The sequence below is a fragment of the Pelobates fuscus genome, chromosome 7, assembly GCF_036172605.1.
Source record: "Pelobates fuscus isolate aPelFus1 chromosome 7, aPelFus1.pri, whole genome shotgun sequence".
In the NCBI taxonomy this organism is placed as follows: Eukaryota; Metazoa; Chordata; class Amphibia; order Anura; family Pelobatidae; genus Pelobates; species Pelobates fuscus.
The window spans coordinates 871,730-943,818 of NC_086323.1; the positions used below are offsets into that span (position 1 = coordinate 871,730).

General features: G+C 43.3%; 1 protein-coding gene across 1 annotated transcript; it reads left to right on the forward strand.

Annotated features, from left to right (window-relative positions):
• Nucleotides 1-21,381: 21,381 nt before the first annotated feature.
• On the forward strand, nt 21,382-60,369 carry ZNHIT6 (zinc finger HIT-type containing 6). The gene is made up of 10 exons (XM_063427617.1): nt 21,382-21,498; nt 24,983-25,048; nt 25,547-25,653; nt 31,674-31,759; nt 35,212-35,315; nt 40,956-41,024; nt 50,145-50,225; nt 50,362-50,436; nt 54,916-55,040; nt 59,733-60,369. The coding sequence occupies exons 1-10, from the start codon at nt 21,407-21,409 to the stop codon at nt 59,744-59,746; spliced, it is 819 nt and encodes a 272-aa protein (XP_063283687.1). The 5' UTR covers nt 21,382-21,406; the 3' UTR covers nt 59,747-60,369.
• Nucleotides 60,370-72,089: the final 11,720 nt, after the last annotated feature.

The window sequence follows — 72,089 nt, forward strand, 5'->3', positions numbered from 1 at the left end:
CAGCTCAAACTATAGTGTCTGATCTGAAACTGTGCTGTGTTCAAAGTTAACACCCCCATTATTTTTACATAATTAAAATGTTATAATGTCGTAATAAATGTACTGTACCCTCTAAAGCTGTGTCCAGATTGATTTATTTTTCTTAAACCGAAAACATACTCTCACAATCCCTACATTCTTATTCTTTCACAGAGAAGGATAGCTTTCACTTTTCACAACCAGGGATATTGTGAGAAATTTTGGGGCCTCTTACACAGCTAAAGCCCCGGGGCCAGCCCTGACTCTGTACAGTCCCACAAGGATGCAGTGCATGGTATGTGTAGTGGATGCAGTGTGTGTATAGTTGATAGAGTGAGTGTGTTTTATATACAGTGTGTATTTGGTGTATACCGTTTATGTGTGGAAAGTGGATGCAATGTGTGTGTGTGTGTGTGTGTGTGTGTGTGTGTGATGGATGCATCATGTGTGTAGTTAATACATACACTACACACACACTGTATCCACTATGCATGCAGGCACTGCTTGGAGAGATATATCCCTGTCTAATTGGGGAGGGGGGGGAATATAATCCTGTCCCATTTGAGAGGGGGGGAGAGGGGTACAATAAACATTGCTGTGGGGGATATATTCCTGTCCCACTGGGGGGCACACATGATAAACACTGCTGGGGAGATGTATGTCTGTCCCACTGGGGGGCACATATTATAAACACTGCTAAATGAGATGTATTCCTGTCCCATTGGGATTGGGATTGGGGGCATGATAAACACTAATGGGGGAGGTATACTCCTGTCAGATTCAGACATTTTAGGCAATTATCATGAATGTGTGTGTTTTTTTTTATACTACTTGCGCAAGTATAGGAGTCTGAATAATCATTAAAAAAAACATATTAAAATATTATCACCTCCCTTTTGACGTCCAGATTCAGAATGACGCAATCACAGTTGGCATATTTATAGACAAAATAGGAGAGCGCAGATCGTAAAAGTAAATAAAACTAAATATCAATAAGAACGTGAGTAAATTCAGCAGCTATACACATATAAAGATCCTTAAAAACTTTACACATAATATATAAACAAAATAAAGTGTCAGCGCTATACTTGAAAACCTAATTTAGGTGATCACTCTCAATCTGAAGTAAAACACTTATAAATGCGGATTCGTGGAAATACTTCCTAATGCAATAAAATAAAACAGACCAGCATAAGTGTAGTACTCAAATAATCATAAAAAGTCTTGCTATAGGGTCCAATAAATCTTGGGTGATGATCTTTTACAGGTTAAGATTAGTCTTGCAGCTATGTCACAGCATCTTTAGGTACATTGTTGCACTGTGGGCTTTTAATCTTGAAATGATACAAAAAGACCTATCATAGCTTAACACTGCAATTTAATCAAGTTAACATACAAAACCCTTACAAGACCCTTACATCAGCAAGTTGTGGTACTCGTTTCCAAGACACCACGATATAAACTTTAAAATACACAGAGGCTGGGCAGCCGTTACCGTCAGTGCACACTCCCACCCGATCTCAGCGCTGATAAAATGAATATTCAAACGGAGAGGAGGCTGTGGCTGGCAAACAATGCTGACAGTTAGACGTGCATCCACCTCTGGCAGCAGGAAGCTGTTCACACTTCGACGCGTTTCGCCCACAATACCAGGCTTTCTCAAGATCTATATATATATATATATATATATCTCTGAATTATCTATAAATAAATATAAACGAATTACAGAGGTACTGCTGCGGAGCAAAATATAGGTTTTGCTCAGTTCACAGGGCTCCGGTAGTGTTTGCCACCAAAGGAATCGGTATCCAGGTCCCAGGTAAAAGACCAGGGTAAGTCCACAAATGTGTTTAAGGTTTTTTTAATATTGAAATATAAAATTATTTAACAAAAATTTTATTAGAAATAAAATACAACAGTATAAGATATACAATAAATAAAAAACAGATGCATTTCACCTTCAACAAGCCTTTCTCAAAACGTCATGTCATTCTACATGACGAGGCCCCCAGTGGACGTCATTCTACATGACGAGGCCCCCAGTGGACGTCATTCTCCATGACGGGGCACCCTGTGGACGTCATTCTCCATGACGGGGCCCCCAGTGGACGTCATTCTCCATGACGGGGCCCCCAGTGGACGTCATTCTCCATGACGGGGCCCCCAGTGGACGTCATTCTCCACGACGGGGCCCCCAGTGGACGTCATTCTCCACGACGGGGCCCCCCGTGGACGTAACTTGCTATGTATTTTAAAAAAAAAAAAGAAAGAGAAAAGTCAGGCTCCATTGTTTTTCTCCCAAGCAAACTAATGTTATAAAACAGGACTTCATCCCCAAGACTGTAGGTTAAACTCTCGTGTCTCTTCTGCACTTTTTTCGCAAAGATCATCTTCTACTTTTACTGCGACAATGCTTTCCAACGTTACTTCATTTATCGTCTCCATTGAGGATTTCCTTTCCACCAAGAACGTAGCATAACTATGCTCCTCCGGTAGAGCGATAGTTGAAAGCTTAAAAAAAATAAAAAAATAAATAAATAAATAGTAACAATACATTTTGATTGAAATTTTGTCAAGATAATTGGAACTCCAGGGAAACAGATCATGGTAAGCCCAGAAATGATATATATATATATATAGTTAATGCAATGTTAAACACAAATACACACACCAGGCAAGCCATAAGACTTTTACCACAGAAATCTCACTTTAACAGTGCTCTCACTACTGCAAAGGATTCTGGGTAGGCGTATGCAAATGAGCTCAACAAAGAACCACATTTTGCCTCATAATTAAACTTTATAAATGGATTGCTTGGAGTAACCTATCATGCTGATGAGTTGAAATAACGAAACAGCTGTCCAAGAGTGGTTCACTGGCACTGCACCTCTTCCTGCATCAGAGACACACACTCCAATGAATCCATGTGTAAGGTGCAATTATGAGGCACCCCAATATGTTAATCTGTTTATGGCAGATCTTGAACAGTGATTCCTAGAAATACTGCACACCAAACCATACAAATATTATTGCTGTATCGATGGTATCTTTATAATTTGGACTGAAAGCGAAGAAAAAACTGATTACTTTTAACACATTCCATCCAAACTAAAAATGGAATATTCCACTAGATCTGTGAATTTTCTGGACACCACTGTGACAGCCACACCTCGTTAAAACCCAGAGTCAGGTGCAGTTACCCTCACAGCTCCAGCATCCACCCCTCCCATACTAAACAGGGCATAACCTACAGCCAAACCACTAGGTACCATCGCATATGATCTGATCCCAATGACCGTAATTCCCATCTAAATGTACTCTTCCAATCTATGAGATTGGTTTGTAGCCTAAGACTATTACCAAACAAATCAACCCTGCTGTAAAAACTCCACGCACGCACCTGCTACAGTACAGAGAGAAAAATAAATATCTACACTTGTGGTCACCTACAGCCCAGCTCTTTAGGAAATAAAGTAAATCATCAGACACCTACAACCAATGTGAACAGAAGATGAGACTCTGAAAATTTTTTCTCTGAAACACCCATTTTGGCCTTCAGACAACCACCAAACCTCCAACAAAAATTAATTAACAGGTAGCTGTCCACTGATGAGAAGAATAAAGAAAATGGGACCAGTCAATGCAAAAAACCTCGCTGCAAATGGGGTCAGCACATATGCACAGACAACACAGCCACAAACAACAATAAAACCTACAGCATTAAAGGTTCATACTCCTGCACATCCAGCAATGTGGTCTACATGATTCAATGCACCAAATGCCACCTAGGATGCTACATTGGGGAAACCACTCAGCAAATCAATGGCAGAATGAATATGCACAAACACTAATAAACACCACAAAGAATGATCGTATTGCACTCTTTTACCCAGCCTGGCCACTCAATGAAGGACCTAAAAATCAAAGTACCGAAAGGGCTTTTTAAAAATACCACTCCTCCCTGCTGGCATGAGACTGTTCACGAATTTTAGCCAATTGGTCTGGTTGTTAGTCAGATGCCCCTATTGGTTAGAAAGGATACTACAGTTACAATTTTATACTTATAAGTTGGGGCTATTTCAATATAATGATATAGACGGGTTTGATATATACATATACAAAAAAACAAGTCCCGCGCTCAAACTCCCATAACTCCTGGGCGGCAGCAACGACCATAGTACACATCAGCTCAAATACATACAGTAAAAACCAAAGAAAATAAAGTTACCTGCACTCTTTCCCAAATCCCCATGTATATTTAAACAAATTGAGGTTTTTAGTTACCTCCAATGGCCATAAGAGGGTATGCCCACCAGCCACGTCAAGGCAGACCACGTAGGTGGGTCCTAACTCTAACCATTTACCTTGCTTCCTTGAGCTTCTGGCAAAGATATCTCGGAGACAAAAAGGGGTGTTTTTTATATAGCAATTTGAACATAAATACCGCACTCAAAGCATTTATTATGCGCACTAAGAACAATTCATAAATAAGTTTGCGAAAAAATTCATTTATTGTTCACTGACTCCGTATAATTAATTGGAGGAAAAGGCTACTAAAGGCAATTGGTGATCCTATCTTAAATTCATATATCATACACATAGAAAGAATTCATAATATATACAGATCCTATTTACAACCACTAGCGATCCCTTCATGAATTCATATATCATACACAAAGTACAAGTTCATGATATATACTAATGCTATTTACAACTAATTACAGTCCTGATATATTCTAATGCCATTTACAACTATTTACAGTCCTGACTGTAGTAATATAGAGGGTATTCCCTGGTTGTAGAGGGGGTAAATCATTGGAGCAGTAGAGTATAGAGTCCTCCCGTGTCTGTTGTTCGTGATGCAGTAAAGTCCTCCTATTAGGTGAATCACAGTGATCGGCAGCAAACGATCGTGAGATAAGTCAGCTGATCGGCAGCAAACGGGCTGCGCGCTCGGGACGTCCATGTCCCGTCGAAGGACCCTGCAATTTGACAGACGAGAAGGCTGAATTTATATATCCCTAATTGGCGGCTTCTACCACTTCCGCCTTGTCGTGGTGACGTCAGCGTGCGTCACATGTGATTGAAAATGTTTTATTGTCCATACCATACAGGACAATTGACAGTAAGGAACCACACTTTGTAAGGATAACGTAGAACATCGCACCATTTGGTACAAGATTTTAAATAAGTGCTCAGTAGATCTTATGGTATTAACCATTGAGTCCCTACAAAAAGAATTGGTCAAATTAATTAAGGAAATAGCAACAGTGGAACAGGAGTTGGCAGCTGTGACAGCTCAAAGTGACTTAGAAACTCTTAAAACTCAGATTGAAGAAAAGTTTAAAGAATACCAGAGGGAGACAGAAGAGTTCAAAAAGAAATACCGTATTTATTCGAGTATAACGCGCAAAATTTTGGACCGATATTTTATCTAAAATTAGGGGTGCGCGTTATACTCGAATAAATATTAGCCCAGCAGAAGAGAGAGGGAGTGGGTGCTCCGATAATACCTCATTACAAGCCTGGCGGTCCTGGGGTGGCGGGCAGCAAGTGTTTACTCACCTCACTGCAGCTCCTCCAGCTCCCCAGTGTAAATCTCGCGAGACCCGCGGCCAGCTCAACATTTGATAGAAGACATACAGGTGCCAGCAGGTGACTTTTGGCTAGTGACTATGGACGTCCAATCACTATACACCTCAATAGATCACAAGAGAGGGATAGAGGCAGTTGATTGGACACTGGATAAGGACCCCAATCTGATCCAACAGGAGGATACTAGAAAATACATCAGGGAACTACTTACTTTTACTTTAACAGTAAATTACTTCTTATTTGGGGACAAATATTTTAAACAGATTAAGGGCACAGCTATGGGCTCAAAAGTCGCTCCAACATACGCTAACATTTACATGAATCATGTGGAAGAGATGTGCATCTACCAACATCCTCTATTTACCAAATGTTTAGTTTGGAAACGGTATATAGACAACCTGTTCATATGTTGGGGCGGCACTAGGGCCCAGCTACAGGAGTCCCATGATTCACTGAATACACAAGATCCTGATATCAAGTTTACCATGTATTGTGACATGGTAACGGTCCCTTTTTTAGATGTCCAAGTACAAAGAGTACACCACCGACTCCATAGTGACCTATACATAAAACCCACTGACCGTAACAACTTACTGACGTATGCCAGCTTTCATCCGATCCACCTTAAGAATGGCTTACCCTATAGCCAATTGTTAAGGGTGAAAAGGATTGTATCACAAGAAGAAAAGGTAATCTAACAGGATTAGACATTATGGCACAAAAATTTATGGAAAGGGGTTATCCAACACATATAGTTCTTAATCAGGGACAAAAACTTGAAAATTTCACTCGTCAGGAAACTCTTTTTGGGTCGAGAACAGTCAATAAAACAGAGAGGATAGCCTTTGTATCACCATATACCCCATTGAATAGAGACATATGTAAGCTCTTTGAGGGGGACTTTCAATTACCCCAGGTATTTCAAAACCCACCACTTTTTTCGTATCAAAGGGCTCCTAGTTTGAAGGATTTCTTAGTGAAGTCAGACATTGGCAGCTCAAAGAAACAGACAAGGTTCTTTTCTGAACCAAAGAAAGGTACGTTTCCATGCCATTGCAGCAGTGTGATCAAGGGGGAGTATTTTGCTCACCTTCGGTCTGGTAAGAATTTTTTCGTCAAGGATTACTATATGTGTTAATCTGACTTCGTCATATATATCTTAAAGTGTCCTTGTGGGTATGTATACGTGGGGGAGACCATCCGGTCAGTAAAAGAGTGCATAGGGGAGCATAAAAGGAGTATTAAGGCAGCCTTACAACGAGGCATTGTTGAAGCTCCGGTGCCTAGACATTTCAAATCTCAAGGCCATAGTGTGAGCCAGTTAAGGTTTCAGGTCATAGACCCCCTATATATTTGCATTTATATAACTCTTACCCACTAGAATTATGGTCTTAATCTGTTTCTTATACACAGCTAGAGGTAGGACCACCTGTCCATTTATTCAAATAGATGTGTTAGCCTTTATTAAATATTTCATTTCTGCCCCAGATATTACTTCTGTCTTGCACTTATTATGTTATAGGACTTTTTTCCCCCCCACAGTGTTTAGTCTTTATTACATGTTTTAATTCATATGGCAATTAGGTTTAACCCCTTAAGGACCAAACTTCTGGAATAAAAGGGAATCATGACATGTCACACATGTCATGTGTCCTTAAGGGGTTAAGCATCAATCTGTTTCCCATATACTTGTATGGGATACTGTTCAGACTTTTACTTCCTCACTGTCAATTGTCCTGTATGGTATGGACAAAGTTTTTCCAATCGCATGTGACGCGTTGACGCACTCTGACGTCACCACGACAAGGCGGAAGTGGTAGAAGAGGCAGATGCAGCCCGGTATAGCCGCCAATTAGGGATATATAAATTCAGCCTTCTCGTCTGTCAAATTGCAGGGGCCTTCGAAGGGACATGGACGTCCCGAGCGCACAGCCCGTTTACTGCCGATCAGCTGACTTACCTCACGATCGTATGCTGCCGATCAGCCGATTCACCTAATAGGAAGACTTTATTGCATCACAAACAACAGACACGGGAGAACTCTCTTCTCTACTGCTCCAATGATTTACCCCCTCTACAACCAGGGAATACCCTCTATATTACTACAGTCTATCCCTGCGAGGACGTTACTACTTTTGACGAGATCCACCTATTTATAAAGAATTTTTCAGTGCACTATTCGCCACAATTGGACTGCCTTATATACATTTTTGCCTCTTTCTTTTTTCTGGATTTTTTACTATTTGCTAATAATAGTATATTTCTTTTTTTGTTTTTCTGCTGTTTTAGTTATTTTTCTAAGGCCTAGCACGACCACAACAGGTGGTGGATCCACCTACGAAATCTCATCCCTGCACGTGCGGGATATCAGGACTGTAATTAGTTGTAAATAGCATTAGTATATTTCATGAACTTGTACTTTGTGTATGATATATGAATTCATGTTACTATGGCATCTGCACGGCATTAAGTGGCAAGTAGGGATCGACCGATATTGATTTTTTAGAGCCGATACCGATAATCTGTGAACTTTCAGGCCGATAGCCGATAATTTGTTGATATTCTGTACATTTACCATTTTGAAAAAATAAACTATTTCTAACGGTAAATGCACAAAATATACATGCCACATGTAGTGGACGAAGTGTATTTAGACAGGGGAGCTGTGTGTGTAGTGGATGCAGTGTGTATTTGTGTAGTGTGTGTATATATAGTGAATGCAGCGTGTTTGTGTAGTGTGTATAGTGAATGCAGTGTGTTTGTGTAGTGTGTATAGTGAATGCAGAGTGTTTGTGTAGTGTGTATAGTGAATGCAGAGTGTGTGTTTGTGTAGTGTGTATAGTGAATGCAGTGTGTTTGTGTAGTGTGTATAGTGAATGCAGAGTGTGTGTTTGTGTAGTGTGTATAGTGAATGCAGTGTGTGTGTAGTGTGTAAAGTAAATGCAGTGTGTGTTTGTGTAGTGTGTATAGTGAATGCAGTGTGTTTGTGTAGTGTGTATAGTGAATGCAGAGTGTGTGTGTAGTGTGTATAGTGAATGCAGTGTGTGTTTGTGTAGTGTGTATAGTGAATGCAGAGTGTGTGTGTAGTGTGTATAGTGAATGCAGTGTGTGTAAAGTGAATGCAGTGTGTGTTTGTGTAGTATGTATATAATGCAGTGTGTGTTTGTGTAGTGTGTATAGTGAATGCAGTGTGGGTAAAGTGAATGCAGTGTGTGTGTGTATGTAATGCAGTGTGTGTGTGTGTGTGTAGTGATGTAATTTGTGTAAAATGGGGGGGGGGTTAATGTTAATTATTATTATTTTTTTATATTTAAATTGTGTTTTTTTTTGTTTGTTTCTTTTAGTCCCCCCTCGCTAGTAATGAGCCTGGCGGTCCCAGGAGGTATTATCGGCAATATCGGTAGCTATATTGGCCGATACCGATAATCGGCCGATAATAATCGGTAAAACCGATAATCGGTCGATCCCTAGTGGCAAGGGCTTTATTATTTTTTCTCACAACTCACTTTTGGATCCAAAAGTAGTCCCAAACTTTTTGTTACATAGCTGAAAAGAGACTTGCGTCCATCAAGTTCAGCCTTCCTCACATTTGTTTTTTGCTGTTGATCCAAAAGAAGGCAAAAAAAGGCAGACACGTTTGCTGAAACTTTGTGTTAGTTATTGTTTAATGTGTGCAGATGTCCATCCGTTATTCACTACCTGGACGATTTCCTCACGATTGAAACAGCGCACTCCCACCCTAGCAGCCTTACACACATGTTGGCTCTTTTTGAGTCCCCAAGGCATCATCCTGTCTCCCCTCACACCTGCATGCAATTTCTGGAAATCCAATTGGACTCAATCCACATGCTAGCTAGCCTTCCCCAGGATAAGATTGAGCGCACCCTATCAAGCATTGAACAATACTTGCAACTAGGTTCTTGCAACCGCAAGGAACTTCAACCGCTGCTGGGGTCGCTCAATTTTGCCATGAGAATCATCCCGCAGAGTAGATCCTTCATTTCCCGTTTACTCTCTTTATTCTCACGGTTCACCACAGACACATCACGTATCACGTTAGACACTCACGTAACCTCTGATTTACTCATGTGTCGCTTTTTCCTCACATCTTGGAATGGACAAGTCATGTTTATTCCCCCCCTCTCTGATATTTCACCCACCCTTTGGACAGATGCTGCGGCAAACTCTGGTTTTGCAGCCACCTGGAGAGATCACCTGGAGATTCCCTGCCCAGCTTCTCCGCTACTTCGGCTTTGTTTGAATTGTATCCGATCGTGGCAGCTGCCATTGCCTGGGGACCAAAATGGTCCGGTCACTCAGATAACTTAGCCACTTGCCACATTGTGAATAAAGGCCGATCATCTTTGGACATCATGAGACTGTTGAGGAAACTCACAAGGGTACCGGCCACTTGCCAATTTTTTTATCACATGTATTCACATTCCAGGTTTCACAAACATCTCAGCTGACCATTTGTCTCGGTTTCGTTTTCAGGCTTTCTTCCAGACACTGCCCACCGCTTCCAGACTGGCTACCCCTGCCCCGCCATTCCAAGACGTGCTCATGGATTAAATGTCTTGTTAAACCATGCACGTCACATTTCTCACCTTGCACTTTCTGTCAACACTAGGAAATCATACGACAAGGCTTTTCACATCTTCACTAAATTTATAGCGGAGTTTCAAGTTCTTGACATGTTTGCTTTGGAATCTATTTAGGGGTTCACTTCTTTTTGCCACCTTAACTTAAAATTATCATTTAACACAATTAAACTGTACCTTACGGGCATGCAACACCACATGCTTCTACGACACCCCAACAATACAGGAGTCCTTTCATCATATCAGATAAAGACCTTACTGAAAGGAATCAAAAAGATTAATACACACGTACCATCTCAAAGGCTACCCATTCACAAAAACATTTTTCATTCGCTATCCGACTTATTCGATTCAGCTCCTTTCGAACACATGACCAATATGGTAATCAAAACTGCCATACACCTAGAATACTATGGGTTCTTACGCCCCAATTAATTTATCGCTAGAAATATAACTGCCACTGAATACCAGAAAACTTCTGATATCCAGAAAACCTTAGATCATTATGTTCTATCCCTGCATCAGTCTAAAACTAGCTATAGGACATACAGTCAAAATTACCCTGTTTCCTACTCAAAACAAATGGTGCCCTGTAAAAGTCCTGGATACTTATCTCATCACTGTCCAGAAACAACCACACCAACCCTTATTAGAACGTCACGGCTCCATCCTTACAACATCAAAATTCATGCTTTATGTTCGCTTACTGTTAAAAAGGCTCGGCCTAAATGCAAACCTTTTCTCAGGACACTCCTTGCGCATAGGGGCAGCATCTTTAGCTTCCTCCAACCACTTTCCAGCTCATATCATCGGGGCTATGGGACGCTGGAAATCCTCTGCCTATACTCTTTACATTCCAAACCCAGTTAAAGAGTTAAGGCAAGCTTTTCGTGACTTGTCCAAATAAACAAGGTTTTGTTACATGAATAAATGTTGTATGGTATTTTCCTTTTTGCCCACTTTTATTACAGGCCTACTGCTTTGTCGCTTCCGGCACACCACAACTGTGTAAATTTAAATATGTTTAATGGTTATAATTTGCTATGTTAGCTTTTCATCACGGACGGGAGGGAGAGCGGGAGAGAGGGAGAAAGAAAGAATTGATGGACACACCTTGGCACTCACCCTTTTGTCCGTAATTTCCAAATTATCTTGAGGAAGACCCAAATGGGTCGAAACGTTGAAATGTTAGTTTTATGACTATGTTCCCATAAACACCACTGAATTTATGGAAAGACCTGTGAGTGCACCCTTTTTCTAATTTGAGAGAAAATATATAATATAATATTAAAAAAAATATATCAATATTATCAATATTAAAAAAAAAAAAAAAAAAAAAAGGTTTCCTTACTGTATTTATATAATATTTTTTTCCTTAATATAGTGAAAGTAATGACAAGTGGTTTGTATATTAACCCTGTGGACAAAAAAACCCCTCTAATTTAATATTAAATATAAATTTAATTCCTATTTACCACTTAAATACCGTCTACTCCAAGATCTACCAGTTATACACAAGTAAACACGGAAACTACGAACTGCAAAAACTAATTAACCAAGATAGGGAGGGAAGGGGGCGGAGCTTGACAGCTGAGACAAGCGGCCGCGATACTCTGGAGCTCCGAAGCACAAACAAGAAAAACCCGAAAAATACCCATACAAACTACGCCTAAACCACGGCAGAAACCCCCAGCCCACACCCTAACAAAATAGGACGCAAAACGAGAAAAACAAACCCGGGAAAATTATTAGCGGACCACCATGATGACATCCATAAGGACATCACCGTACTTAAGGGAAACCTAAAGGGAGTGACCACCCGCCTAAATGTAATGGAGAACCGAACCGAAACAAATACCAGGGACATAGGGGAACTCAAACGTGCAGGATTTGTGCTACAGCAACGTTCCCACGAATACCGCATGGCCGAGCACGAGGACGCCAGACAACCTGAAAGATAGGGGGCTCCCGGAGGATATTACAGATGCAGAGCTACCACAGGTCATCAAACGCCTGCTCGCAATGATACTGCCACCCGCACAATCAGATCTCATACACCCAGACTACCTCTTCAGGGCCCCCAAATCACCAAAGGCCTCTACCAGGACCACCAGGGACGCCATAGTTGCTTTCCGGAACGGAATTGACAAGACAGCAGTACTGGGGCAGGACACCCCTACAATTTGATAACAGGGCACTGAGTTTTTACGCCGACCTCTGCAACAGCACCTTAGCATGGAGATGATCCTTCCAGCCACTTACCATCCTTCTCCGCCAAAAGGGCCTCAGATACCGCTGGCGACCATCCCACACCCTAACAGTCCAGCAGGGACCGGACTCGCATCAGGTATGGGACTTGTGCGACGCAGCACCTTTCCCAATCACTGGGCCCATCTATGGACTCCCTCATCTCAAAAGGCCAGAAGAGCCCAGTACCCCCGCAGCACAGATGGGACCCGACCAGAACTGTCCCGTTCATGCCACAAGGCCTCACACCCGACCCATACGTTGCTGTTACCTTCTGAACAGCGACGGATAGCTGCACGGGATACCTGACAGGACGGCAAGAACAAGTACACCAAACATGCTTACAACTGTAGATGATATGCCTAATCACTATTACTTACCCCTATTGTTGCTTCCTACCCTTTGTTATTACTTTCATTTAACTACTTTAATTTAATTTGATTAATTTTATCCTATTGACGTCGACCTCTAATACTGTATGCCATGCAGGATCTGCTAACATACACCTGGCTAGAAAGACTCGACCTTAGCGCCCTAATCTAATCACACACCAGGCACTCCCATTAACCGCACCTCCTACACACACTCACTAACCACGAGACTACGAATAGACTACCACTCAGGGACGAAACATTACACCACTAGTGCACACTCATACACGCGACTACACAATTTCAACTACACACCTACCATCTGCTACGAATCCCACACTAATTACCAGCCAAAGGAAAATGTTTATGCTTAAGTTACTGCCTACCGAAGCCGATCTCTTACCTACACACATAAAATGTGCAGATATATCTATTGTCACAGTTATACAATATGTGATTATGCTCTTGCCCCAGCTGATGTGGCAAGAAAAGGTATATACTTTGACTAAGCACACTTAAACACATCTTCTAAACACGACATATCTAACGATCGACTCATCGTTATTCACTCTAGCTAGTCTTACCTTGCATAACCATTGTGTATTTTGTGTTTAACCCTACATGTATACTGCAAGTTGTTATGTAAACTCATGTTAAGCCTGTTCAAATAACTAAATAAATGTGCAGACTCATACCACTGTTTTGCCTGCATATAACGTGTGCGCTGTTGTGGCGTTTATTCATGCAATGTACCTACCTGCACAACTAAAATAAAGAATTACGTATTTATCGGCGTATAACACGCACCGGCGTATAAAACGCACCTCATTTTTAGAAAGAAATTCCAGGAAATTTCCCCCCCTCCCATAGTATTCCCCCTCATCCCATAGTGTCCCCCCCCCACAGTATTCTCCCCCCCTCCCCTCCCACAGTATTCTCCCCCCCTCCCCTCCCACAGTATTCTCCCCCCCTCCCCTCCCACAGTATTCTCCCCCCCTCCCCTCCCATAGTGTACTTCCACCCCCTCCCCTCCCCTCCCATAGTGTACTTCCCCCCCCTCCCATAGTGTACTTCCCCCCCCTCCCATAGTGTACTTCCCCCCCCTCCCCTCCCATAGTGTACTTCCCCCCCCTCCCCTCCCATAGTGTACTTCCCCCCCCTCCCCTCCCATAGTGTACTTCCCCCCCTCCCCTCCCATAGTGTACTTCCCCCCCCTCCCATAGTGTACTTCCCCCCCCTCCCCTCCCATAGTGTACTTCCCCCCCCTCCCCTCCCATAGTGTACTTCCCCCCCCTCCCCTCCCATAGTGTACTTCCCCCCCCTCCCCTCCCATAGTGTACTTCCCCCCCCTCCCCTCCCATAGTGTACTTCCCCCCCCTCCCCTCCCATAGTGTACTTCCCCCCCCTCCCCTCCCATAGTGTACTTCCCCCCCCTCCCCTCCCATAGTGTACTTCCCCCCCCTCCCCTCCCATAGTGTACTTCCCCCCCCTCCCCTCCCATAGTGTACTTCCCCCCCCTCCCCTCCCATAGTGTACTTCCCCCCCCTCCCCTCCCATAGTGTACTTCCCCCCCTCCCCTCCCATAGTGTACTTCCCCCCCCTCCCCTCCCATAGTGTACTTCCCCCCCCCTCCCCTCCCCTCCCATAGTGTACTTCCCCCCCCCTCCCATAGTGTACTTCCCCCCCCCCCCTCCCATAGTGTACTCCCCCCCCCCCCTCCCATAGTGTACTTCCCCCCCCCCTCCCCTCCCATAGTGTACTTCCCCCCCCCCCTCCCCTCCCATAGTGTACTTCCCCCCCCCCCTCCCCTCCCATAGTGTACTTCCCCCCCCCCCTCCCCTCCCATAGTGTACTTCCCCCCCCCCTCCCCTCCCATAGTGTACTTCCCCCCCCCTCCCATAGTGTACTTCCCCCCCCTCCCCTCCCATAGTGTACTTCCCCCCCCTCCCCTCCCATAGTGTACTTCCCCCCCCTCCCCTCCCATAGTGTACTTCCCCCCCCCTCCCCTCCCATAGTGTACTTCCCCCCCCCTCCCCTCCCATAGTGTACTTCCCCCCCCCTCCCCTCCCATAGTGTACTTCCCCCCCCCTCCCCTCCCATAGTGTACTTCCCCCCCCCTCCCCTCCCATAGTGTACTTCCCCCCCCCTCCCCTCCCATAGTGTACTTCCCCCCCCTCCCCTCCCATAGTGTACTTCCCCCCCCTCCCCTCCCCTCGTGTACTTCCCCCCCTCCCCTCCCCTCCCCTCGTGTACTTCCCCCCCTCCCCTCCCCTCCCCTCGTGTACTTCCCCCCCTCCCCTCGTGTACTTCCCCCCCTCCCCTCCCCTCCTGTACTTCCCCCCCTCCCCTCCCCTCGTGTACTTCCCCCCCTCCCCTCCCCTCCCCTTGTGTACTTCCCCCCCTCCCCTCCCCTCGTGTACTTCCCCCCCTCCCCTCCCCTCCCCTCGTGTACTTCCCCCCCTCCCCTCCCCTCCCCTCGTGTACTTCCCCCCCTCCCCTCCCCTCCCCTCGTGTACTTCCCCCCCTCCCCTCCCCTCCCCTCGTGTACTTCCCCCCCTCCCCTCCCCTCGTGTACTTCCCCCCCTCCCCTCCCCTCGTGTACTTCCCCCCCTCCCCTCCCCTCGTGTACTTCCCCCCCTCCCCTCCCCTCCCCTCGTGTACTTCCCCCCCCTCCCCTCCCCTCCCCTCCCCTCGTGTACTTCCCCCCCTCCCCTCCCCTCCCCTCGTGTACTTCCCCCCCTCCCCTCCCCTCCCCTCGTGTACTTCCCCCCCTCCCCTCCCCTCCCCTCGTGTACTTCCCCCCCTCCCCTCCCCTCCCCTCGTGTACTTCCCCCCCTCCCCTCCCCTCGTGTACTTCCCCCCCTCCCCTCCCCTCGTGTACTTCCCCCCCCTCCCCTCCCCTCGTGTACTTCCCCCCCCTCCCCTCCCCTCGTGTACTTCCCCCCCCTCCCCTCCCCTCGTGTACTTCCCCCCCCTCCCCTCCCCTCGTGTACTTCCCCCCCCTCCCCTCCCCTCGTGTACTTCCCCCCCCTCCCCTCCCATAGTGTACTCCCCCCCCTCCCCTCCCCTCCCATAGTGTACTTCCCCCCCCCTCCCCTCCCATAGTGTACTTCCCCCCCCCTCCCCTCCCATAATTACTTACCTGTCCTGAAGCGTGGGCCGGCTTCACAGCTTGCACCGCGGTACAGGAACTTTAATTTCATGTTCCGGTTTCCGGTGGGACTGAAAGGAAGTGTGCACACTATTGTGCACACTTCCTTTCAGTCCCGCCGGAAACCGGAACATGAAATTAAAGTTCCTGTACCGCGGTGCAAGCTGTGAAGCCGGCCCACGCTTCAGGACAGGTAAGTAATTATGGGATATCGGCGTATAACACGCACCCACGATTTCCCCCCTATTTTCAGGGGGAAAAAGTGCGTGTTATACGCCGATAAATACGGTAAATAAAAAAAAAAAGATAGGGAGGGAAACAGAATTGCCACTTTATTAAGGGAAAAATGAATTTACGTAAAAATTTCTGTTTTCAGGTCATATAGTGGCAGGACTGACAAGTGGGATATAGCAAGATCCCAATAAATAGTAAGTGTGGAAATTTAATAGGCAACAGCTTGAAGCACCTTGCACCCAAAAGCAGTTTCAGAAAAGGATAATATTATCAGCTTTATGAAAGTATGAGCATGAGTACCTATGCTGACAAAACACTCTTGGTGTCAGCAAGATCTAGTACAGTATAAATAGGCTTTTCTAAATTGAAATGTACGCCAAAAATCAAAGTTCAGTTCTGCGCATGCACACTAGCGTGATGGGAACTTCAGTGGAATACAAGGCCTCCTACTTACAATCACTTCCCATGCTTGCTCCATAACTCTGAATGCAGAAGTTGGGCCTCTTGGGGAGCTTTCGGACCATTGCCCCAAGGCATCATCCTGTGTGTCTTAGACTTGAAAGAGGTACCCGTCAATCCCGATAATGGGACAAGATGAACTGGTAGATTTTGGGGGAGATGGTTTTGAAGCGGTAAGCAGGCAGTAATTAAATTTATGTGACGAACGCCCTTTGGTCTGGTCGTTCGTCACAAGCTCCTGGAGGAGCCTGCTAGCCAGCCTCCTGCCCAAAGACTATGGGCCATGGAACCAGCTTATAAAAAGACTTGGTTCGTGGGATTTATTTGTTCTGTTCGGGAACCGAATCAACTCACGAACTGCGGACCACCTCTGTGCTTGTTAACCTATCATCGTGGATTCTAATTGTGCTGCTGGGCGGCCGCCGTTCATATGCACGAACACGTGGGAACTGTGTTGGTGGCCATCTTGGCAAAAGCACCAAACACACTGGAACTGTTTTAAGCAGAACTTAAAAGCAGAACTTTAATTCCGGTAGCGTTTCGGCAGTGTTAGTGGGATCTGAGCGCTTTTCAGTTATGTTGGGCGCTCAGATCCAGGCTATCCAGGGATACATAGACTGTGTGGGTCCCTATGTGGGAAATATGTATTTTGAGGTGTTTTTCATGTTTTATGGCTGAGTCATGGTGACACTGCACTTTGGGGACATTTTGTGGGTGTGTTTATGGGAGTCCTACGCGTGTGTACTGTGACTCTAAAATGTATAAAGGCAGACCATCTGGCCAGATTGAAGAATTCCAGCTTCTACACCCAGAACTATGCGACGTCTGGTTACTGGGAGGGGAGAGGGCTAATCACTGTTCCAGCATGGAGGATCCAGCGGGGAAAGTCCTTGTAAGAACTACGGTTCCCAGGACTGTGTGTCGTCCAGTCCCTGGGAGTGGATAGAGGTATTTCCCTATTTGGCTACAGGGCGGAGAGGTTCCAGGACCCCAGTCAAGCCACGTCGACTGGGGGCAGAAGCTATGAGGTTTTTCCCCTGTTCCATCTAGGAAGCGGTCCTTTGGCGGCAGTACCCAGCTGCGGTACAGAGAGCTCCATTACAATTAATATTTAGTATTAAATTACAGAGCATCTTGTCGATAAGATGAAGATACAATCCACTTGTCAGTACTGCCACTATATGACAGGAAAAACATTATTGAACAAAGTATTTATTAGAAATAAAATGCAATTATAAAAGCAATTCAAGACGTAAAAAAAAAAGCACTGATGCGTTTCACCCAAGGCATTCTCAAACTATCCCAGCGCGCACAGTGCCCCCCGCCCTCTGCATCATTCCTCCTTTTCTACCATGCTTACTCATATTATAAAGCCTTACCTCATCACCAAGACTGTAGATTAGACTCTCATGATTCTGAGCTTTTTTCGCATTAGCCATCTCCTGCTTTTCCTGCGACTTGGCAATGTTTTCCAATGTTGCTTCTAATATAGTCTCCATTGAGGATTCCCTTTCCTCCAAGAACTTAGTATAACTTTGCTCCTCTGGTAGAGAGATAGCTGAAAGCTGGAAACATAATAATAATTAACATGATTGAAATGAAAGTAACTTTTGTAGTACAGTCACACAGTTCTCAAATAATAAAACTGAACCAAGATTCAAATACTTCGGAATAAAGAAAAAAATATGTTTAGTTCCATGTGCACACCATCTTTAAACACTATTATGGCAGATAATAGCTATCAAATGTTATGTGCCACCTGTGTTGAATAAAGCAAGTAGACAGGACCAGGTAAGATCTGCATTTACTAAATAATTCTTACATATATTATAGAAAAAAAAATATTTCTCCATAGCTGTGACAGAAAATACAGAAAACAAACAAAAACTCACTGGCATGTCAACAGGAACTTCCGCGGGGAAAACGGCCTCCCTCCCGTACATCAAGAGAAATGGTGAATATTTGGTAGTGGTTTGGACCTTTGATCTTATAGAAAATAATGTAGCGTCCAAACACACGTCCCAGTTATTTTGTTTCTCTTTCACCAATTTAGTGAGAACTCTTGAATGAATAAAAGAAAAGGCAAGATAAACACATTTACAAAACTCTGAAATCATGCAGACTTTATAGCTCTACCCATACACAGAGAGAAATAAGTGGAATGCAAGAAGAACATTGCTTAACCCCTTAAGGACCAAACTTCTGGAATAAAAGGGAATCATGACATGTCACACATGTCATGTGTCCTTAAGGGGTTAAAGAGAAACCTGAACAGCAACATTCTAATAAAAAACAAACTTGAATTAAACTTGCCTCTTGATGTTGTTATTGGTTTTGTCATCCAGGCCGTTTGTCTGTGGATGATATGCAGCTGTCTCGCTTCTTTCAATTCCCAGAATACTGCACATCTGGTCGTTGAGCTTTGTATAGAAAAAATAAATAAAAGAAGGATACAAGAATAGAAAATTCAAATAAACTAGCAGATTACTAAATCATTTTTACAATAATGGTAAATGGGAAGTTCACATACTTGATCGACAAACTCTTTGCCCTGGTCGGAAAGTATCCGTTTGGGACAACCATATCGACAGATCATCGAGCAAATATGCCGTCCCGCTTCGGCAACAGATTTGGTTTTCAGAGGAAAAGCCTCCACCCATTTCGAGAAGTAATCTGTGGCCGTCAAGATGTATTGAAAACCATCCACTGTCTCTGGGAAAGGGCCTATTATGTCAATCGCAACAAGCTCCCAGGCAGCAGACACCTAATATTAATCAACAAATATATTTATTTTAATAGACGAATGTAATAATATTTCTTATGTAATACTATAGAAAATATTTACCTTAACAAACTGTAACGACGGGGGAGCTGACAAAGGCTTTCCAACCTTCTGGCATTTCACGCATTTCTTGATCTGTAGGAAATCAGTTGTTTTTAACCTTTGTATAGCTTACATAAATATTGCAAAACACAAAAATAATTAGTGGGTACCCAGTTCTCAATATCGATGGTCATTCCTTGCCAGAAGAATCTCGAGGAAATTGCCGACCGTGTCCTAACAATGCCTGGATGACCTCCAATCGGTGATGAATGGAATTCTCTGAAGATCCTCTTTGCTTCTTCCTTGCATTTAACAACCCTTCTTCTTCCAACAAAGAGTTCTCCTTCTGTAATGAAGGGGAAAATTCAAGTGCTACATTCATTACAAATCTATCGTCTCAAACTAAAACGGATTGTATTTCTGATACTCACCCTTTAGTGTAAATTTGGCAGTGGTCTGCCTAAAGCTTTGTCTCTGTGACTTGTCATACCCGGATGGGTATTCTCCCACAGAGAGGAATTTGAAAATCTCTTCATACTTTTTATCCATACCTATAAATGTAGAACACAATTCTCTTCTAATATATTACAATCCTTTAGACCGTCGGTAACCATCTGCTCAGTTTACTAAACATTCAACTGTAGATGATAAAAAAAAACTACCATATACAATGACTAATTGTCATATGTAACCACTAGCCAAAACCAGCCCTTTCACACTGGAAAATAATAAATACCACCACACTGTAAAGGATGCCAACATCGGACGGTACAATGCGACAGATGTAAATCATGTGCAAAGTCTGATAAATGCTCCACCACAATATGGGTATTATTCAGCCAGAAAGTGCGATAAGGCCCCCCCACCTCGGGCTGGTGCCCACGGTACCCCATATCCTCCCGTAACCCGGTTTCCCCCTTCCAGGCCGCATGGTACCCCATATCCCCCTCCCAGGCCGGTCCCCATCATATCCCCCCTGGGTCGCACAGTCCTCCATTTCCAACATTCCCCCCTCATACCCCCCGATCGCCATACCTCCAGCCGCACAGTCCCCCATATCCTCCCGTAACCCGGTTTCCCCTTCCAGGCCGCATGGTACCCCATATTATCCCCCTCAGTTCACATAATCCACCATATCCCCCCCCCCCCCCCCAACTCCTCCGGGCCACACAGTCCCCCATACCCCTCCCTGGCCGCACGGTACCCCATATTATCCCCCTCAGTTCACATAATCCACCATACCCCCCCCCCCCCACTCCTCCGGGCCACACAGTCCCCCATACCCCTCCCTGGCCGCACGGTACCCCATATTATCCCCCTCAGTTCACATAATCCACCATACCCCCCCCACCCCCACTCCTCCGGGCCACACAGTCCCCCATACCCCTCCCTGGCCGCATGGTACCCCATATTATCCCCCTCAGTTCACATAATCCACCATACCCCCCCCCCCCCCCCACTCCTCCGGGCAACACAGTCCCCCATACCCCTCCCTGGCCGCACGGTACCCCATATTATCCCCCTCAGTTCACATAATCCACCATACCCCCCCCACCCCCACTCCTCCGGGCCACACAGTCCCCCATACCCCTCCCTGGCCGCATGGTACCCCATATTATCCCCCTCAGTCCCCCATACCCCTCCCTGGCCGCACGGTACCCCATATTATCCCCCTCAGTTCACATAATCCACCATACCCCTCCCTGGCCGCACGGTACCCCATATTCCCCCCAGCTCCCCCCGGCCGTTACTCACTGGGAGGACCAGGTCTCGGATTAAGCAGCGAAATTGATGCGAGCTCGAACTGTTTCCGGTGGACGAGCTACTTCCGGTTCTGATTGCCCTCCCAATATGGCGGCTCTTCCGGTGTGCAGACAGGAAGTGACCCGCACGTGTGTCTGTGGACATGGAGCGGCTGGTGGTGTCAGATGGAGCGGCGGCCGGCGGGGGGGACACCCGGCACACAGTGAGCCCCAAACGGAAGATGGCCTTCAATGGGTGAGTACCCGGTAACCATGGCAACCGAGCGGGGGGCATTCTGGGAAATCTCCAAACACCAAGAATCCTCCCCCGGAGAGAACAGAGCTCCCCCGGAGAGCTCCCCCAGAGAGAACAATGCTCCCCCGGAGAGAACAGACCTCCCCCAGAGAGAACAGAGCTCCCCCGGAGAGAACAGACCTCCCCCAGAGAGAACAGAGCTCCCCCGGAGAGCTCCCCCAGAGAGAACAATGCTCCCCCGGAGAGCTCCCCCGGAGAGAACAGACCTCCCCCAGAGAGAACAGAGCTCCCCCGGAGAGCTCCCCCAGAGAGAACAATGCTCCCCCGGAGAGCTCCCCCGGAGAGAACAGACCTCCCCCAGAGAGAACAGAGCTCCCCCGGAGAGCTCCCCCAGAGAGAACAGAGCTCCCCCGGAGAGAACAGAGCTCCCCCGGAGAGCTCCCCCGGAGAGAACAGAGCTCCCCCGGAGAGAACAGAGCTCCCCCGGAGAGAACAGAGCTCCCCCGGAGAGAACAGAGCTCCCCCGGAGAGCTCCCCCGGAGTAATGATTTGTGTGTGTGTGTATCAAATTGGCGTCTGTCTGTCAGTGAGTGTGTATGTTTTGCTGACCTACCCTCCTCCAAACACCTGGTAAAGGTGTTTTTACTCACCCTTTTTCCCAGGCTGTGCTGGTGATGCCGTAGCTGGCCTCACCTCCATCAGCCAAGCCAATGCTTCCCCAAGACATTGGGAGACTATTGCGCATGCGCTACAAAACACCAGCAATCAGTTATTATAGAATGTGACGGCAGATCAGAACCATTCGGCCCATCTAGTCTGCCCAGTTTTCTAAATACTTTCATTAGTCCCTGGCCTTATCTTATAGTTAGGATAGCCTTATGCCTATCCCACGCATGCTTAAACTCCCTCACTGTGTTAACCTCTACCACTTCAGCTGGAAGGCTATTCCATGCATCCACTACCCTCTCAGTAAAGTAATACTTCCTGATATTATTTTTAAACCTTTGCCCCTCTAATTTAAGACTATGTCCTCTTGTTGTGGTAGTTTTTACTCTTTTAAATATAGTCTCCTCCTTTACTGTGTTGATTCCCTTTATGTATTTAAATGTTTCTATCATATCCCCCCTGTCTCGCCTTTCCTCCAAGCTTCTCCCTTCTTGAGGCCGTCTGAGTGACTTTCACTAGAGATTTTACCAGACAGCAATGTAACCTGCCTTTTAGTCTGAAAAGTCAGTGTTTACATTGAAAAGCATGTAGGGACCGTATATAGACTTCAGAACAACTACATTAAGCTGTATATTATACATTAAACTGTATACCGTACACTAAACTGTAGTGGTTCTGGTGACTATAGTGTCCCTTTTAAGAATTTTATTTTTGACTTTGAAAAATCTGGCTCCTAGATTTCAACCAAATTTGTCATGGGCTATAGACACCAGAACTTCTACATTAAGTTATATACCCTACATTAAGCTATATACCGTACATTAAGCTATATACTGTACATTAAGCTATATACCGTACATTAAGCTATATACCGTACATTAAGCTATATACTGTACATTAAGCTATATACTGTACATTAAGCTATATACCGTACATTAAGCTATATACCGTACATTAAGCTATATACTGTACATTAAGCTATATACCGTACATTAAGCTATATACTGTACATTAAGCTATATACCGTACATTAAGCTATATACCGTACATTAAGCTATATACCGTACATTAAGCTATATACCGTACATTAAGCTATATACCGTACATTAAGCTATATACCGTACATTAAGCTATATACCGTACATTAAGCTATATACCGTACATTAAGCTATATACCGTACATTAAGCTATATACCGTACATTAAGCTATATACCGTACATTAAGCTATATACCGTACATTAAGTTATATACCGTACATTAAGTTATATACCGTACATTAAGTTATATACCGTACATTAAGCTGTATACCGTACATTAAGCTGTATACCGTACATTAAGCTATATACCGTACATTAAGCTATATACCGTACATTAAGCTGTATACCGTACATTAAGCTATATACCGTACATTAAGCTATATACCGTACATTAAGCTATATACCGTACATTAAGCTATATACCGTACATTAAGCTATATACCGTACATTAAGCTATATACTGTACATTAAGCTGTATACCGTACATTAAGCTGTATATTATACATTAAGCTATATATTATACATTAAGCTGTATACCGTACATTAAGCTGTATACCGTACATTAAGCTGTATACCGTACATTAAGCTGTATACCGTACATTAAGCTGTATACTGTACATTAAGCTATATATTATACATTAAGCTATATATTATACATTAAGCTATATACCGTACATTAAGCTATATACCGTACATTAAGCTATATACCGTACATTAAGCTATATACTGTACATTAAGCTATATACCGTACATTAAGCTATATACCGTACATTAAGCTATATACCGTACATTAAGCTATATACCGTACATTAAGCTATATACCGTACATTAAGTTATATACCGTACATTAAGTTATATACCGTACATTAAGCTGTATACCGTACATTAAGCTATATACCGTACATTAAGCTATATACCGTACATTAAGCTATATATTATACATTAAGCTATATATTATACATTAAGCTGTATACCGTACATTAAGCTGTATACCGTACATTAAGCTGTATACCGTACATTAAGCTGTATACTGTACATTAAGCTATATATTATACATTAAGCTATATATTATACATTAAGCTATATACCGTACATTAAGCTGTATACCGTACATTAAGCTGTATATTGTACATTAAGCTATATATTATACATTAAGCTCTATATTATACATTAAGCTGTATATTATACATTAAGCTGTATATTATACATTAAGCTGTATATTATACATTAAGCTGTATATTATACATTAAGCTCTATATTATACATTAAGCTATATATTATACATTAAGCTATATACCGTACATTAAGCTGTATACCGTACATTAAGCTATATATTATACATTAAGCTCTATATTATACATTAAGCTGTATATTATACATTAAGCTGTATATTATACATTAAGCTGTATATTATACATTAAGCTGTATATTATACATTAAGCTGTATACCGTACATTAAGCTCTATATTATACATTAAGCTCTATATTATACATTAAGCTCTATATTATACATTAAGCTGTATACCGTACGTTAAGTTGTATACCGTACGTTAAGCTGTAGTTCTGGTGACTGTAGTGACCCTTTAATATGTTGTAGAATTGCTAGGCATGACTGTTTGCAGTATGTTTTGGTTAGTTTTTTCCTCAGTATATTTTGAGGATAACTAAAGGGAATCGTTGGCTAAGATGGCATGTATGTATTTGTGTGTTTGTAAATTAATGCATGAGTTGCATTGGTGTTACTTGTTAAAAGATGCTCATTTTCTCTCTTCTTATGTAGCTGTGAAGCCTGCGGACTGTCTGAAGCAAAGTACAGGTGTCCTCGGTGTCTGAGATATTCCTGCAGGTACATTTTTTTTTTTTTTTTTTTTTTTTTTACTGGGGAAGAAGAGTGCAGTGATAGGTTGGGCCTGGCAGGTGGGGAGTATGGCTGATGATGGCCTGGGTCTGGAAGGTGAGAAACATAGAATGTAACGGCAGATAAGAACCATTCGGCCCATATAGTCTTCCCAATTTTCTAAATACTTTCATTAGTCCCTGGCCTTATCTTATAGTTAGGATAGCCTTATGCCTATCCCACGCATGCTTAAACTCCTTTACTGTGTTAACCTCTACCACTTCAGCTGGAAGGCTATTCCATGCATCCACTACCCTCTCAGTAAAGTAATACTTCCTGATATTATTTTTAAACCTTTGCTTAGGGCTTAATCCTGAATTATTGGTGATTGCTTGATCTGGATCCTGAATTATTGGTGATTGCTTGATAGTGATTAATTAATGTTACCTCTTTCTCCCAAACTCACGTTTACCATGTAGGATTTAACATTTGCATTTCATTTTCAAGTCTCCAGTGTGTAAAACGGCACAAAATGGATTCTAGTTGTAATGGAATTCGAGACAAGACCGAATTTGTTACAATTGGGAAATTTAACGAAATGCACCTCCTTAGTGGTGAGTATTCGTTCTTCACTGTAACATTCGATTCGCTGGTGTACTATCACTGTTTGCAGACACTAACCCACTGCATTCACTAATACTGCCCCGACTGCATTGAGTCTCTCACAAATCCACTACCCCCACTGCATTCAATCTCTCACGACAACCTCCCATTGCATTCAGACCCTTACTACCACTGCCCACATATCATTCATACCCTCACTTATACAAACTCACTGCCTCCACTGCATTAAGACCCTCACTTATACAAACTCTCTACCCACACTGCATTCAGTCCCTCACTACAAGCAACCTACACCCCCACACTGCATTCAGACACTCACTACAACCTACCTACAGCCCACACTGCATTCAGACCCTTACTACAACCGCCCTACCACCCCACACTGCATTCAACTCTCACTACAACTTACCCACTGCCCATATATCATTCATATGCTCACTAATACAAACACACTACCTTCACTGCATTCACACCTTCACTAATACAAACTCACTACCTCAACTGCATTCAGACCCTCACTAATACAAACCCACTGTTACCACTGCATTCAGACCCTCACTAATACAAATCCACTGTTACCACTGCATTCAGACCCTCACTACAACATAATCCACTGCAGTCAATCCCTCGCTACTAACAACCTATAACCCCCACTGCATTCAGACCCTCACTACAACATAATCCACTGCAGTCAATCCCTCGCTACTAACAACCTATAACCCCCACTGCATTCAGACCCTCACTACAACATAATCCACTGCAGTCAATCCCTCGCTACTAACAACCTATAACCCCCACTGCATTCAGACCCTCACTACAACATAATCCACTGCAGTCAATCCCTCGCTACTAACAACCTATAACCCCCACTGCATTCAGACCCTCACTACAACATAGTCCACTGCCGTCAATCCCTCGCTACTAACAACCTATAACCCCCACTGCATTCAGACCCTCACTACAACATAATCCACTGCAGTCAATCCCTCGCTACTAACAACCTATGACCCTCACTACAACATAATCCACTGCAGTCAATCCCTCGCTACTAACAACCTATAACCCCCACTGCATTCAGACCTTCACTACAACATAATCCACTGCAGTCAATCCCTCGCTACTAACAACCTATAACCCCCACTGCATTCAGACCCTCACTACAACATAATCCACTGCAGTCAATCCCTCGCTACTAACAACCTATAACCCCCACTGCATTCAGATCCTCACTACAACATAATCCACTGCAGTCAATCCCTCGCTACTAACAACCTATAACCCCCACTGCATTCAGACCCTCACTACAACATAATCCACTGCAGTCAATCCCTCGCTACTAACAACCTATGACCCTCACTACAACATAATCCACTGCAGTCAATCCCTCGCTACTAACAACCTATAACCCCCACTGCATTCAGACCCTCACTAATACAAATCCACTGTTACCACTGCATTCAGACCCTCACTACAACATAATCCACTGCAGTCAATCCCTCGCTACTAACAACCTATAACCCCCACTGCATTCAGACCCTCACTACAACATAATCCACTGCAGTCAATCCCTCGCTACTAACAACCTATAACCCCCACTGCATTCAGACCCTCACTACAACATAATCCACTGCAGTCAATCCCTCGCTACTAACAACCTATAACCCCCACTGCATTCAGACCCTCACTACAACATAGTCCACTGCAGTCAATCCCTCGCTACTAACAACCTATAACCCCCACTGCATTCAGACCCTCACTACAACATAATCCACTGCAGTCAATCCCTCGCTACTAACAACCTATGACCCTCACTACAACATAATCCACTGCAGTCAATCCCTCGCTACTAACAACCTATAACCCCCACTGCATTCAGACCCTCACTACAACATAATCCACTGCAGTCAATCCCTCGCTACTAACAACCTATAACCCCCACTGCATTCAGACCCTCACTACAACATAATCCACTGCAGTCAATCCCTCGCTACTAACAACCTATAACCCCCACTGCATTCAGACCCTCACTACAACATAATCCACTGCAGTCAATCCCTCGCTACTAACAACCTATAACCCCCACTGCATTCAGACCCTCACTACAACATAATCCACTGCAGTCAATCCCTCGCTACTAACAACCTATAACCCCCACTGCATTCAGACCCTCACTACAACATAATCCACTGCAGTCAATCCCTCGCTACTAACAACCTATGACCCTCACTACAACATAATCCACTGCAGTCAATCCCTCGCTACTAACAACCTATAACCCCCACTGCATTCAGACCCTCACTAATACAAATCCACTGTTACCACTGCATTCAGACCCTCACTACAACATAATCCACTGCAGTCAATCCCTCGCTACTAACAACCTATAACCCCCACTGCATTCAGACCCTCACTACAACATAATCCACTGCAGTCAATCCCTCGCTACTAACAACCTATAACCCCCACTGCATTCAGACCCTCACTACAACATAATCCACTGCAGTCAATCCCTCGCTACTAACAACCTATAACCCCCACTGCATTCAGACCCTCACTACAACATAGTCCACTGCAGTCAATCCCTCGCTACTAACAACCTATAACCCCCACTGCATTCAGACCCTCACTACAACATAATCCACTGCAGTCAATCCCTCGCTACTAACAACCTATGACCCTCACTACAACATAATCCACTGCAGTCAATCCCTCGCTACTAACAACCTATAACCCCCACTGCATTCAGACCCTCACTACAACATAATCCACTGCAGTCAATCCCTCGCTACTAACAACCTATAACCCCCACTGCATTCAGACCCTCACTACAACATAATCCACTGCAGTCAATCCCTCGCTACTAACAACCTATAACCCCCACTGCATTCAGACCCTCACTACAACATAATCCACTGCAGTCAATCCCTCGCTACTAACAACCTATAACCCCCACTGCATTCAGACCCTCACTACAACATAATCCACTGCAGTCAATCCCTCGCTACTAACAACCTATGACCCTCACTACAACATAATCCACTGCAGTCAATCCCTCGCTACTAACAACCTATAACCCCCACTGCATTCAGACCCTCACTACAACATAATCCACTGCAGTCAATCCCTCGCTACTAACAACCTATAACCCCCACTGCATTCAGACCCTCACTACAACATAATCCACTGCAGTCAATCCATCGCTACTAACAACCTATAACCCCCACTGCATTCAGACCCTCACTACAACATAATCCACTGCAGTCAATCCCTCGCTACTAACAACCTATAACCCCCACTGCATTCAGACCCTCACTACAACATAATCCACTGCAGTCAATCCCGCGCTACTAACAACCTATAACCCCCACTGCATTCAGACCCTCACTACAACATAATCCACTGCAGTCAATCCCTCGCTACTAACAACCTATAACCCCACTGCATTCAGACCCTCACTACAACATAATCCACTGCAGTCAATCCCTCGCTACTAACAACCTATAACCCCACTGCATTCAGACCCTCACTCAACTAACCTACTGCCAACACTGCATTTAGACACTTACTACTAATAAACTACATCCCCCACTTTCTTCAGAAACTTACTAAAACTTGCCTACAGCCACATCATTATATTCAGACCCTCATTAATACAAACCCAATTCCCACTGCATGCAGACCCTTGCTAGCTCAAACGTACTGCCTCCACCTTTTGCAGAATCTCATTAGCAGACTATGACTGGCATTAATTTACTGATTCACTGCGTGCAGACTGGCATTAATTTACTGATTCACTGCGTGCAGACTGGCATTAATTTACTGATTCACTGCGTGCAGACTGGCATTAATTTACTGATTCACTGCGTGCAGACTGGCATTAATTTACTGATTCACTGCGTGCAGACTGGCATTCATTTACTGATTCACTGCGTCCATACTATGACATTCATTTACTGATTCACTGCGTCCATATTATGACATTCATTTACTGATTCACTGCGTCCATACTATGACATTCATTTACTGATTCACTGCGTCCATACTATGACATTCATTTACTGATTCACTGCGTCCATACTATGACATTCATTTACTGATTCACTGCGTCCATACTATGACATTCATTTACTGATTCACTGCGTCCATACTATGACATTCATTTACTGATTCACTGCGTCCATACTATGACATTCATTTACTGATTCACTGCGTCCATACTATGACATTCATTTACTGATTCACTGCGTCCATACTATGACATTCATTTACTGATTCACTGCGTCCATACTATGACATTCATTTACTGATTCACTGCGTCCATACTATGACATTCATTTACTGATTCACTGCGTCCATACTATGACATTCATTTACTGATTCACTGCGTCCATACTATGACATTCATTTACTGATTCACTGCGTCCATACTATGACATTCATTTACTGATTCACTGCGTCCATACTATGACATTCATTTACTGATTCACTGCGTCCATACTATGACATTAATTTACTGATTCACTGCGTCCATACTATGACATTAATTTACTGATTCACTGCGTCCATACTATGACATTAATTTACTGATTCACTGCGTCCATACTATGACATTAATTTACTGATTCACTGCGTCCATACTATGACATTCATTTACTGATTCACTGCGTCCATACTATGACATTCATTTACTGATTCACTGCGTGCAGACTGTAACGGACCGTTTTGCTCACCAGAAGTTAAAAACCGTTTAGGCGATATTCCCCTTTCCAGATGCACAGGCAGCTACTGTAACGACCAATCTCCCGAACTGCAAACTACACGAATCCTGGAAAAAGCTGAACAGGAAAATCCATACAAAAGGGTTACACTCCTGGCAGTCAGCATACAATCCAATTCCCCCAATAACGAGACTACACTTTGTTTTGAGGGTTAAGCAGAAATCTGACTGTCCTGGCACATACAGTCTCTTTTATTCCCAATCCACAACCACAGTACAGCCCACAGGGTATTACAGAACAACCAATCAATCCGTAGAATACACACAGACACTCCCACACAAAATCCTCCCCTCTGCCTGTGATATGATTACTGAACACAATGGGTAATCTCATTATCACAGGCAGAGGAATACAGTTTTTATAACTTCTAAAATATACATGCCACAAACATAAAAAATCCATTATGCCCAAATCTGCTATTTCAAGGGCCAAACCTTCCAGGGACCATAATCACAGGGCAAGAGGCTGGCAAGCAGTCCTCTCCAGGCACAAGTGGCGGGGCTGGTTCCGCCACACAGACTATGACATTCATTTACTGATTCACTGCGTCCAGACTGACATTCATTTACTGATTCACTGCGTCCAGACTGACATTCATTTACTGATTCACTGCGTCCAGACTGACATTCATTTACTGATTCACTGCGTCCAGACTGACATTCATTTACTGATTCACTGCGTCCAGACTGACATTCATTTACTGATTCACTGCGTCCAGACTGACATTCATTTACTGATTCACTGCGTCCAGACTGACATTCATTTACTGATTCACTGCGTCCAGACTGACATTCATTTACTGATTCACTGCGTCCAGACTGACATTCATTTACTGATTCACTGCATCCAGACTGACATTCATTTACTGATTCACTGCGTCCAGACTGACATTCATTTACTGATTCACTGCGTGCAGACCCTCACTGGTGCTAACTTGCTTCCCCCACTTTGCGCAGGTTTGTTCTTGATACTCTCACTTTCTGATGTATTATGAAGGGTAGAAAGGACCCAATTACTTTTAAGATGGCTACATTTTTGTTTTATAATCATTTTAGTGGAGTTTTCTGAGAAGACAGGTTTTTCTCCTGATCTTCTGAGAGATATTGTGCAAAATGAATGCTAGTTTGCTGAAGGATTTTCCTCCTTTCTTTGAGTTGAGCTCAGGCTTAATCTGCTTTGGACTTTCCTTTACAATGTTTTTTTTTTTTTCTGTGATTATTTTAAACAATCAGATTATCGCTTCTTGGAAGATGCTGGAAGATTGGTAGATTGTGCAGCACGGGACCGGCTGTTACCTCGACAAACCAGTAATAAATTTGTAAGTAATAGGTTCACTAATGCCTTACCAGACTTCCATCCTATATGCCGGTTGTATATATAGGAGTTCTGAGACGACCATGAAAGTGAAACTTAATTTATCCGTGACATTATGTACTCTAATGTATAACTGTTATGTTACATTTCATTTGACAAGGATTGAGTGATGAAGAGCAGGAGAACCGTCTCAGTTTATTCTCCTGCTGTCTGTTTGAGATTTGCTTTGGCCTACTTGCTGAGTATAGTAACTAAGTTTAATATTTTTTACATAGGCCCTAATTTTAATGTTATTGGATAAGCCTTTCAAATGAGTTAATATTTTTGTTTAAACTTTTTTAAAAAATTTTTTCCAATATGTTAAAATATAAAAAATATAATGTATCTAAAATATTTTTCAGAATTTGACATCATTTTAAAAAAGGTTTTCCAAATATATTAACCCCTTAGCGACCGAGGACGGTTCAGGACCGTCATCGGCATTTTTGCGTTGCCGACCAATGACGGTCCTGAACCGTCCTAACGGTGCAATGTGCTTACCCGATCGCCGTCGTTCCCCCGGCGGCGATCGGCGGTGCTCCTGGTATGGGGAGACTGCCTGCAGCCCAGACAGTCTCCCCATGGCGGATTAGAACCCCTGGGGCCATGTGATCGCTCGACAGAGCGACCACATGGTCACAATAGGTGTCCATCTGTCTGCCTGCAGGGGGACTGTCTGTGCTGACAGGCAGTCTCCCTGCTAGTGTAAAATCAGAAAAAATAAATAAAGGTACATGTTAATAAAAATAAAAATTATTGTGTGTGTGTGTGTGTGTGTGTGTGTGTGTATGTAGCAGCCTATTTCATTTGGATTATTTATCAGTTTGGAGCTTTGGTCTGGCGCCCGGCATTGGCTTATGATACACGTGAGTGCTGGGGATTCCAAGTAATTTTTATATATATGTATGTATGTATGTATGTGTATATATATGTGTGTATGTGTGTATGTATGTATGTATGTGTATATATATATATGTGTGTGTGTGTGTGTGTGTGTATGTGTGTATATATATATATATATATATATATAGACCTATATTATATATATATATATATAGACCTATATTATATATATATATATATAGACCTATATTATATATATGATATATAGACCTATATTATATATATGATATATAGACCTATATTATATATATGATATATAGACCTATATTATATATATGATATATAGACCTATATTATATATATGATATATAGACCTATATTATATATAATGTCAGACTAAGTGTATTTTTATATTAATATGTACATATATTAATATAAAAATACACTTATAATTAAATTACACACGTGTGTGTGTATATATATATATATATATATATATATATATATTATTATAAAATACAAAGAAGTAAATTAAATTAAAAATAATACAATTTTAAAAAAATTACATATCTATATGAAATTTTATTCTAACTGTATTTTGATATTAAAATATATATTTATATCAAATACACTTAGAATGCAATTTTATATCTATCTATGTATATATAAATAAAAATAATACGAAATATACATATGTCCATATACAAAATTACATAAATAATTATATAAATATACACGTAGACTTCAAATATATAAATATGCATATATATTTAAATTCTACGTGCATATTTATGTAATATTTTTACATAATTAAGTAATTTTATTAATTGCAATTTGAGGGACCTGCCTGCCAACCCAGGCCAAAATTCCAAAGAATTTAATTTGCTAGCACTGTGTTTAACCCTGTAACTTTCTATGACACCCTAAATCCTATACATGGGGGGTACCGTTTTACTCGGGAGACTTTGCTGAACACAAATATTAGTGATTTAAAACAGTAAAACATATCACAGCGATGATATTGTCAGTGAAAGTGACTCTTTTTTTTTTCCGCATTTTTCACACACAAACAGCACTTTTACTGATGATATAATTGTGATACATTTTCCAGTTTTGAAACACTAATATTTGTGTTCAGCAAAGTCTCCTGAGTATAACAGTATCCCCATGTACAGATTTTATAGCGGTTTTGAAAGTTACAGGGTCAAATATATTGGTCAAATATTTTTACATTGAAAATGGCCAGGTTGGTTACGTTGCCTTTGAGAGCGTATGGTAGCCCAGGAATGAGAATTACCCCCATGATGGCATACCATTTGCAAAAGAAGACAACCCAAGGTATTGCAAATTGGGTATGTCCAGTCTTTTTTAGTAACCACTTAGTCACAAACACTGGCCAAAATTAGCGTTCAATTTAGTGTTTTACTTTTTTCACACAGAAAACAAATCTGAACGCTAACTTTGGCCAGTGTTTGCGACTAGGTGGCTACTAAAAAAAGACTGGACATACCCTATATTGAATACCCTGGGTTGTCTACTTTAACAAAAATATGTACATGTGAGGTGTGATTCAGAGATTTATGACAGATAACAGTGTTACAATGTCACTATTGATAAATTTGAAAAAATGTATGTTTTGAAACCGCAATATCCTACTTGTACCTATAACCCTATAACTTGCAAAAAAAAAGCATGTAAACACTGGGTATTTTAAAACTCAGGACAAAATTTTGAATCTATTTAGCAGTTTTTTTTATTCACTTTTGTAGATGAGTAAAAGATTTTTCAAGTAAAAGTAAAAAAACATGTATTTTTTAAAAAAATGTCATCATATTTGTTTGGGTTTTTTAAATTATATGAGATTATATAAATAATGGTATGTAAAGAAAGCCTTTTTTGTCCTGAAAAAAACAATATATAATTTGTATGGGAACAGTAAATGAGAGAGCGGAAAATTACAGCTAAACACAAACACCACAAAAGTGTAAAAAGAGGCCTGGTCGCAAATGTGCAACATCGCAAAAACAGTCCAGTCCTTAAGGGGTTAAATGGAGGCCATAGTGACCTATCGGGGCTCAGAATATATTGACAAGACACCGAACGATATATATCTGCCCACCTCAAATACTCATAGATTGTTGCTCAGCCTTGAAAATAGTAAATCGATGAGAAATATAAATGCAAATGCAATAATCAGTGAATTTGATGTGCTGCCATTTAGAATTCCTCGTCCTTTGTGATCTCACTGTAATAATAATAATAATAATGAGTTTATTACAATTCCTGCTGTAGACAAAGTCAACGTTCATCATGTGTAAATGGATAGGAGCGATTTGGCCTTTCTTTATTATGAAAATCTTCCATTCCCCTGATTCATTTTGTAGCTTCCTCTGCAGTTTGTCCGGGCCCTAATATCCTACTTTAAAACAGGTGCCCAAGGTTGTTACCCTGCTGATCCATGTGTTATCTGTGTTACTCGAGATTTATAGGCTTGTCCACTAGATTTCATACGTTACGGGAAATGTACAAAGCAGGCATTATTCATGTTTTTATTTGTGTTTTCATTTACTTTAGCTGAATTTCATGAAGAATCGGGCCCGAAAGCACTCCATTGACCTGAAAATCTTGCCTATTGGTTTTGCAAAGCGGAAGATGAACAGTACATATTTTCACAAGAAGTGCGTGCATCTCATGTCATTTTGTTATTGACGGGAATTCTGCACCAGATGAGTAATATGCTTGCAGATTTTCAGCCCATAGAATTTTATGGTAAAAAGTCATTATCTGCTCATTTTAACCCCTTAAGGACCAAACTGGAATAAAAGGGAATCCTGACCTGGCACACATTTCATGTGTCCTTAAGTGGTTAAAGGCAGTTCATTATTTAACCTTAGTGGTAACATGTCAGTAAGCTTGGAGTTAGTGCTAGTGTTAGTATTTTTTTATATAAATCTCGAGAGAGCAGTTTGTACAAGCTTAGCAGAGACTGATTGAATCTCTTATTGAATAGGCCGTCCCCTGCCCTTGATCTGGTTGTCATTTAGTAACGAGTAGGTTTATTTAAAAGGGAGTGCATAACGGGACTGGTGGGGTAAGCCTGGCTCACCGTTTTTTTGTTGTTGGCTAAAATCCTTTTAATAAGGGTTGTTTTTTCCGTTTGTAATATTGTGTTCGCAGTACGAGAAAGATGGGGAGCGAAAACTATGGATTATTAAAAAAATGAATGTATTTCTTTTTATAATATTGCCTTCAGATTGCCAATTCTTTTGCTAGTGATGTTTGTGTCGCTGTTTCTGATGACATAAAATCTTACCGATCTGCCTGATTAGAGTTAAAGGGATACTCTTGATAAAGTATTCTTTTAAGCAAACAAATATGTTTGAATGACTATCTGTTCCTGTCCAAATCTGAGATGATTAAATTGCGTATACGCAGAAGTAATTCACACTGACACATGCAGTTCAGGTTAAAATAACTTCAGAAAATTTAATGGCATCTGGTTAAAAGCAGGCTTGCAAGCTCTTTTAAAGATAAAATTACATCATTGTAAAATCAAGATAAAAAGTAAGAAAACATTGTCAATTGGCTAAAGGTGTAAAGTGGTCAGTCAAATGCCCTCCCTGTTGGGTGTTACGTCTTATGTCATAACTAACGTCATGATGAGCTCCTCCAGGTTTCAGCGCCATCTTTGCTAGCACGAGGGAGCTTTCTCGATGGGAGGGGGGCTTGGCAGCTTTCCATAAGGAGTGACTGGTACCTTAGTCTTTTCAAGGTTAGCATCTCGAGGCTTCTTTAGCAATTGTACACTCTATCAAGGCTATCTGCTACAGTGTTTCATTTAATCAGAAGATTCTAGCATTTTCTGCTGACATGCTGTTTCTATGAACAAAGCAATCTTGTAAAGCTTAAACTACGAGGCCTGAGAGCTGAATATGAGAAAATAGTATTAAAGGGGCCCAGTAAGGATTATATAGTTTATAAGGGGCCTAATAATGGTTATAAGGGGTCTAATAATTCTACAACACTCTAGTCACCAAAACAACTACAGCTTAACGTGGTTGCTCTGGTGAGTAGAATCATTGCCTTCAGGCATTTTCATGCAAACACTGCCCCCTAGAGACACCTCTCAGGTGACCCCCTCCTCAGATGGTCACTGGAGGTGGTTCCTGGGGCAGTGCTGAACAGTAGGCAGCACTGTTGTTCAGCGTCTCCACTCTCTGCATGGAGACGCTGACATTTTCTCATAGAGATGCATTGATTCAAAATGACAAAATGGTGTATGTCCCCGCCCATCACGCCTTTTTACTGAATTCAGCCAATCCAATGCTTTCCCTATGGGAAATGCTGATGTCACCAAGGAGGTGATATGGGGCCACCGTCGGCAGACCTGCGCAGCGCTAAAAAGGTGGTGAGTTTTAACGGGACACTGTCCTCTTGAAGTAGTCTGGGTGCACTTACTTTACATTGCAGCTCTGTCTGCCCTCTGACAGCTTCCGGAATCCTCACCAACCTCCAGCGTCAGATTTTCCACTTTAGGAAATGCTTTCCTATGGGGAGGTCAAATACGCTTGCGGCCATTGCTGCGCATGCACATTAGGTCTCCCCCGCCAGGTGGAGGAGGAGCGTGGACGGAGCCTGACTCAGCTCTGAGGAACATCGGCACTGGATTCCGGTAAGCGGCTGAAGGGGTTTTACCACCTTCAGCACCATGGGAGGGGGGGCGTGATGGAGAGAGGGAACTAGTAACCCTATAGTGCCAGGAAAACATGTTTGTTTTCCTGGCATTATAGGATCCATTTAACCCCTTCTAAGAGGGCTAATATCAGTGCTTATATCACTCTGATATGATCTTGCAGTAAACTAGGTGTAAAATTGCAATGGTATATTACACTCCCTTAAAAACGGCTATCGTAGCTGTCAGAATCTCCTGCACCTTGACATTATTATTATGTTATTTATATAGCGCCAACAAATTCCGCAGCGCTTTACAATGGGTGGACGAACAGACATGTAGTTGTAACCAGACAAGTTGGACATACAGGAACAGAGGGGTTGAGGGCCCTGCTCAATTGGCTTACATGCTAGAGGGAGTGGGGTAAAGTGACACAAAAGGTAAGGATAGTATTAGACTAGTGACAGTTGCAGAAGAGGAATCAGTTGGGAGCTATTAAGAGTTTAATTGATACACTTTTATGAAGAAGTGGGTTTTTAATGATTTTTTGAAGGAGTGGAGACTGGGTGAGTATCTAACGGAGGAGGGAAGTAAGTTCCACAGGAACGGTGCAGCCCTGGAGAAGTCTTGAAGGCAAGCATCAGAGGTGGGAGTACGGACAGAAGATAGTCTTAAGTCTTCAGCAGAGCGTAACAGGCCTAGACGGGACACACTTGTGGATTAGGGAGGATAGATAGGTGGGAGCAGCATTATGTAGAGATTTGAAAGCAAGAACCAGAATTTTAAATTGAGCCCTATATCTTACAGGAAGCCAATATAGCGACTGACAGAATGGTGAGGCGTCGGATGCGCGCAATGTTTTTGAGATGGAAGTTACAGGATTTGGCGATAGACTGAACATGAGGTGTGAAGGAGAGGTCAGAGTCAAAGAGAACAACTAGTCAGCGAGCCTGCGTGGTGGAGCTGATGGTAGCACCGTTGACTTGGAGGGAGGCAGACACAAAAGTAGCAAAACTTGAGGCAGGAAAGACCAGAATTTCAGTTTTGGTCAAGTTGAGTTTAAGGAAGTGGGCAGCCATCCAGTTAGAAATAGCAGAGAGGCAGTCAGAGACACTAGTCAAGAGGGACGAGGAGAGGACAGGTAGATTTGCGTGTCATCTGCATAGAACTGATATTGGAAGCCAAAGGAGTTAATGAGTTTACCAAGAGAGGCAGTATAGATGGCGAACAGTAGGGGACCAAGGACTGAACCTTGGGGGACACCAACAGAGAGGAGTTGGGGAGAAGAAGCAGAGCCAGAGAAAGAAACACTGAAAGAGCGCTGGGAGAGGTAGGAGGAGCACCAGGAGAGAGCAATATCTTGTTGACCAATATTGCAGAGGATGAGAAGAAGCTGTTGATGATCAACAGTGTCAAAAGCCGCAGAAAGGTCAAGGAGAATTAGGATAGAGTAGTGACCACGAGATTATGCAGTGAGTAGATCATTGGATACTTTGGTCAGTGCCGTTTCCACAGAGTGCTTAGCGTGGAAACCAGACGGAAGCGGGTCTAGCAGCGAGTTGGACTAGAAGAAGTCTGTCAATCTCGTATACACAACTCTTTCAAGGATCTTGGATGCAAAAGGCAGTAGCGAGATAGGACGGGGAGCTAGGGTCAAGGTTGGGGTTACAGTTGCATGTTTGAAGGGCGATGGAAATATGCCAGAGGAGAAAGAGAGAGAAAGAGGACAGCGTACGGATGAGCAGGTGGTGGGGCGGGAGGACTGGAGCAGAGCAGAAACCTCTTCTGCTGTAGAGGGTGCGAATGAACATAGAACAGCAGAGGAAGTGAGGTTAGGGGAAGAAGAAAGATGAGATCTCTTCCCTGATTGTAGAGATCTAGTCGGTAAAGTGAGTTGCAAAGTCTGAGGCGGTCAAATTACTAGGTGGAGGAGGAACAATAGGGTGAGGAAGAGAGTTAAATGTGTGAAATAGTCGTTTGGGTTTGCGGGAGAGTGTGGTTATGAGGTTATTGAAGTAATTTACTTTTGCAGAGGAAAGAGCCAAGCTGTATGAGGGCAGCATAAATTTATAGTGGAGAAATTCAGATGCACAGTGAGACTTTCTCCATTTTTGGAGGTATCAAGTCAGCTTGGTGTGCCAGGGTTGTTGTTGGGGGCACTTGCTGCATTTATATGTAGGAGGTGCCATGATGTCTAGTTGAGAGGAGAGGGTGGAATTGTAGAAGGAGGTTGCAGAGCTAGGACAGATGAGGTTTGGAGATTAGTTGAGAAATGCTCTAGGTCAAGACATTGGAGGTTTCTGTGAGATTGATGTTCAGACGGTGGTGTCAATTTGGGTCTTGGGTATGCCAATGTCAAAAGTCAGCATATGGTGGTCAGATAGAGAAAAAGGAATATTGGAGAGATTAGAGGTGGTACAGAGCTTAGTGAAGGCAAGATCAAGAGTGTTTCCTGCTATATGGGTTGCTAAATTGGACCATTGCGTAAGGCCAAAGGAGGAGGTTACAGAGAGCAGACAAGAGGCATCAGTGCAATTGGGGTTGTTGATTGGGATATTGAAATCCCCAAGTATAAGAGGAGTGCTAGATGAGAGGAAGTGGGGAAGCCAGGAAGAAAAGTACTCAATGAATAGTCTAGGATGACGGGGGGGGGGGGGGGGCGGTAGATGAAAGCAATTCTTAAAGGAGTGGGTTTAAATAGGTGGACAGTGTGAACTTCAAAAGAAAAAAAGGATAGGGCAGGGGTAGTTATGATTGGTTGAAAGGTACATTGAGGGGAAAGAAGGATGCCTACACCACCTCCTTTACAGTTGAGTCTGGGAGTGTGAGAGAATTGTAGCCCACCAAAACATAGAGGCAGGAGTAACGCTATCAGAGGGGGACAGCCAGGTCTCTGTAAGTGCAAGCAGTGTGAGTGAGTTTGAGATGAAAAAGTCGTGTATGGTTGTTGATTTTAAATTACTGCAGATGGAGCGGGGGTTCCAGAGTGCACACTGAATGTTGGTAAGGGAGGGTAAAGGGCAGGGTATTGTGATGAGGTTTGTGGGGGTTTTGGTTTTCTTAGTGTGTGTAGAGAAGGTGAAGGGCCCTGGGTTGGGAGAGATCACAAGCTGCTAGAAGCAGGAGGAGAGAAAATGACAGGAGGTGTGAATGGGTTTTGTATGCATGGGGTCTAGGATGAGATCGATTGTGGGTCGGAGTGAGAGAGCAAGGCATGAGATGTGAGAATGACATGTTCTGCTTTGTCGAGCGGTTCTTTAGTTGACTTCTTGCACCTCGGTTTGTCAGTTACTTGCTGCGATCTATTCCCAATGTATAACTGTAAATTGCTCCGGGATACGTTGGTGTTATATAAACACTAATCATTATTTATTCCCCTCACTACACAGCAGGTGACGGGCACCCATCATTCTCTTAAAGTACAACGATATTCGAAACCACTCGTCGCTGGGATCCTATTCAGATGCTGTTTGTTTGGAATAGAATTGCAGTTGGTTTAGATAGTAGATCCAGCAGTCACAAAGCCTGATGTTTGCACCATAGAAATGATAAAGCCACTATGAGCAGACATATTGTCACACCTATCTGGCTTTTTATTTGTTGGTTTGTGTTTTGTCTCACTCCATTCCCCCTCTTTCTCTTCCAGAGAACAGAGATTTTACTGGCATGTCAAGTTCCAGTTTCCACAGAGTGAAGCGGAATACACTGAAAAAGGGTAACAATTTAAACAATGTCTCTGTGCTAACTTTCATGAAAACCTGTTTGTGGTGTGTAAATAATGTTGTATTGTCTAACTTGTAGGCTTCTAATAGTAACAATGTAAAGGTCTAATGCATGAATCAACAACTAGTGTATGTTAAAAAAACATATAAACGTAGTAAGTATAATACACTATACAAACACAACTCTGTCCCTTTAACCCCTAAGTCACCAGCCCGTTTTTCAATTTTCTTACCGTTAAGGACCAGGGCTGTGTTTACATTTCTGCGTTGTTAGTTTGTGTTTAGCTGAATTCACCTCTTCCATATTAAATGCACCCACACTTATTATATATAATTTTGTTCAGGAGAACCAGGGCTTTCATTTCATATCAAATATTTATATATGAAACATAATTTAATATGAATTTTTTTTTTTTTTTTTTTTGAAATTAGGAAATGTATATATTTTTTATTCTGCATGGCATTTTAACTGTGAATGTCATAATACTAATAGCTGTTACTGCAATAAAGAAAACATATTCACTCCTGAGTAAAACAGTACCCCCATGTACAGGTTTTATGGTGTCCTGGAAAGTTACAGGGTTAAATATAGGGTTTGCAAACCAAATTCTCTGGACTTTCTGCCTGGGTTGGCAGGCAGGCCCCTCCAATTGTAATTAATAAAATTACTTAATTATGTAAAAATATTATACACATTTAAATTCTACTAATATATTTGTGTATTTATGTATGAGTGTGTGTGTGTGTGTGTATATGTGTGTATACATTTTGATTTAAATATATATGTATATTAACCCCTTCCCGACCGCGGACGTACCTGGTACGTCCTTTACTAAATCAACACTTACCTGATTGCTGGTGATCCCCTGCCGGTGATTGCGATCTTGGGATCTGCCTGGGAGTTCAGACAGACCTCCACTGCCCGATCCGACCCACCCGGGCCATGTGATTGTGGGGTCTTCGCGGACCTGCTTGAATAGCCGGCTTGTGCAGTGCCTGCAGGGGGCCTGCTTGAGCTCTTAGGCAGTCCCACCTTATGCCTGCAAAAAACTTTTAACAGTTAAAGTTAATAAAAGTTTATAAAGTACTTGGAATATATATGATCTAAGTACTTTTACATTCACATAAACACACACCATATATATTTATATATTCTTAAAAGTCCATTAGGCCTGAATTTGTGGGAGGAGTCATGGCCCCTACTTAAACTCCTAGCCCCTACTCACCTCTGCCATTCAAGCTGATTGATTCCTTAGCAACCAGCACTTCAGGTCTGAGTTCCCGCCAAACAGTTCCAGTTTCCAACAGGAGTCCTGTCTCCAGCAGTATCTCCGGCATCCGGTCCTGCCACCTGTCTTCTCCCCGGTCATGGTACCCGGCTTCCGGTCATGAGACCGGCACGTCCACGTAAGCATAACATGGGAAATAGCTTTTGGCTGTTTCCCACATTCGGGCCTAAAAACGTGGGGGTAGGCTCTCTTTACTAATACTATACCTTTCGTGCATACTTACCAGTTCGTGCACTTCAGCGGTTCCTGCAGCTAAACAGCCGACCGCAGGGTATACTTCGTAAATTCTTTCATGCGGTCAAACAGCCGACCGCAGTCACCATGTATGCATGCAGTTCTTACATTTCGTGTAATTTAGCCGAACGCCAGCCTGTTTCCCTGCTTAAAAACCCCTTATCTTGTACTATGTTATACCGTTACGAACGAACAGAGCACTACATCTTATAATCATTCACTTAATTTACTGTCTTTTTTAAATTTATACAGGTTTAGGGGTTACAGCTATCTTGCCCCGAGGCCTCATTCAGCCTCCACGGGAAAGCTCTTCTTTCCCCCCAGCCAACCTGGTATCCTGTATTTCAGTACCAGGTATTGTTAATCTTGCTCACTACGATTACGATTTCTCCTCAAGGCCTCACTCAGCCCCTTCATTACATTCCCAAAAATAATGGTAATTAGGGGCTTGTCTCTATGTATGGACCAACATTCAGGTCCCTCATCTTACACGGGTTCTTACGTTACAGTATCATTGATGCACACCTCTCCATACGTTTGACATCTTTACATACATCATGCATACAAGTGGCATGCTTTGGGCCTACTAGCATCTATCTTAACCCTAGGATACCTTGTCCGGACCAGTTATTCTTCCAAGGCAATTCGTATCCAAGACCTACTGTATCACGCACTAAGTGATAAGAGTAATACTCAGTTAGTATCTACATGTGTTCGGTCACACCATTAAGGAGACAAGCTCCATCAGGTTTAGAGAACTGGCATACAGGGATAGGTGCTGGCCTCAGCTACCCTAAGTAAATTCACTGGTCCTGCGAGCCTTACTCCCCACAGCCAAAATCCGGCCACCACGTCATTAACCACGACTCCCTCTGCCCAAATCATAGGTAGAGCCTCTCACCACCGCTTGGCATTAGCAGGGCCTCACCTGTCACTTGACTATAGTTAAGTTCTTCGCCTCGGCACTAGTTAGCAGACCAGTTCTCCGAAGGTCTCATTCTTCCTTCACTTTACCCTACCTAATTTAAATCATTATTCCTTTTTCAGAATGTCACAAGAATCAATTCCCATAGATGATCTGCCATTGGATGAAGTACTCATCATGCCAGCCAGGCCTGGGTCTCCAGAAGAATCCCTCACCCCCTCTACACCTAAGTCCCTGAGATCTTGGACTTTCCCAAAAATTGCAGCTGAACTTACTGATTTTCAGCCACTGCTAGAAAGGCAGAGCTGTACAGACTTTTGACGACTCAGGCCAGCAAACCTAGGCCTGGCACCAGCTCACAAGGGCTGTCTACCGGCACCTCAGATTCTACGCAGGAAACCCTGACCGCTATTCTGGCCAACCTCCAAACCATGAATAGTAGACTGCAAAAAGTGGAATCAGCCATAGCCACCCCAGGTGACCTACCAGGCCCTTCAGGTCCTCCTCTGGTAATCCCTATTTTGACGACTGGCACCCCCTTCCCCTCCAACCACAACCACTACCCCATATGTCTCACCTGCTCACTCTGTCCCAGCATCCAAAAAAACAGATATACTGGATGGGAAGGACGTGAACCTAGTTTCCCTGCTCACAGCCTCACAAGATGTCCTTGAAAACTGAGCATATAATTACGGGGACATCTCAGTGGTATTAAAAACTAGAGACCCACGCCTGAACTGTGCTGCCTGTAGCTCAACATCCCACTCCACTGACTTGTGCCCTTGCGAGGCAGACCCTTCCAATTCTCACCACTCCTTCACCCCACACACTAGACAAGAAGGCGGGCAGTGGGACAAGCTGTGCAGACCCATTGCGTTTCTGGGCAATGCGCAGGTGTGCAATAACTTTACCACTGGTGCATGCAGCTTCAGTGCATGTAGGTTGTTGCACGTCTGCTCCATTTGCTTCAGAGCACATACCAAGACTATGTGCCCGGCCCGACTGTCACCTAAAAAATAACTGACCGAGGTCAACATAGATATTGTGGCTTACTACCTATGCTTCCACCCAGCCAGGCATTTGGTAGATTTGGTGACTGGTTTCTCACAGGGTTTTCACACGGATTTCATCACCATCCCCACAGGCACGCTCGAATACCCTAACCTGCTGTCAGCTTCTAACGACCCTCTTACGGTGGACCACCTACTGACCACCGAAACTTTAAAAAGCCTCATGATTGGTCCTTTCACAGTATCACCTTTTTCATCCTGGCGTACCAACCCCATTGGTGTAGCCGTGCACAAATACTCTAATAAAAAAGATTGATTATCGACCTCTCAGCACCTCATTCTTCTTCCGTCCCCAGCATAAACTCTCTCATACCCGCTGAGAAGTTTTCACTACACTACGCTAAAATCGATGACTCTATTCAAGCCATCGTCGCAGCAAGGCGTGGTTGAGCAAAACCGACATCACCAACGCCTTCAAGCTCCTATCCATTCACCCCTCACTATGGCACTTACACTGTGTTAAATGGCGGGACAGGTATTATTTTTCTACCCGGCTCACTTTTGGGTCAAGGAGCAGCCCTAAGCTGTTTGACATTTTCGCTGAAACTTATAGTTGTGTCCGTCCGTTATCAACTCTTTGGACGATTTTATGTTGGTAAAACCAGGCTCACAAACAAAGTAGCATTCACAACACCACAGCCCTTTTCACTATACTAGTGGTACCCCTGTCACCAAGTAAAACACTTGGACCCTCTACCAAGCTAGTTTTCTTGTGCATCGTTTTAGACACAGTATCTTTCCAAGCCAGCCTACCACCCGAGAAATTGACCCGCATTAGGGACGAAATCGGTCTGTTCCTGTGGAGTGATACTTGCACCAGGAGGGGACTCCAGTCCTTTTTGCGGTCCCTTAACTACACAATGCTGATCATTCCACAGGGCAGATCATTCGTCTCTAGACTACTGTTTACTCCATGGGGTGCCAGACTCCTGCCCAATTACTTTGGATGGTCCTGCCAGGGCTGATTTGCACATGTTGTATAACTTCTTGGCCGAATGGAATGGAGTCTCTCTGTTCATACCTCCACTATCTGAGCTTTCACCTACTATTTACTCAGACGAAGCACACACCGGGTTTGCTGCCATTTTCGGCAACCACTGGTTTAGGTATAACTGGTCCACTGAGACGGATGCCTTGCCGACCTTTAGAGAAACCTCCTCATTGTTCAAGATTTACCCCATCGTTGCGGCCGCCCATACATGGGATCATCTCTGGACCGGCAAGGCAGTTAAATGCTGCTCAGACAATTCAGCAGCCTACAAAATTATCAACAAGGGGCGGTCCTCCTCTCTTACCATCATGAGGCTGGTACGCAAGCTTACTTGTCTGGCGTCTGTAACACAACTGCTGATGCTTTTTCCCGCTCTCATTTTCAGGTATTCTTGCAGGCACTCCCCACGGCCCACCACCTGCCATCCAGGATACCACCTTTTCACAAGCTAGTCATGGACTAACTGAGCTACCAAGCCACGCTCATGCACCACGCACTCTCACCCAACACCGTACAATTATTTGATTATCTATATACACGCATAAAGGTACAAGATAAGAACGCCCTGCTACTAAATCTACACGGCAATCCACTAACCAAATCCAAATTCATGGTATACATAAGAACTCTGTTTTCAAAAATGGGATATGACCCATCCACATTCACCGGTCATTCATTTCGAACAGGTGCGGCTAATTTCCTAGATCTGACTATTTCCATATGTGAGGATGGCTCCCTATATAAAAAAAAAACCTCTGCCTCCAACGCCCTTCTCAGATGGGATAGCTGTCACCCGAAGACATTAAAACAAGGTATACCGGTGGGACAGGATCTCCGGATCAGGAGAAATTGTACTAGTCTACAGGACTTTAAATCAAAAGCGAACATACTGAGACAACAATTAAGAGAAAAAGGTTATCCAAATAGGTGCCTATAGGAGAGCCTTGAAACCCGACAGGAGAGATCTCCTATCGGATGGACTCGGCACTTATGACACAGGCTGGGACGTAGTGTATAATTCCCTTCAAAAATGTTGGCCAATCCTATTTAAAGATAAACACCTGAAGGACGTCCTTGGCCCAAAGGCCTCCATCACGGCACGGAGGGGTAAGAACCTTCAGGACCTAAACCGATCCCACCGACCACATGGCTCAAGCGTAACATCCCAACTGGTACATACGGATGTGGTAGATGTGTGGCATGTAAGTACATGTCAAAGGAATCTAAACACGTGACCAATAGTGAAGGAACTCATTCCTTTAAAATCAATCACTTTGCTCCTTCTAATTCCGGGTTGACATCTGCTCCAGTTCTGATATGTTTAAACTTTAAAATTTACCTGCATGTAGTTGTGTATACTTGTAAATATATTTCTTGTGACCATTTATCCATGTGTGTGGTAGATGTAGTGTCAGTGTGTTCCCGTAGTTAATGAGGAATTCACTATATATTTTGTCTATTATATTACACTGAACAATAGGGAGCCCACTCCCCCTAGTTCCTCCATCTCTCTCCTCCCGCATATATATTTTTAGTAGGGGGATCCCAATATTCTCATGAGCCATGCTTTAATTCGATATGTATAAATCCAATGAATTAATGGTTTATGACTTTGAGAGAATAGCTCTTGACTTAATAATTAATATTAATGGGATCCGTTTACAGTTCTTGGATATATTTATATTCTGAACAAATATGTCCATATTTAATCAGAGATCAATTCTTTGTAATTACATATTGGAACTGTCTCTTTAAGAGAGTAGTTTTCTCACTTTTAAGTCCGTCCCCGTGCGATCAGTTTGAAAGATCTGTTTACAGCCCCCTAAATGCGCTCACATTCAGAATAAGTATGGATAAATATCCCAGTATATAGTCGGGCATTTACTTTCTGCAACAACGTATTGAGACTGTAACTTTATTATTTTGGCACCCTCTGATTTTGATCTGGCGCTCTGCAGGTTAATTGGGTTGCCAGGGAACATATTAACATTTTAGTGGGGGTCTGTCTCCAATCCCCTCCCCTAATTCTGATGAGCATTTGGCTTCACCAATGGGAGTGAGTCAATTGAAAGATACTCCCACTTAACGTCTGATACAATTGGTTTGGATGATGGAGGTAGGAGGGCGGGCTCTATGTCCTCATTACTTGATCACTTGACACATTTAGCTCTTGATCCTTACGCCGAAACGCGCGTCGAGCGCTTTTTGAGCCAATGTTCTACATTTAATTTTAGGTTCTGGGAGAGTTAGTCTGCAAGAGGTTGTTTTATTTGACATGGAAGTTGGGTTTCCTGGGCAGGCTGCCTTGAAGCAGCTACAGGAGATAGGGTTTTTTTGGAATCACCAACGGGTTAGTGACAGCCAGCGACTGTGTGACCGGATATTGGTATTTAACAAACTCCTATACCTTCGGTAATTTAACGATTTGGCAGTTATTACTTTGAAGCATTTGATGCTTATGTAACAGCTACAATATACAACAAGCTGGATAGTCACTAGTGTGTAGCGATTCTAACATTTCAGCCCGTTTTGGCAGTACTAGCCCCCTAAATGCACCATTTTTAGACAACACATCTTTTCCTTTTTTTTTTTTTTTTTTTTTTTTTTAAACCATCCCCTCCTCTACTTTGTTTGGCGCCGGGTACATCGTGTCCACGCAACAGTGAACCCTTAGATTAATATGGTCTAATTAAGGGATGGACAAGAATACCTATACTTTGTAAACTGTGTATAAAGTCCACTTAGCAACACTATCTAATTAGGACTACTATGTATGCGTTGGTGTGCGGTGGCTAACCGACTCGTGATACAGTATATATCACTTGTTATTGTTGATTTGTCTGTCTGACCATATTCAGTTTATTCCTTGGTTTTGGTTAAATTTTTTACAGCCACTAATTCCTTGTACCTTGATACTCTGGAGGTATCGATCTGCTGAACTATTAAATTACTCCTATTTGAGAATACTTATAATAGCTATTAAAATCCTCTTACTACTTGAAGTGGCCTTTGAGACTATTCGACCCGGAATTTTAAAGGTGTATTATCACTCTGTTTATTCACAATGTCACATTTGTTTGGGTTTAGTTTTTTCACATAGAACCTACTGTTCTAGTTAGGCTCTTTATATTTTAATATCCTTTAATAAAGGTTTATAGCACTTATACAAATTTTTACTTTTAAAGGTACTTCTTTAGGTGGAGTGGGGGTCCGCACACTTTAAGTGGGTGGTCTTCCCATCCTGCTTTTAGTAGTTTGTTCAAAAACAGTATATAATATGTGGGTACAGTAAATGAGCACGAGGAAAATTACAGCTAAACACAAACACCGCACAAATGGAAAAACAAGAAGAACAAATTAAACTGGTATATCATTTAAAAAAAATGTAATTCATTCATTTTTTTAAATTTATTTATTTTTAATATATATCTATATAGATCATTCTAAGTGTATTTTAATATAAATATATATTAAAGGCACACTATAGTCACCAGAACTACAGCTTAATGTATAATATACAGCTTAATGTATAATATACAGCTTAATGTATAGTATATAGCTTAATGTATAATATATAGCTTAATGTATAATATACAGCTTAATGTATAGTATATAGCTTAATGTATAATATATAGCTTAATGTATAATATATAGCTTAATGTACAGTATACAGCTTAATGTATAATATAGAGCTTAATGTATAATATACAGCTTAATGTATAATATACAGCTTAATGTATAATATACAGCTTAATGTATAATATAGAGCTTAACGTATAATATAGAGCTTAACGTATAATATAGAGCTTAACGTATAATATAGAGCTTAACGTATAATATAGAGCTTAACGTATAATATAGAGCTTAACGTATAATATAGAGCTTAACGTATAATATAGAGCTTAACGTATAATATAGAGCTTAACGTATAATATAGAGCTTAACGTATAATATAGAGCTTAACGTATAATATAGAGCTTAACGTATAATATAGAGCTTAACGTATAATATACAGCTTAACGTATAATATACAGCTTAATGTAGTTGTTCTGGTGAGTATAATAGCTCCCTGTTTACATTGCCCCTAGGGACTCCTCCAAGTGACCACTCCTTCGATGGCCCTGGAGGTACTTCCTGGCTCAGGGCTGCACAGTAGGCAGCTCTACCGTTCAGCGTCCCCACAGACGCTGAAGCATGGAGACACTGAATTTCCTTCATAGAGATGCATTGATTCAATGCATCTCCCTGAGGAGGTCCTGATTGATACCCCTCCCCATGCCGATTTTAGCCAATCCAATGCTTTCCCTAAGGGGGTCAGTCTAAGGGAAAGCATTGGATTGGCCAAAAATCTGCAATTTTTATGTCACCAAGGGGGCGGGGCCGGCAGACCGTGGAGAGCTGGAAGTAAGGTGAGTTTTAACCCATTCTGAGGGGGCTAAGGAGGGGAGGAGGGCAAGCCACCTAAATGGAATCAGGAATACATGTTTAATATTACATTTTGTGCTCTTGTTAAGCCCGTTGCTGGCTTCGGCCAGTCTAGGAGGTGTTGTTATTTTCCTTTTCCTCTATATGTTCCTAATGCTTTGTCTTGTTTTTGGGTAAAGGGTACCGGACAATAAAAGTCTTCATAAAATTCTAGAAAGATACATTGATCCCACAGAGTCTGATCCTGTCATTCGCCAAAGGTAAGCACACATCCCCCCCATCCATCTTTCTCTCATGTAATCTCTGTATAAACCGGTATGGGAAGGGATACTGCACTCTCTATTAGTATAAAATGAGCGCAGTGATTTATTTTAATTTTTTTGTGTTTTTCTATAGGTTACAGATTTACGTGTCGTCTCCAGGTGTAAAAGTGTTTATGGTGTTAGATCAGCAGAAGCTGGGTCTGGGCAGGTAGGTGGGAGAAATTGGTGAAAGCACTAAATCCTGTGCATCTCTGTGACATGACGTAGTTCGACGTGGTAAATTAAGCAGCTTTGAAAGATATGAAATGTCACATTTTATGTGTGGGTTCCCCTTTTATATACATTGTTTATGCATTGAGCTCTTTCCCGTCCTTGGTATAAAAAACGCAAGCGGTTTGTTCTCAACATATAGTGTTTTTTGTGTTCTGTAACATGAACCACATTACTCCTATTGCTGTACTGTAGACCTCTTGTCAGAAGAATATATACACACTGATCAGTCATAACATTAAACCACATGCCTAATATCGTGTAGGTCACTCGTGGGCTGCCAAAACTGCTTCAATGCGTCGATTCATGGACTTTGAACGTGACACCAAGACATTAGCAGCAGACCCTTTAAGTCCTGCAAGTTGTGAGGTGGGGCCGCCATGGATCGGATTTGCTGTTCTGGCACATCCCACAGATGCTCAATCATATCTGGCAACACCTTGAACACTTTGTCATGTTCCTCAAACCATTCCAGTTTTTGCAGTGTGACAGGATGTATTATCCTGCTGAAAGAGGCCCTTGCTATCCGGAAACACTATTGTAATGAAGTTGTGTACATGGTATGTGTCATTAACAAACTACCCTGAACTCCTATGATTCTCCTAAGCCCAAGTAATTTCCCCCTTTATTCGGTTGCTGGATATACCGAACACAGACCACCCTCTGGCTCATTATCTTCAAAGTAACCACAAAGTTAAGTGCTCTCTCTGTGCGGCCGCCATAGAGCCTGGAGAGGGAGGGGGAGGAGCAACAAGACCCTCACACCCATCATCCCCAGCCATGGAAGCCACCCTCCAGCACCTACAAGGTAAGAAATTGGAGGGTGGCTAGAATTGTAGCTTGTATGGCTGTGTGTGTGTGTGTCTGTAGTGTGTGTGTGTGTGTCTGTCTGTCATGATGTGTGTGTGTTGAGGTGACCAGACCCCTTCCATCCACAAAGGAATTGTGTTTTTACTCTCCTTTTTTTTTGCTGGTCTCCCCTCTACTGGTCCTGCCTCTACGGCTGAGATTATCAAGCTTGGCTGCAAAACGCTGCACCAATCAGCATCTCCTCTTAGAGATGCGTTGAATCAATGCATCACTATGGAGAACGTTCAGTATGGAGACGCTGAATGTAGGAACCGTCTGAGTGACAGTCTCTAAAAAGGCAGTGTTTACATTAAAAAGTCTGAAGCAACAGGCTATAGACACCAGAACAACAATATTAAGCTGTAGTGGTCCCGGAGACTAGTGTCCTTATAAGAATTGTATTTTAATATCTAACTTTTTTAGATGGCTCCTAGATTCAAAGCAAATTTATCAAGCCCTAATGTATCTGTATGTGTGTCATTGTGTACCCATGTGTCAGTGTGTCATTGTGTACCTATGTGTCAGTGTGTGTATCTGTATGTGTGTCATTGTGTACCTATGTGTCAGTGTGTGTGTCTGTATGTGTGTCATTGTGTACCTATGTGTCGGTGTGTGTATCTGTATGTGTGTCATTGTGTACCTATGTGTCAGTGTGTATCTGTATGTGTGTCATTGTGTACCTATGTGTCAGTGTGTGTATCTGTATGTGTGTCATTGTGTACCTATGTGTCAGTGTGTGTATCTGTATGTGTGTCATTGTGTACCTATGTGTCAGTGTGTGTATCTGTATGTGTCATTGTGTACCTATGTGTCAGTGTGTGTATCTGTATGTGTGTCATTGTGTACCTATGTGTCAGTGTGTGTGTCTGTATGTGTGTCATTGTGTACCTATGTGTCAGTGTGTGTATCTGTATGTGTGTCATTGTGTACCCATGTGTCAGTGTGTGTTTGTATGTGTGTCATTGTGTACCTATGTGTCAGTGTGTGTATCTGTATGTGTGTCATTGTGTACCTATGTGTCAGTGTGTGTGTCTGTATGTGTGTCATTGTGTACCTATGTGTCAGTGTGTGTATCTGTATGTGTGTCATTGTGTACCTATGTGTCAGTGTGTATCTGTATGTGTGTCATTGTGTACCTATGTGTCAGTGTGTGTATCTGTATGTGTGTCATTGTGTACCTATGTGTCAGTGTGTGTATCTGTATGTGTGTCATTGTGTACCTATGTGTCAGTGTGTGTATCTGTATGTGTGTCATTGTGTACCTATGTGTCAGTGTGTGTATCTGTATGTGTGTCATTGTGTACCTATGTGTCAGTGTGTGTATCTGTATGTGTGTCATTGTGTACCCATGTGTCAGTGTGTGTTTGTATGTGTGTCATTGTGTACCTATGTGTCAGTGTGTGTATCTGTATGTGTGTCATTGTGTACCTATGTGTCAGTGTGTGTGTCTGTATGTGTGTCATTGTGTACCCATGTGTCAGTGTGTCATTGTGTACCTATGTGTCAGTGTGTGTATCTGTATGTGTGTCATTGTGTACCCATGTGTCAGTGTGTCATTGTGTACCTATGTGTCAGTGTGTGTATCTGTATGTGTGTCATTGTGTACCCATGTGTCAGTGTGTCATTGTGTACCTATGTGTCAGTGTGTGTATCTGTATGTGTGTCATTGTGTACCTATGTGTCAGTGTGTGTATCTGTATGTGTGTCATTGTGTACCTATGTGTCAGTGTGTGTATCTGTATGTGTGTCATTGTGTACCTATGTGTCAGTGTGTCATTGTGTACCTATGTGTCAGCAGTGGCATTATTATATAGGGAGGGGGGGGGGGCGGTCCACCCTGGGTGCCTCACATTAGGGGGAAGCCATTCAGCCTTGTAGACCGGGCAGTTTTATTTAGTTAGGAGGAGGAGGAGGAGCGTGGAGACAATGCTGCCACCGTGCCCCGCCTGTCCGCCCCCACGGTATTTCAGGCAGTAGCGGAAGCATCCGCTTTGCTGCTACGTGCGGCACTGTGGTGGAAGAGCCCTGAAGCTGAAGCAGCAAGCTGTGAGTGTCTGCTTGCTAATTTTATGTTTTTTTGTTTTTTTTTTAAATGGACGTTACTGGCAGGGAATTTCGTGAAGGATGTGTCTTGATTTACAGAGTACATAATAGGTGTAGGGTTTCAGTTTATTTTGAAAGTTACAGGTCACAAACTACAAGGTCTAAAATAACATTTCAATGTGAAACTATTTTAGAAGTTGGTATGTTTGTCTTGGAAGTTTAATACCCATTACAGGAAACAAAATTGCCACACAAAAGTATATATTTATATAAAGTAGACATCACAGGCTATTTACCGAAGGTTAGTTTGACACTTTTTACGTAGCCATTTCATCGCCAATCTCTGCTAAATATTGGAGTAAAATTGTGTTTTTTCTCTATTTTGGCATATTCACATATAACAAGGTTTTTGTAATGTGTATTTCGTAAATCTAGTGTGTGCTATCCCTGTACAGAACCCCATATTGTGTTCAGCTACATCTGCTGAGTATAACGATACCCCCATTGTATACCTTTGCCCCTATTCTGTGAAGCTACAGTGCCATATAGGAGACCATGCTATTTCAGTTTCTAAAGTTGGAATTTTCATAGATGGTCATATGTCTGATTTTGTGGCATTATAGTCATTTTACTGTTCAAATAACCCCACAAAGGCCTTCCATTTGAGAAAGCAGACACTCCAGGGTATCTTATTAGCCATATATTATACCCTAACTTGCCACAATTAATTTCAAATTTAGTGATGTGACAAAAAAAGTAAACATTTTTTACAGACATGTTGCATTTTCGCTGGGTACTTTGTACATTTGATAAGTGCCATTGTCATAATTTGCCCCTAAGTATGCTCAGTTACCTCTTGTGAGTAAAACCATATGCCCAATGTTTAACCTAGACACTATTTTGTAAAGTTACAGTGCTGTAAAAAAGACCTGTCGATTTTCAGATTTTTAAGTGTGAATTTTCATACATGGTTTTGATGGGTCCATATTCTATTTTGAAATATTTTAGCAGTTTTTTGTAACTGTTAACCCCTAACTAGCCTAACAGTAAATACCCCAATTTCCCACTAACTTCTACACACCCTAGCTAAAGAAATATTTTACAGATATTTAAGTGACCAACTAAATAAATTTAACCCCTGAGGATTTAAAAAAAAAAAATAAGTTAACCCTCAGGGGTTAAAAGGAAAAACTCAGATCACAGTGAACCCGGTCAGAGCGATTAACCCCACGATTGCTGTGGCATCTGGCAATCTAGGGTTAATTTTAGTATTGGACGGAAATTTGCAGTCCTGTGTCCTTAAGGGGTTAATGTTGTGAACGATCAGTGTATAGTATACAGAATTATGTATATATAACGGCACATGAAACACACTCAGTGGACTTGTGTTCAATAAATTTTAATTGTTATTTACATCCCATACGTTTTGTCAATTTTTCAGTGCTCGAACAGACTTTCATCATGTCTAGATACATATTCCATTACAGAATACTGACGGTAGCTACCTTTTGTGCATGTATTTAAGGTACGTTGAACTTGATCTCCAAAAAAGTCTTCTGGACAATCTGCATAATAAGACCGTGATCGAGTTTCCAACACTCTGCGTGGTTTTAAAGGATTTTGCTGGTGATTTTGCGACATGTGGTCAAGGTAAGGATTCGTATCTATTCTCCCGCTTATTGCCAGACGAATCATAGCTTTACAATGTAGCGCAGGGTTAATGAGGGACTTTTTTTCTCAAGCTATGAGTAGCTGCATTTTATTGGCACACGACCTCTGTGTGTTCTCTATAAAAACAGATCAAGATGCAGACAGATGTTTTTTCGTTTGGTCTCGTTTTATTTATAAAATATTTTACCAGGAAAGGTACATTGAGATTTCTCTCGTTTTCAAGTATGTCCTGGGTCCACAAAACATTGCATTGATACATTAGGGTACAATAAAATACAAAAACAATATTAATACACAATAAATACAAAACTTAACATAGAACAGGTAGGAAATCTATAATCCACCATGACAGGTGAATTCTGTTTTGAGGTATGTAGAGAGGGATCTCTTAAAGGACTTTAGGCTTGGGGAAGATTTTAAAGTGTGCGGGAGGTCGTTTGATGTGGATGGTAATCGAATGGTACATAAGACAAATATTTTTGTAGGAATCAATTGCAGTCGACGGGCAAAAATTCCAACCGCTTTCCTACACCTAATTTACCCTCCGGATTAGAGGCAGTGCATTACATCTGGGATTTCCTCTAATCTAAAGCGGGAAAAGGCAGGCAGACACCTAAAAATGTAATGGGTTAGATCCTCCCCCAAAACTGTTCATTCGTTACTATAAATAAAAAAAAGTATCAAAACCCCCAGTTCCCTGTCTGACTCTGGCAGTGGTGGATAGTGCAGACCCTCGCCCTTTTTATTTTAGGGTACATAGTGAGTGAGCTGCGGCTCAGGAGGGCTCTGTCCCTTATCTTTCAGGAAGCCAAGTGGGTATGGCGCTTATTCCATACTCTTGGGTGGAACGCATGGTTGGCACCTGCGTTTCACCTTTGTCACTTCAACCTATGCCACACCGAGTGCCAGAAATGTCAAAGGTTTGTAATTCCAGTTCAGACTCCTCCTCTGAAAAATCTTCATATAAAGAATTTAGTGACTCCTCCGATGAAGAGAATTATTTCCCTGAGGACACTATTCACAAGCTAATAAGAGAAGTTTAATCTCTTAAGGTCAACAGAGAAGATCTTTTGACTACAGACGTAGTAACATACATTTTCAGAGAAGGAAAAAATGTAAATTATGACGCTGTGCATGTGGGTGGAAGGCTTAATTTTTTCCCCACCTCAGACAGATGGTTTTATCCATCATCAAAAAATCAATTGGAACCCTCAGAATTACCACCATTCTTTTGAAACAGCTGCAGCACTTTTGAGAGACGTAAATATAATGCTGCAAAAGAATGCTGTAGAAATTCTACAAAAGAGAGAATGTCTTGGAACATATTCAAGACTCTCTCTAGCTCAAAAACCAGACTGTTCCTTTAGACCCATCTTATACCTAATAGCTGTAAAAAGATAAATCATAAAAAGAAATTTCACATGGTGCATTTAGGCAACACATATTATCCAACCTCGTCAGCCGGTGTACAAAGGCAAGCAGCGTGAACGAGACAGAGAGGGCATTCAGCGACCCCATTGCTCACTCCCTGTGGCGGCTGGACCAGAGCTTCTGGCAGAAAATACAAGCTCGCACAACGGCAACCATAACCCACAAGCTTATGCCGCGGAAGGGAGACCAGAGAAAAGAGCAGGAGCGACACCTCCTCAGAGCGCAAAACCTGCAGCTAAGCATCCACAACCCCTAACAGAGGCCAGGGACCTCCCGAGGTAAAACCCTGAGGCACCGACCACACGGGATGAAAAACAGCCACGACAAACAGATTGACGCGCACACGTCCCGCCCTCCTTGCAAGGGAAAGACCTGGCATAAAGAAACCGGCCCTCACACAGGACTTGGACCGAGGAGGCATCACAATCCGGAACAGCGCACACCCGAGCGGGGTAACAGTTATGCCACCCAGAGGAATTGGATGAACTTGCTCTGGGGACTGCCATACGAGCAAATTCTCTCTTGCAACTAGAGACTCCATCCATATGCTTTTACTAACGAGCGCTCAGTTAACACTATATTACCATATGATTTCCTTTCTCTGCTTCTATCTCTCTATACGCTACTTGATTTGTTGTTGATGTTGTACAGAACTCATATAAAATGCTTCCAGAGGTATAACCTAAGCAACTACACCTTAGCCTGAATATTAACTGACACACACTAGACACTCACCTCGACAACTCGACTTAAACGTGTCTACTCATAGTTTTCCTTTATCACAAAGCTTCCAAAGACAATGTTTGTTTTATCTTGACAAACTTGCATACAGCTTGTAGACCACTAAATATCATGTTCATAGCTCTCTGTAACACTACGCTACTACACTAAAGAAAACAAAATGTACATGTTCATTCAATACCCCGAATGTAAAGCTTGATGTGTAGCCGGAGGATTGCCTTTGGGGTACCTCAGGCTTGTCTGTAATCACCCTTTGCACCGCAAAAAAAAAAGTAGCATACTTTCATATTTCTATCGCAGAAATAAGCAGAACATTTCTGAGATTTGCATTAAAGGCTTAATAAAAAGTTCAATAACAATTCAAAGTTCTTCCGTTCGGCCTTTCCGCTGTTCCAGGAGTTTTCAAAAAGATGCTAGTAGTCATAACTGCAGATCTAAGAAGAAAAACATGCATATATTTCCCTACCTACACAACTTACTACTCATAGCCTTTTCAAAAGAATATCCTTATGGCTAAACAGCTGCTTCAGAATCTCTTACAGAAGATGGTTGGCTCGTCAACAAAGAAAAGTCTGGACTTTCTTCCACTCTAAGAATTCAGTTTCTACGTCTCATTCTAGATACCGTTCATATGAAAATATTTTTACCAGAAAAAAAGTTGATTCCTCATTCTCTTCAGAAACTAAAAAGAAAGTGTTCCATAAGAAGAGAGGCCATGAGTCGCTTAGGCCTTTTCACAGCAGCCAACTGAGCAAAATCAAGCATGAGGAATCGAGAATGCCCTTACAGAAAGATATTCTAACATTTGGGACAGGAAAACTTCCTCCTTAGACCAACTGATGAAACTGAACCATACTACACTCAGAAGCTTCCACTGGTGGGCAACATCTATGTTTGTGGAAGTAGGTTTCTCCTTTCGCAAAAAACATTTGAAGTTCCTCACTACAGATGCCTTTAGAATCTGGTTGGCCTCCTTTCTTTCATCACATCTTGTAAATGTACAGGAAAGACCAAACAATGCTACAGCGGTAGCTTATGTAAACAGATGGGGAGATAGGAGATCATTTCTCCTGGAAAAGCAGTGTTTCCAGATCATGCTATGCTCGGAGATTCACTCGATCTCAGCAGTTCATATCAAGGGAGATCACAATACATTGGCAGATGCTCTAAACATGAATCACCTGAAGCAAGCAGACTGGTCTTTTACAGCCCACATATTTCAGGATATCACAGCAAGTTTTGGTACACAACTAATAGACCTCATGGCTACAAAGACAAACAGAAAATTATACAGGTTTTTGTGTCCCTGAAATCAGCAGATAGTCAAGATTTCATAGGTGCCCTTTCTATTCAATTGCACTTCTCCCTAGCTTAGGCTTCCCCAAAACCCGGCCCTCCAGATGTTGCTGAACTACAACTCCCATGATTCTTTGAATGAAATAGATAACCAGAGAATCATGGGAGTTGTAGTTCAGCAACATCTGAAGGGCCGGAGTTTGGTTAAGCCTGCCCTAACTTATGTATTTCCACCAGTGGTTCTCATTCCTCAGATCCTACAGAAAATCATAGCTGAAGAAGCAAGGATTATTGTGATTATGGTTCTCTATTCTCCTAAACATCCCCAACCGAGAATTCTGGCAGTAAACATTTTAGAACCCAACCTGGTGCCACTTCAGGCCCTTCAAAGATTCGATCTCACAGCATGGTTATGGAACACCAGATCCTGAAATCAAAAGGACTTTCTCCAGAGGTTGTTGAAAAATTAGTTGCTGCAAAAAAAAAAACTCCACTTCGGTGGTGTACTTGCGTATTTTGAAAAGTTATGTGTTTATGGTGTTTTAATATTCAGGAAAATCCTCGGTGAACATCTCAAAATCTCTGCAGTTGGGGATTTGATAAAGGGCCCCGATTCACAACTAATTCAGATCTTGGCTCTTATCTTCTAGAAAAGAGATTTGGCATCAGAACATCTAATGACTAGATTTTTCAAAGCTTTATATCTGCTGCTTCCTACCATCAGAGGTTGTTCCTTCGTGGTTTTGTTAGCCTTATCTGAAGCTCCAATGAAACCACTGGAATGTATTTCTCTCAAGATCATTACTATAATTTTTTTTTTGTGTGTCTGTGACCTCTTCTTTGAATTACATGCATTGGCTTCATCTACTTCCAACAAGATTCTAACCAATTCCATTTTTGGGTGTCTGCCTGCCTTTTTCTCCAGATTAGAGGAAATCCTGGTTGTAGTGCACTGCATCGAATGCTAAGAAAAATGAAATGTGCACTTTCCTGAATGTCCTCTTGAGGTCCAGCCTTTCACATTACCCAATGTATTCATTAAAAGTATTTGATCAAATTAAGCTTATAGAAGTCATTTAATTATTGGATAAAGGGGCCAGCTGTACTGAAATGACTGCTTGACTGTAACTCGCTAAATGAGAAACGCATGGAATCAAAAGTGAAATGTGTTTCTAACGTGAATCTCTTCTTTGTATTTTCTAGCTTCGATTTGCTGAAGATGAATCTCTGACCCGAAGAAAGCTTGACATTCTACTGTTTTAATCTTACAAATATCTAGTGTGTTTTATAAAATCTCTCTATCACCAAAACTGTGTTTCTTGTAAATTCCAGTCATATGAGATACGTGTGATTTATAAATAGTAACCATGTTACCACAGCTGTCAGTATGCATCCTGCACTGAGTTTCAAAACTATGATTGGCAGCTGTCACCAGTCTATCTGAAATAAAGATTTTTGGATCCCTTGTTAATCAGTTCTCTCTGTTGCCATCCACCATTTAAAAAAAAACTAAAAAATTGTTACCCTGGGACCAGCTTCATTTAACGTTATTTATGGATTGATGATCCCTCTGGGTCTTCTATTTAGGTACCACCTTCTGCAAGTATCTAAGATGACGGCACCTGAAAACAGAATACTCTACAGTAGTTGTCAGCTTTCTGGTTCTACATAAGGAAAAATCCCTACATTTTGTTATGTGTAGCTTAGGGGGGGTTGGGGGGGAACATTTACAAAAAAAATATCACTGCATGCAAGGGAGGATTTTAGATGTGACCTATAGATTGAAAAGTACTAAATCGGCAGATATTTACATTCTAGTTAGAACGGGCCCTCTCAGTGCTGTAAAACTATTTTAGCTGCTGCTACTACTTACACCCCAATTCCGGCGCCATAGTCACCAATAAAACTGGCTTATTCCTGTTGTAATGAATAATAAATGAACTGTATTTTGGTGTGAATTTAAATCTTTGAAATAAAGTCTTAAGGTTAACATTGGTTGTCTGCTTCTGATATGAGAAGAGCATAAGCGGAGAGCAGTGTGTTTTGTTCAAGTGGATTGGTAACCTGGAAATGATATGAGTTGGAATAACAGCTGATAATGGAGGTGATGTGAAGGCAGCAGAGTATCTGAAAGGGAATCATAGCGTTAGAAATACAAACCTCTTTTATATTCCTAATTTCATAATAAAGAAATCTAAATTCTGCATTCATTATCATTTTTATTTTATTTCTTGGTATTTTTTTAATTTGTGACTAGTTCAGGAATGATGGCCCCAATATCCTGCGAGTACATTCTGGTAGTTTTAGGCATATCCCTGTGAACACTGGTTCAGTTAGAAAATGTTCTAGAGTAGTGTTACAATGGGAATAATGTTCTAAGAATGGCAGTATTCTTTAACATGTTCATTATACCCCTTACATTTTTGTAAATATTTATCTTCTCATGTGATGACACTGTGCTACAATGTAAAGTAGTAAATGTACAGCCTGTATAACCGTGTAAATTTGCTGTCCCGTCAAAATAACTCCACATACAGCCATTAATGTCTAAACCATTGACAACAAAAGTGAGTACACCCCTAAGTGGAAATGTCCAAATTAGGCCCAAAGTGTCAATATTTTGTCTGGCCGCCATTATTTTCCAGTACTGCCTTAACCCTCATGGGCATGGAGTTCACCAGCGCTTCACAGGTTGCCACTGGAGTCCTCTTGCACTCCTCTATGATGACATCACGGAGCTGGTGGATGTTGGGCACATTGCGCTCCCCCGTCTTCCATTTGAGGATGCCCCACAGATGCTCAATAGGGTTTAGGTCTGGAAACATGCTTGGCCAGTCCATCACTTTTACCTTCAGCTTCTTTAGCAAGACCGTGGTCGTCTTGGAGGTGTTTGTGATGGATGCCTCCTTCATGAATTGCACCCTGTAGACTTTTCTGTTTAATTTTAGATTTTGCTACCTTGCATCATTCTGTATACGAACTAACCGAACATTTAAAACCTACCCAGTTCGTATACCGAACAAATCGTACCGGCCACCCAGGACCGTCGCGTGCAGCTAGTTAGCCACCTTGACCTTCCTAACACCACCTCTAACCCCAATCCCTGAACATTCTAGGTGGTTGGCTGGATGGCCGCCATCCATATGGACGAACACGAGGTGGCGGCCATCTTGTTTTGACGAACGCTTCCAGCGGGGTTTGGTCATCGAGTGCATGGAACTATTATCGACACTCAATGGCCTGAACACCACTGAGACTCCTATCCCCACTTATGTTCGTTCCCGTTAATCAGATGAAAGCGGCGTTCGTTGAAACCAAACTCCCGAACGAGGGATACACAACTAGCCTACTCACGAACGGTTCCTTTTGGTATTTTGTTATGTTTGGAGTTCCTGAAAGAGACTGACCGCACAGCCTGAATCTCTGGAACTATTTTGGGCAGGAGCCTCGTGTGTGGTTGGTCAGACACAAGATAGTCTCATCTCATGATTGTAGGGACCAGCTATACCTGCTATAATCACCCAGCTATAAGAGCTATACTATCCTGGGAAATCGGAAAACATCTCTCTGGACAAGGGGAAAAGAATGGCTCAGGCGGCGAAAACCCCTCATCCTCTTGGGGTAGCAGCCACAGTGTTTTTGGGGTTGTTATCATGTTAGAATACTCCAATGGGAGGGGATCATGTTCTGCTTCAGTATGTCACATTACATGTTGGCATTCATGGTTCCCTCAATGAACTGCCCAGTACCGGCAGCACTCATGCAAGCCCAGACCATGACACTTCCACCACCATGCTTGACTGTAGGCAAGACACACTTGTCTTTGTGACAAATTGGAATAAAACAAAGATATATGCCACCCAGGTGCAGTGAAGGCAGAATCAATAAAAAGGGTAATTACTCCCTTTTTTGGATGTACGGTATAACAAAAGGAGTGAAGACCAATGAGAAAAAATCCTATCTTAGTATCTTAATAACACTCTCATTGGTCTTCTTTTAGTTCAGCCTCCATCGATTTCTTAGATCGATCTTTCATGTAATTAAGACAAATACTTTCTTTAAACCAACAGATATGAACTGCTTCATTGAGTCTAGCAGTGGACACCATCAAAGATGGGTCTCGGGAGTTCCAAAGAGCCCATATACTAGACTCCGAGGGAACTGTTCAGATCTAGAAACTTATTCCGAACAAGCAGAGATTTTAACTAGAAAATTCCTGGGAAAGGGTTACCAATTTGAATCCCTACAATAAGAGGTTCAAAGAATCAGGGATATCAATAGAGGAGATCTCCTTATTGATAAACCAAAGAGGGTCCCTAACTCTGACCGCCACTTTAAATACTCTGAATGCGGAATTCGCGGCAGGCCCGCGGCACCTCAGGCTCCAATATGGCGTCAATGCATGGCTGGTGCTCCGACTTCGACTTCTATGAGGAGACGTCGGATGAGGGTGAAAGGGAACTCTCCCCAGACTGGCCTCAGCCACCGCCAGCTCGATCGCAACCCCCGCCACCTGCCTTAGCCTCCACAACAGTGAGCATGGAGGCCATCAGAGACCTAATGGCGGAGCATTACAGAAAAATCTTGGAGGATGTCGCGTTGATCAGGGACACATTGCAGGGCCTAACTGGGCGGATTGGGACAGTAGAAAACACTATGAACACCCAAACCAGCCAAATACAAAGGCTGCAACAGGAGGTACAAGCTGGGCAGAATGACCTACGATTTGCTGCGCTTGAAGACAAACGCCGCCTAAAGCACTGTAAGATTAGGGGCATCACCGTCAACATACCAGATGCTGAACTGCCCCATGTCACTAGGCGGCTCCTTACAGCTCTAATAACCCCGAGAGTGGCCAAAACGGTGCTGATAGATGGAATATTTTGCATTCCGAAGCCCGCTAGGGCCCCAGCCATAGCTACGAGATATGTAGTCCTGCAGTTCCAGACCTACAAAGATAAAACTGCAGTCCTGGCAGCTACTAGAGATCAGGCATCTTACCCTTTCGAAGATATGAATCTAACCTTCTAACCTGACCTCTCGGGAGCAACACTGGCCTGGAGGAGGTCCATGCAAAGACTGACATCCATCCTGCGAGCAGAACGCATCAGGTACCACTGGGGCCCAACTCACACCCTACTGGTCACCAAGGGCGACACTACACACATAGTGCGCTGCATGCAGGAGGCACCGGCGACACTGGGGCAGCTGAACCTCCCATCGGACTCACTGGCCCTACCAGCACCAGCGGACAGACACACAAACCCACCGAACTGGAGCAGGGCCAGTGCTGCGGAATTCATCCCCGGAAGACCGACCGGCGCCCCTAAGGGCGCAGCCACTACCTGATAATACTGGGACTATAATTAACTTTGCCGGGACATTATCCCAACATACTGAACCCACCTTAGACAGCCACTCTCTAGCGAGACAATACCCTGCCTAGTGGATGGCTGACCTCATTTTCACACCTACAGACACACACTCCACATTAGTGCAAGGTACCACTATAGGCGGCCCTTCAGGGCAGAAGCCAAGTTTTACCGAATCCTGACACCACACATTTACACCGATCTAGCCTACCCGCCCAGCAGCCTAGAGCAGATGCTTAGATTCTAACCAGCCTCCCCCACGGGAACGCAGACCTCCATACCTATGCCCACAGCGAACCCCTCGGGGACCTCTTAACCTTACCACAAGCAGGTACCGCACACACCCCCAAGCAAGATAACCACACTGCAGAAACAGCCTGTCACACAAATACTACCCACGACACAACCGTTCAGTAGAGAACCCTATTCCACATGCACTGAATTTACCTGGTCACTGCTGACACACCATAAACAAACAGTGCATACACCTGTCGCCACCACAGTGGGGTTATGTGAACCAACCAATAAGCACTAACCTTAGAACGATACGCTATTGATCTATGACAGTCAATGTTGGACTACATAGTGAATAGTGATGTCGCGAACATAAAATTTTCGGTTCGCGAACCGCGAACGCGAATTTCCGCAAGTGTTCGCGAACCGGGCGAACCGCCATAGACTTCAATAGGCAGGCGAATTTTAAAACCCACAGGGACTCTTTCTGGCCACAATAGTGATTGAAGGGGGGGGGAGAGACCTACTCTCCTTCCTCCCCCAGCCCCGACCCCTGGGCGGCGGGTGGGGGCCATAAAGATAATGAGGGTGGGGGACCTACTGTCCTCCCCCAGGCCCCACCCCTATGCGGCGGGTGGGGGCCATAATGATAATGAGGGGGGGACCTACTGTCCTCCCCACCCCTGGGCGGCGGGTGGGGGCCATAAAGATAATGAGGGGGGAATCTACTGTCCTCCCCCTCTCCGGCCCCCACCCCTGGGCGGCGGGTGGGGGGCATAATGAGGGGGGGACCTACTGTCCTCCCCACCCCTGGGCGGCGGGTGGGGTCCATAAAGATAATGAGGGGGGACCTACTGTCCTCCCCCTCTCCGGCCCCCACCCCTGGGCGGCGGGTGGGGGCCATAGTGAGGGGAGGGGGCCTACTGTCCTCCCCCCCGGCCCCCAACCCTGTGCGGCGGGTGGAGGCCCTAAAAAAAACAATAAGGGGGGGACCTACTGCCCCCCCCCGGCTTCCACCCCTGAGCGGTGGGTGGGGGCCCTAAAAAAAAAAACAATAAGGGGGGGAGCTACTGTCCCCCCCGGCCCCCACCCGTGAGCGGTGGGTGGGGGCCCTAAATACAAATGGGGGGGAACCTAGTCACCCCCTCCCCCCCAAAAAAAAACCCCTACCTACCCCCCTCACCCTTTAACTAAGAACCTGTCGAGCCTTGCACGAAAGCAGACGTGTTTGCAGGGAGCTCCTGCTAAACAACACGAAAACGACCCAAAAAGCCATGAAAACCAGCAAACTAACTCTACAGCTGGAACATCAGAGACCCTGAACCCTACAAGAGAGAGATGGGGTGCAAACACCGCAAACTACTGGCGTCGGAGGCCTCCATGCTACCCGACATCAGGCGATCCTTCGATAGGCCGCAGAGGCCAGCACAGCCTAAAATGGCGCCGGACAGGCCTCGAGGCTCCAGCGAGTCAGAGGAATCCCCTGACGAAGAGGGACCAGCGACAACCCAAGCCCCCTGCAGAGTATACCAAAGGGTAGACTCCGACTCGGACACGTCACCCTCTACCAAAGGGGACATTAAAAGGCTCCTGCTTGAGCTCCGAGGGGTGTGGAAGAAAGACTCGGATGGAGTGCGGGAAGAAATGGGCGGCATCGTGACACGATTGGGAGCGGTAGAGGCCCGAGAGGCGGAAAGAGCCACCGGCCTCACGGAGACCCAAGCTATGGTAACAGACCTCTCACAACAGCTCCAGCGACTCATCCGCGCCGTCACTGCCATAGAAGCCAGGCACCGTAAGAGAAATATTCGCATCAGGTGGGACCTTGTGAGTCGGTGCGGGAGTTTGCCAACAGAGTGGCCACTGTGATGGAGGTGAGGGGAGAAGGCGGACTGCCGCCTATAGCCTCTGCATTCCGGATTCGGAAGGCCTCCACGGCCCCAGTGGACGCTCCCAGAGACATAATTGCAGTAACTCGGAGCGCGGCGGTGAAGGCGACCCTACTGAGTTGCTCCTCCAGCCCACACTGTCTGTAAGAATAAGTGTGTGTGTGTAACTGTCTGCCTGTAACTATGTGTGTGTGTAATTGTCTGCCTGTAACTGTGTGTGTGTGTGCGTGTGTGTGTAACTGTCTGCCTGTAACTGTGTGTGTGTGTGTGTGTGTGTAACTGTCTGCCTGTAACTGTGTGTGTGTGTGTGTGTGTGTGTAACTGTCTGCCTGTAACTGTGTGTGTGTGTGTGTGTGTCTGTCTGTCTGCCTGTAACTGTGTGTGTGTAACTGTCTGCCTGTAACTGTGTGTGTGTGTGTGACTGTCTGCCTGTAACTGTGTGTGTGTGTGACTGTCTGCCTGTAACTGTGTGTGTGTGTGACTGTCTGCCTGTAACTGTGTGTGTGTGTGTGTAACTGTCTGCCTGTAACTGTGTGTGTGTGTGTGTGTGACTGTATGCCTGTAACTGTGTGTGTATGACTGTCTGCCTGTAACTGTGTGTGTGTGTGACTGTCTGTCTGTAACTGTGTGTGTGTGTGTGTGTGTGTGTGTGTGTGTGTGTGTGACTGTCTGCCTGTAACTGTGTGTGTGTGTGACTGTCTGTCTGTAACTGTGTGTGTGTGACTGTCTGCCTGTAACTGTGTGTGGGTGACTGTCTGTCTGTAACTGTGTGTGTGACTGTCTGTCTTGTGTGTGTGTCTGTAACTGTGTGTGTGTGTGTGTGTGTATAACTGTCTGCCTGTAACTGTGTGTGTGTGTGTGTAACTGTCTGCCTGTAACTGTGTGTGTGTGCGTAACTGTCTACCGGTAACTGTGTGTGTGTGTATGTAACGGTCTGCCTGTAACTGTGTGTGTGTGTGTGCATAACTGTCTACCTGTAACTGTGTGTGTGTGTGTGTGTGTGTGTGTGTGACTGCATGCCTGTAACTGTGTGTGTGTGTGTCTGCCTGTGACTGTGTGATGCTGCCTGTTATTGTCTGCCTATGACTGTGCATGTGTGTGTGTGTGCAGACTGACTGCATGTAACGTTGTGCGTGACTGCCTGTAACTGACTGTATGTGTAACTGCCTGTAACTGTGTGTGTGTGGCTGTCTGCCTGTGACAGTGTGTGTGACTGTATATGTGACTGTGACTGTGTGTATGACTGCCTGTGACTATGTGTGATTGTCTGCATGTGACTGTGTGCTTGTGACTATCTGCTTGTAACTGTGTGTGACTGTCTGCCTGTAACTGTGTGTGAGGGGGTGCAGGGATTTTGTAGGAGGGGGCAGGGGTTTTAAAAAGTTTACAAATTTGTTCAATACATTTTTAATTTTTTTTCAAAATATAACACAATTTTAAAATTTAGTAGGTGGGGTTTTTTTTGGAGGGGGGGGGCAGGGGTGCCAAACCCAGGACCAGCCCTGGGTGCCACATGCCCTAGGTACGCCCCTGTATAGAGGTTATATAGAGGATATATAGAGGTTATATAGAGGATTGTGGCGAAACCGACCTCGCCACGTGTCCTTGGAGGGGGCTGCTTGCCCGCCTCTTGCCTTTGGACTATGGCCCTGGGAGATTGGGCCCTTTTACAAAACATATTCGGCCCTAACAGAGTGCATGTCACTCATTCTGGCCCTTTAAACACAGTGGGGCCATTCGGTACTTGCCCTGTGTGAGCAGTGATACCCCCAGATAGCTATGCCATGGAGCCTATTCATATAATGAAAGACTATGGGAAAGACTTGGCAATTAAACTGTATTTGTGTGGTCTGCGTGCCATTCACCTAATAATGTGCACGCAGACCTGAGCTATCTGGGGATATGTTACATGTCTGTGTTTAATGTATAAAAAGTGACTTTATATATTTTAAAACATAATCCTGTATTTAGGTCCCCACATGTGTAATGGAGTTTTGTCTTTGACCTGGGAGATAATTGGATTACTGCTCCAATTATCTCCAGGGCAGAAGGGAGGAAACCAGGATGCATTGTGGGGATGTTTTTACTTTTACTGTTTGAGTCAGATTAAAAATACTGCCAGCCAGGGGGAACAAAAGATACTTTTACTAACTTTTGAACCCCTGGTCTGATTCATGCCATGTTTTAATATGTTGTTCCCCTTGGATTGATTGTGGATATGTATTTTTATGTGAATGTGATGTATGGTTTTAAAGTTACAGAGTATGTGTGGAAACTGTATTTTTACTGTATGTAATAATTATGTTAATTGCTTATCTGAGGGGAGGGGATTTATGGGTTGTACTGTTGCTTGATTGGTTGTTTTATGCCTCCCCCTGGGTGTGTCCTGTATGTGCACAACTGTAATAAAAAACCAGGCTGGGTGTTCCAGACCCGAGTTCCTGCTTGACCCTCAAACCGATGTGTCATCTCGTTTTTGGGGGAATTGGATTGTATGCTGACTGCCAGGAGTGTAAGCGGATGGTATGCTTTTCCTGTTCAGCTGATTCCAGAGTTCGTGAGTTGGAAGATTCGTACAGTTTGGAGTTCGGGAGAATTGGTGATTGCAGTAGCTGCTGGTCTATGGAAAAGGGGGAAATCGCCTAAACTGGGTTTTATCCTCTTGTCTGCTGAGAAAGAAAAAAAAAAAGAGAAAAAAAAGAAAAAAAAAGAAAGAAAGAAAGAAAAAAAAGAAAAAAAAGAAAAAAAATGAAAAAAAAAGAAAAAGAGGAAAAGAGGAAAAGAGAAAAAAGAAAAAGGAAAGGAAAGATGGAGGTTATATAGAGGATATATAGGAGATATATAGAGGAAATATAGAGGAACATTAGCATAGTAACTACTGTTGCTTTTTGATTTTTCAATCTGGTGAATGTTTTAAAGATGTTAAACAGGAAATGATAACTTTATACCAGTTACTGCACTCGTGTGAAATGCTGTGCTGTATGATATTGTAATCTCACCATCGAATAAATCACTTACCGAGCATAGATCTGCCACATTACACAGTGTGAAAACGTGCAGAGTCAAATAATTAGTGCTGAGTAACTAAATAAAAGTGTTTTAAAGGAAAATCTGAATTATCCTGCCGAGAGGATTAAACAAAGGGCATGTGGTCGCATGCGGCAGGCGGTACCCAGGTAAGGTGACACACTAAAATAGTTTGACAGGTCGACCCATGAACCATAACCACTGCATCCGACTGTAGTGGTTATGGTGCTTGGAGTTTCCCTTTCCCTTTAAATGTTAAATGTTCTTTGCCTTAGATGAAATCTCCTTTCTTCAAACCTAAATGTGTGACCTCGTGTCCTATGTATAGCCCTGTTTATGAATAGATTTCCAGATAATGGTTTGTACTGGCCCAGAATATATTTGTATAATGTTATCATAACCCCTCTCAGGCACCGTTTTGGTGGATTGAAAGTAACCAGAGTTTTGAGTCAAATTATACAGCATTGTGAAAATTTCAAAGAACTTTCCCACGCTGTGTAAAATGACACAGAGCACTCTGATTGGTGGATTTCAAACCAACCAATCAGAGTGCTGTGACAGGTAAATGTAGAGACTTACCTGTCAGTCTCTTCATTTACCTGTCAGAGCACTCTGATTAGATGGCTTAAACCCACCAGAGTGCTCTGAGCCTAATTGCAGAGCTCAGTGTGCACGGAGTCCTCCATTGGTGAAGAAGGATTATTTTTTTTTTGCGCTCGTTTTTTTTTTTATCTAGAGGTTATATAAAAAAGTAGGGGCATATCGCCTAAATTGAAATTTTAAAACACTAGTGACTGGGCGGCTATTGCTGCCCAGTCGTTGGTTAAATAAGGGGGGACCTGACACAGGTCCCCCCCTTCCCCCATGGTGGGGAACACACAAGTGTCCCCCTGGTTCCCACCCATAATAATGTTAGGGGGGACCTAATGTCCCCCCGGTCCCCACCCATTGCCCGCGGGTGGGGACCTTAAAATAATAATAAGGGGGGGAACTAATGTCCCCCCGGTCCCCACCCATGAGCAGTGGGTGGGGACCCTAATTTAGTAATGGTGGAGGGGACCTAATGTCCCCCCCGGTCCCCACCTATGAGCAGTGGGTGGGGACCCTAATTTAGTAATGGTGGAGGGGACCTAATGTCCCCCCCGGTCCCCACCTATGAGCAGTGGGTGGGGACCCTAATTTAGTAATGGTGGAGGGGACCTAATGTCCCCCCCGGTCCCCACCCATGAGCGGCAGGTGGGGACCACAAATAAAGTGACATGGGGTGCCCAGCCCCTAGTCACTCCCCCCCCAATAAAAAAAAATCCTACCTCCCCCCTCACCCAAATAATAGTGAGGGGGTGGGCAAAAAACTAACCTGTAAAAAAAAAAAAAAAAAAAAAGTCATACTTGCCATTTGATGTCTTCTTTTTTCTTTCTTCTTTTCTTTTCTTTCTTCAGCCCCAAAAAAGGCCAAATGAAAACCCATAATATGCACCGCAACTGTAAAAAAAAAAAAAAAACGAGCGCCAAAAAAAATAATCCATCTTCATCCATGGAGGGCTCCACGCAGACTGAGCTCTGCAGGGCGGGGCAAGGCTTATAAAGCCTTGCCCCGCCCTGCAATTAAGCTCAGAGCACTGTGATTGGTCGGCAATGCTGCGAGTGTTTAGTTGACATGCCCCTACTCGTGGCAATGCTGCGAGTAGGGGCATTCAGGAGGATTTAACCTCCCATTTATTAATATGATAGAGATGCCGGCTCCCTCCTTGCTTTTTTGGGGGGCCACACGCACAGTGCTGTTTTCGTCCTAATGATTTGTCCGAAAACGAATGGTTTGAAGACGAAATTCGGGATTGACGAATGACATTTTTATTTAAAAGGAAATCTTTCGTAGAAAATTTCATTGGTGCACATTTCTACTATACAGGTTGTACCCAAGCGCAAAATCGGCCCAGTGCGCTAAAAAAAAAAAAAAAACCTCTTTCCTGCACCAAGACTTCAGCCACACATTGACCTCTCTAATCTCCCGCTGCCTTTCTGCTGTAGTGCACAGCACAGGTAATATTTCTGAAAATATTACCTTGGCGGTCCTTTTCTTTAGTTTACTTCCTAGTTCCCTGAACTTCTTTAGAACCTTCCATTTTCCTCTGACTTTGTCATTGGTACCCAATAATCCCTCCACTCTGTCGGCAACATGCCGGACCCGAGCACCCGGGAGACAGCAAACTGTCCGGTTGAGTCGATCAGAGTGGCAGATTACCCTATCTACTATCTTACTAATAGAGTCCCCTACCATCACAAACTGTCTTGCCTTCCTTACCCTCTCAACCCCACACCTACTAGAGGGGCTGTTCCCACGGCTGTTAGAAGGAACAGCTTCCTGCAGTACAGCTACTCCTGAGCTGATGCTCCCAACATCTTCATTAAAACGGGCAAATCTGCACAAGATCAGGACTAGCTAAACCTTTCCTCTTCCCTCCCCCTCTGCTTCCTCGCCCCACTGTTACCCAGCTATGTGCCTGCTCTCCAACTGTCTCATCTCCTCCCACTCCACTACCTGCACCCACTAATCTCTGCTCAGTGAGCAGCAGGATCCTCTCAAGATTGTCAATCTCCCTCAGTGTTGCAATCTGCCTCTCCAGATCTCCAATCTGAAGTGTGTATAATGTGACAGAAGCTCCCATGCCATGTGCTTTTGGAGAGGCTTAAGGGCCAGCCTCTTACCCTCAGACTATAGACCTGGTCCCAGGAGACCCCAAAAGAGGCGTGTGACAGCAGCAATCAATGTACAAACTATTCATTGTTACTCTACTGCGCCCTCTGCTGACTGACCAGAAATGAGTTCATTTGCATAAGGATTGTATGCAAATGAGGGCAACCAAATAAGTAATTAAATGTAAATATTATTGCTTTTTATAGTGCTTGGAAATGTTATTTGTATCATGTAGTTGATGTATTAATTTTAATTTCTTGTTTGCTATATTTTCTTTATATTTGTATTTTATTGAAGTTATCACAGCACTCTAAATGTTACGAGCATATAAGCTAGCCCTGAG

What these genes read in the sequence shown, in the direction of transcription:
- ZNHIT6 (XM_063427617.1), top strand. Translation starts at nt 21,407, where the DNA reads ATGGAGCGGCTGGTGGTGTCAGATGGAGCGGCGGCCGGCGGGGGGGAC. An exon ending in TGTCTGAGATATTCCTGCAG is followed by an intron (nt 25,049 to 25,546) that starts GTACATTTTTTT and finishes TTCATTTTCAAG; the next exon opens with TCTCCAGTGTGTAAAACGGC. An exon ending in CAGAAGCTGGGTCTGGGCAG is followed by an intron (nt 50,437 to 54,915) that starts GTAGGTGGGAGA and finishes CATGTATTTAAG; the next exon opens with GTACGTTGAACTTGATCTCC.